Genomic DNA, 72,089 nt, shown 5'->3' with positions numbered 1-72,089 from the left:
AAATAAAACCAAGCTGCAGCGCCACCTGCTGGGTGGAGTTATACACTGACCTACTAAATTCTTAGTGTGTGTGGAAAAAAAAATCAGAAAGGGTTGAAATTTGGTATACTAAGATGTTTTTAATTTGTTAATTTAATTTGTTAATTGTTAAAAGTGTTTATAAAGATTTTAAAAAAATATTTATATATTTCTTGAAGGAGAAGTGGCAGTTGGGAGTGGTTGGTGGTTGCCGGGGGTGACAGTGGGGAGTGGTTGGTGGTTGCCGGGGGTGACAGTAGGGAGTGGTTGGTGGTTGCGGGGGGTGACAGAGTGAGAGGAGTGTGATACTCAGGACTGCTGAGAGAGATCCCTGTGTCTGGATAGACATCTGGATAGATGTGGCGATGAAAATGAAGGATGAGGTGATGGAGAAGAATGATGAGGTGGTGACATGTGGACAAAACCACGTTAAAAAAGGGCGCTTACATTGGGAAGTAACGCTCTTCCCTTGAGGAGGCCTGGGCTATGGCCCAAATGCATGACAAGAACGTTTTTAACACCTTAAGTAGCTTGATTTGACTAGAATGCATGAGTATCATGCACTGGTTAACTTGTACTGTATAAAATTGTATAGATCCAGCGGAATGCCAAACACAATGCACTGTGTGATAGTTGCCAATTTAGCCTCACAGGGAATAAAACCCTATATGACCTCAATTATCTCAATCAGATTCCCTGGATCAATTATCATCTCAATGCAAATGGTCTGGAAAAAAAAGTTAGTTGCTGTGGAATAGGAACCAATCACACACTAGCCACAAAAGTGTTGTCACAAGCAAAAAAAATAATAAACAATAAATAAAATAAAAGCATTAGAGTCAAGCCCTTGCTCTATAGTTACAAATGCATCACTACAATTAGGTTACACAAAGCTGCATGTCAAAGCATAGAAATACTCTAGTAAGGGACTGTTCATGCAGTGAGCAAACATCATGTCAAATGGGAGTACTTTTTCCATCAAAAATACAGAAGACTTAGTTATACCCAGGGCTCCCATAATTGTTCTATGAAAAACCAAGGGGTGTATTTACTAAACTGCACGTGTATTTAAAACATTCTTCAAAATGACAGCTAGAATCTGATTGGTTGCTATAGGCAACAACTCCACTTTTTCAAACCCACAGTTTAGTAAATATACCCCCAAGACTCCATTGTTGTTACACCACTCCATACTTTCTCTTAGATTCCAAATAAGGTAAAATTGTTATAGGGACCCCTTTTCCCTGCAAAATAAGTATTGTGGTTACCCTGTGAAACTGGGACACATTGGAGCTCTGGTTAAACAACACATTTTCATGTTCTGTGCAACATTTTCCTTTAAACAAGGGGAGTCCTGATAGAAAGTTTACAGGCAATATTGACACCTAGTGTCAGTTTAAATTATTGCAGTTTATTTCAAGGTTTAATATCAATGTCGCTTTTTACCAACAAGTCATTCAGCATTACATATTATTATTAGCCTTTATTTAAATAGCTCCAACACATTACTCAGTTCTTTGCAGAAAATGCTTAACTATTCACATCATTCAAATCTCATTAAGTTTTAAAAATTGAAGAAAAAAACTACCTGTAGAAATATTTTTGTATTTAAAGGTGGTCCTGATAGTACTAATAACAGTTCATACCTGTAATAGGATTCAGGAGCTGCATGGACAGCCCTCTTACCTTCAAAAGGTCCGCAAGTTACCCTTTATCTCAGTAATAGGTTAAAACAATACTTTTAACAACACATTCTGTAATAATATATCAGCATGCATTTTAAACATGGTGTTAGAAGCCATAACAAGCTCTGACAATAAAGCAAGAATGAACTATGGCAGTGTTTCTCAAACCCAGTCCTCAGGACCCCTAACAGTACAGGTTTTCCAGATGACAAGGAAAATAATTATACCACCTGTAGATCTGTTACATTGTGCTAGCCAGTAATGAATACACCTGTGCTAAAGCAAGGAGATATGAAAAACATACAGTGTTAGGCGTCCTGAGGACCAGGTTTAAGAAACACTGAGTTAGGGGACCCCTGTTGCCCATCACTGGTTTATACAGACAATATTGACATCTTGTGGCAGTTTAAATTATTGCAGTTTCCTCCATGGTGTATTATCAATATTGCTTTTAGCAAACAAATCACTTATCGTCACGTATTTATTATTATTATTGTGACAGGATGGACCGCCTATGCCACCCTGTCTGTTGTTGCTGGGAACCGGCTGGACTTACTTTGCCACCTTTCCCTTTAGTTTTCCAAAAAGCGCCCTCTTGCCGCAGTAGGAGGGGCTTACACAAGCTGCCACCACTGGGCTCCTATACCGGCACCCAGAACCGGGTTTCTTATGCGTAATTGACGCTGCCAGCTTGTTTCCTTGCTGGTGTACCTGCCTGGTAACTCCGGACCTCTTACTATGGATCCGGGTTGCTGTGAATGGATTCCCCCTGGCCTATCACACTAACCAGGACTGCTGGGTAGCGCAGAGCATTGGCACTGGAATCGCTTGGGTCCAAACCGCAGAGACAGCCGGAGAACGGATTAGATTTTAGGGTCTAATCTGTAGATCACAGGAAAACAGCAATATTGAAGATGATTCCAAGCAGGTCTTTAAAGCAAGATGGTTTATTTGCTCACCCACACTGGTGGAAAGTTCCAGTGTGATCAGGTCAGATGACAATTCAGAAGAACACTAACATGCTCACAGAGCTCCTCTTTCATACAGTTCAGAAATAGTCTATTTTTAGAAACAGGATATACTCTATTGACACAAACATGAATTTACATACATTTCAAGGCTAACAAAATTTACATTTATCTATGAAATTCACTCTGGCAAAGGCCACACATTAACGACCCCCTGCTGGGCTTTTGGCCAGAGCAGGCATAACACAAAACTTCGTTAGCACTTTCTGCTATCAGACTTCCTTGCACATGTCCTAATTGCAGGTTTCCACAAGCAACCTTACAAATCCAAAACAAGGATACCTCCATACTAAATACATCCCAATACACACAAGACCTCCATCCACAAAGGCCTATTGTATCAGTTATATGTATCATAAATAAGGCTTATCCTTTAGTAAGGTGAAAACAGGAAAGACCAACTTGTCTACCCTGGTCTCAGAGATAAGGACTTCCTATCTTACAATAAACAAAAATAAGTGCCTATGCAGTTATATAAATATGCGCCCTGCGCTATTTCCTTTAAATACATTTTTTAACAAAAGTTATTTATCAGTGATCCAGTCACAAATTATCATAAACATAGAACAGTGTTTTGCAAAAAATGTTTAATCGTTCACATCACATTAAGAATGCCATAAAAATATAAGATATCCTATTTGTACAGATAGATTTCATACCAATTACAGTTCTAGCAGTCATTTATGATATGTGAAGCAGCCAAGGCACAGTGCAAAATCCTCTTTCAACATGTTTCCAATTGCACTGGTGTACCAAGATTCATGCTAAACTCGATTGGTTTTTGGAGCAAGGTGGCAGCGTTTGTGCAACAGCAGATATTTGCACCGGCTGATGGGGAAAGTTGAGCGGAGTAAGGGTGTGAGTAGGCACTTCAGTAAGTTTAGTTATGCAGATCAGTGTAAAAACAAGATTTAATTTTGTGGAGCAAGTTTATTAAAATGAGATAAAGGGGCTAAGAGGGCGCATATTTTACAGCTTTTTTTCACTCAATTTTTGCACCAGCTAAGAGCCGATGGAGATTAGATTTCCTATACTTTTAATGGGATGCATGTTACAACTTTCATTCAGACTTTTGCAGGAAAACACATTTCAAGACGCACTTCAAACAATGTAAAAATAACTTCAAACACACAAAACTTCCACCTGTAGCATAGGTCAGCGTTGGCTAACCTGTGACACTCCAGGTGTTGTGAAACTACAAGTCCCAGCATGCTTTGCCAATATACAGTAGCTTATTGCTGGAAGGGCATGCTGGGACTTGGAGTTTCACAACACCTGGAGTGTCACAGGTTAGCCAACACTGGCATAGGTCTTCTTGTCCCCTCACTCTCTGATTTAAGCCACCAATGAGGTTAAAGTGAGCAATATGTTAGGGGACAAAAAGGGAAATTTAATTTAATATAATACAGTGATTCTAAAGTGGTAGAAGGTTGGGTTTTAATGTGATATTTGCACAGTGATCCTCTTCAGCTATTTATGCTTCCCTGCAAATTTAGACACACGTCTAGATTAAGGAGGCGTCTCCAAATCTGGAAAGTATGGTTTGTTTCTTGCAGTGTGCTTGATTGACCATATAGGTGCCCAGGGGCAAACCCAAAGTAACTGGCATTGTGTACCCCCTGCAAGTTGTAAATGAGGGCCTCTAACTCCACCATGCTATTTACTGCCTAGTAAACTGCCTCATTTAAGCAAGTTACATGTTATTACAATTAGAGATATGCATAGACCCTGTATTTTCATTTTGGTTCTAAAACAAACTTTGGGTTTTGGTAAAAAAAACAACACATGTTTTAGTTTTGGATTAAAAATGGTCAAACACAGATAAAATCATGTAATTTTGAGCTGTTTTGGTTCTTACATTAGTATTTATATTATTAACATTCATTTACAGTCTATTTTATAATGCCAACCTCACAACTGTCGTATTTTTAACCAATATTAGTCAAAGGCTGCAACAATGAAACATAGTGGCACAGCAGTGGCAGATAGGATGCAGTTTAATAAAGTAAAGGACACATTTAAAACATACAGGCAGAGCATCATTTTAGAAAACAAGATACAAAACCTATAACCTAAAAAAGTGCAAGATGGAATTGTCTTTAGGCACTCTCACCCTTATGTTGTATAATTAAAAGATCATGCATAGTTTAACAAAGAATATCTGGAAAATAATGGTGCTGGGGAAAATAGCCAATCACCCATATATAAATTGGTATAATAGGTAATAAACAAAAGGTAAAAGAGATTGGTTCAATCACAAGTTAAAAATGTAATACATAACACAATAAAATGAACAATCAATATGCATATACTTAGTTAAAAAAATAATTACCTAATGGTCTAGCCACTGTGAAGAGCTCCTTCACTCAGGAGCGCAGATCACATAATAAGATAAAATCTGGAGTCCAAAAAGTTCTCTTCTGGGCACCCCCCTATAAAAATAATTAGAGGATCCTAAAACCCTAACATGGTATCACATACACAGAGGAGCATCCCTCACAAATAATGAGAGTTGAACTCCAGTGGAAGTCTTCCAGAGAAGGAACTTTGACAATAATGAAGCTTATCATGGCAGCACAATTCCACATCCTAGTCCCCGGCAGGAGAAAGAATAAAAGCTTCTTACCAGTATAAAGAAAAATACGACCCTCCGGAGGGAATGGAAGTAGAGTCCACAGCTATATGAGGTCTCGCGGGCGTCACCACTATAGAATTGTTCGTTCCTCACTAGATTCACTGTGCATTCAAACCAGGTGTTCCTTCCTAATCCTGACATCCGGGGAACTTTGTGGTGTAACTAATAGTTCCTGCTGCAAAGGTTCCTAGCTTCACTGTGTCAGGCCTTGTTGAAGACTGGAATAAAGGAGATCACTAACCGGTATAGCACTACTGCGGAGTGTAACGTACCCCTGGTATTTGCCAGGGACCCCTGCACGGAGGTTTGGACTTTGCTGCACAGGGCACGCAGGTCGCGGTCCTACTAACCAGTTGCCAATGTAGTGATAGAAGGGTCAGACGGTCCGGGTCAAGCCAATCGGGAATGCAAGGTATAAAAGAAGAATCCAGAAGGGTAGTCAAACAAGCCAAGGTCTCCAAAACAATATGGGATAGGCAGATAGGAGAATGGTCGACAACCCGGATCACAACAGGAGAGCGAATACACAGGAGAATGGTCAGGGGAGCCGGGTCACAACAGGAAATAACAACTGGAATGCTGGAGACAGCAACCTGTTACTCTGGCACCCTAATGGTGCCAGAGCCAGGTTTAAATAGAGGCAGCTGGAAGGAGATTGGAGAACCAGGAAGAGGCACGCTACGTGACAGGTAGAGTCCCGCTGCACAGGTGTTGCTGAGTAGTGATGAGCTGCACAGTTAGCTGCCGAGAAACAGTGAGCAGCACAGGAATTCTGAGCTGCACAGGTAATGCTGATCCCGAGTTTGGTACAGAAGGCTCTCCAGAATTTAGCCACAAATTGTACTCCACGATCGGAGATAATCTCTTGAGGACATCCGTGGAGACGGAATACATTTTTTAGAAACAGATCTATGAGCTCAGGGGCTGAGGGAAGGCCTTTACAGGGAATGAAGTGGGACATCTTAGAGAAACTATCTACCACAACCCAGATGGTATTGTAGTCGTGGCTTAGCGGAAGAACGGTGATAAAGTCCATCATGATGCTGATCCAGGGGGAGTCAGGAATGGGAAGAGGAATTAGAAGGCCAGAAGTACTCTGCCAGCAGACCAACACAAACTTGCGTACATCCGAACCAAGAGAAGGCTACCAGTAGTATCTGGAGAGGAATTATTTAGTCTTCTTGTAGCCGCTGTGACCCGCAAAGTTAGATTCATGTGCCCAGCATAGCAACTTGGACTTTCGTCCTGTCAACAGAACTTTCTCAAAGTTTCTCTTATTTTTTAAGCTAAATATATGCATATTGATTGTTCATTTTATTGTGTTATGTATTACATTTTTAACTTGTGATTGAACCAATCTCTTTTACCTTTTCTTTATTACCTATAATACCAATTTATATATGGGTGATTGGCTATTTTCCCAGCGCCATTATTTTCCAGATATTCTTCGATTTTGTACGGTTTCCAATAGGTCCTTAATGAGCTGCAGGGTGAATTAGCTAATCCTAAGGATACTGATCGATATAGCTATCTCTGATTGATATTTATCTGCTTTTTCCTGCGAGAGACGGACTTAACCCATTAGTGGATAATTGGCTGCTATAGTTTAACAAAGCAAGCACATCAGCAACAGGGATTGGCACTTTTGTGGTTGAAGTACTTGATCTATTTGGGCCTCCACAAAAGAAAACTTGTTGGTTGTTGCTTGCTGAACTGTAGTATAGATATGGATTTTAACAATTTTCTTACGGGCTTTAGGCTAACAGTGGTCCTTTTCCTCAATGCTGACAATATCATCACCCTCATCTTCATCCCATGGGAATCCAGTGTTAGAGATTCTGTTAGTAATTGGAGGCAACAACGGTATCCAGGGCCTGATTCATTAAGGAACATAAATACCGATACAGGCAGCATTGTGTGTAAAAACAGTCAGCACATGCCCAGAACTGGACGATATATCAGTGAACGCAGCAACATCCAATTAATCTTTGAGCGCAAAGTTACTTTAGTACAGCCTATGATTTCTTGAACAAAGCCGAGAGGGGACTGGGCGTATGCAAGTAGTAAATGTACAGTAAGGACGTGCCAAGCTCAGGCACATGCAGGAACGACCGATTCAAGACTTGGGTATCTCAAAAGTACGTGTTTTTCTGTCATATCACATTAATCAGCTACAGGGCAGGTGTAAGTGCAAAGTGGTAGTGATGACGAATGTGTATGTATGCTAGAACATGTGTTTGCAATCAGGAGCAACTGCAAAAATGCATGTACAGTAGACATTCATAACATCCTAATAAATGTTGAATATAGACGTGCGCATGCCTGATTTGTGTGTGTTTTAAAAAAAACAACATAATTTACATTCGTTTTACATGCCTTAGTTAATCAGTGCCACAATTTTTAATTAATTTTGAAGAACACCAGTTTTTTGGGAAGTAGCCTCCTATGACGACCGCTTACAATGTTCTGGACTGTGCTATACACTCTTTCACAGTACACACTGGGGGCCTGAGTCATTAAGGAGAGCAAGGCAAAAAAAGAGTAACCATGTATATTAAGAGTAACCAGGACAAACCATGTTACAATGAAAGGGATGCAAATTAGTTTATGATTTTGCACATAAGTTAAATATTGGCTGTTTTTTATGTAGCACACAAATACTTGATAGTTTTATTTTTACACTGACATTCAAAGTTGATCTAGGACATGTCCTTTCCCAACTATAAACCTGTCCCCACATTTTAAATTTACCTCCCCCTCCAATGCAACATGGGTTTGCCCAGGTGCCAAGTTACTCCTTTTTTATGCTTTACTTTCCTTAACGACTCAGACCCTGGGTGGGCAACTAAAATATACCATAATGTTCTCTGAATTGCCTTTTTTACTCTCAGAATTCAAATGAACACTCTGAGATGTTAATTTCTACGTTATCATTAAAGTAATTCTCCACCATTCTATTGATACCAGCTGACACAAGGTGTATCAAATTGAGATATGGTAGAGATGTCAATATATTTGAATATTTCTTTTAAGCCTGACCAGATGTCAAAATCATCTTTCAGCTTGGTGTGCTGTATTAACTCGTCATCAGTGTAACTCTTAGAAAAGGTAAGTTTTTTCTGGCAGTAGCATTTTTAGGAGAAGCTGAAGCATGGGATGTGTCATGTGCGACTTGAGCTGATAGCTTGCTTACACAGATGTTTGCATCTGTGAAGATTTGTGTCAGTTGGAAAGGTATTTACATATGACTTAAACTTAGAATCAAGCATGGTGGTCGAAATGTGGTGATCCAATTTCAAGATACTGTAAACTCTTAGGTCCTGGTGAAGAACTTGATCTACAAGACCAACATACATGCTTTTCCAATAATTTGATTAGGGATATGACTTGACTTGTTGGCAGTGTCATTAACTTTACTACAATTTAAAATGGTTTGAATAGCTTACATAAAACTGAAAGTATTCTCCAGTGTGCTGGAGTAAGGTAACTGTCACGAAAGCCAGATAATGGAAAAGGTCCTGATCGCTGCTAGTGACAGCTTACCCCCAGCGAGGTGCGGAGTCTAATGGTGGAGAGGTGTTCACCAGGGATTCCTGCAAGGGAAAATGGCCTTGGCTGCTCTCCACCGCAGGTCGCGGTCCACTAGGGAGCAGAGAATACACAGAACCACCAAGTAGTTGTGACGAGATGCACGGCAGAGAGCTGGAGCACTGAGGTCCACACAGGCGTATAACTCTAGAACAGAACCAATGAGGAGCGATGTTCTGCAGTGAATCTACAAGTCTTGACTGTGAGGGAAGCTATACCAATATGGCGGTGAACTGATGAGCTACAGAGGGCAATAGCACTGAGATCCACACAGGACGCTGGAACAGGACCAATGATGAGCGATGCTCTGCGGCGATAATGCTAGGAAGCAATGAGCTGCAGAGAGGAACAGCACTGTGATCCACACAGGTGTTATAACACTGGAACAGGACCAATGTTGAGCGATGCTATGTGGTGATTATGCTGGGAAGCAATGAGCTGCAGAGAGCAATAGCACTGAGATCGACACAGGTGTTATAACGCTGGAACAGGACCAATGATGAGCGATGCTCTGCGGTGATAATGCTGGGAAGCAATGAGCTGCACAGGTAACTGCTGAGAAGTGGTGAGCTGCACAGTTAGTTGCTGAGAAACAGTGAGCAGCACAGGAATTCTGAGCTGGACAGGTAATGCTGAGAATCAGTGAACAGCACAGGTATTGCTGAATAGAGATGAGCTGCACAGGTAATGCTGAGAATCAGTGAACAGCACAGGTATTGCTGAATAGAGATGAGCTGCACAGGTAATGCTGAGAATCAGTGAACAGCACAGGTATTGCTGAGTAGAGATGAGCTGCACAGGTAATTGCTGGGAAGCGGTGAGTTGTACAGGTAGTTGCTGAGAAGCAGTAAGCAGCACAGGTATTCTGAGTAGTAACAGGCTGCACCATCCACGATGTCAGGAACAACAGGAGTCAGAGGAAATGCTTCCTAGGGTAGGGAGACCTGATGATCTGACACGCATTATAGAGAGGAGGGCCCTTATAAAGAGAACTGGCTGCAGATGATCCATTCACTGCGGAGCAGAGGTTTTCAAGGCTCCCAGAGAAACGCTTGCGCAGACTACTAGGCAAGATGGCGTCCGATGATAGAGTAACGCCAGGCTGAACAGCAGATACCGGTAATCAAGGGAAGCCAAAGCACACAGTCAACCACAAGGGGTGAAACTGGTGAGATGCGCGATCATAATGTAATGTGCGTATTGTCGCTAACCAATAACGATTGTCGAACCTCGATTTGTGTTTCCAACGCACAAAGATTTATTCGCAATAAGTTGAAAAAAAAATATGCTCAAGCGATGTAATAGTAAATACAGCCGTTACTTAACGCAGGCGCTCTGGATCCAGTGCAGTCATTCAATCCTGAAGTCTGGGGACAAGAAGTCTGCACTCTGGATCACAAGCTGCTGCTTATATACACAATCAAGTACAGTGATACAATGAAGATGGTATGGCTTGCATCCATTGGTCCGGGTCTCAGGAATGTCCAAGGGGTCGTCAATCATTGGCTGGTTCATCCTAAGGAATCCAAAGGAGGGGGTCATCTCTGCAGGGGGTATGCTCTGCTCTTCCCGCCAGAATTCCTTACTCTTAAGTAGTTCATAATTCCCTATCATTCATAACTTGCGTATGCACTCTGCGATTCCTTCGCAGAGCGCACCAAACAGTAGGATATGTAACAAGGTTCATTATGATACCACTCATGATGTTATTCCTTTAACCCGTTCTGTGTATTTCACTAATATGCATGTAACTCTGATATAACATATAAATACTACTATATTTCGACATAACTGACTATGTGTTGCAACTACCAATAATGTGTACTATTTTATAAGTATGCGTGTTTGTGCAAATGTATGGTAAAAGACCAATTACTGTTGCTGCCACGTGTAGTGGATGCGTACGCCCTTTCACGCCGTAGCGTGCCCTTGTACGACATAGCGTACCGTACGCATCTTTTCAGACAAAGACAACCAAGTTTGCTAGACTTTAATTGAAATGACTTTATCCAATTTGCTGACTTCGACAGTTCCACCCTTTGATAGTGTAATAAACTATCACCCAATCACCGTTTCAAGTTCAGGATTATACAATACTTCTTCACAGACCATGATCTCGGTATCTGGTACCACCCTTTCAGTCTCTTTCTCAGTGTTACTCTTATGAGACCGTTTTCCACACTTCAACACAGTAGGAACACATTTGACAACTAAACCAATTGCTAAGATGACACCCAGTATAAGGAGAAGGAGCTTACCTACACTAACAACCATTTCCTGTACCCACTCCCCCAGACCGGAGAACCATTTTGCTGGGTTCAACCATGAGAACCAACCCGCCACCTTTTCCCCGACCTCATATAACGAAGAATTATGGCTCTTTCGAAATTCCCATTTCAGCTGCAAAATTTCATCCATCTTCCGGTCTATAACCTCTTTAGGGTCTTCCGTATTATTAGTAATGTACGTGCAACATTTGACACCGAACTGGGTGGCCAGTGTCACACAGTACCCACCAGTAATGGAGGTGAGATAATTTAGTACCAGTCTATGTTGCACCAACTCCTTCTTGTACGCTTGTAGCTCCCTTCCAGTATACCTGAAAGTGTCATCATACATCTCGGTGATATTATCTATTAATTTAGCTAGGTCTTGGATATATTTAAAGTTTAATGTTCCCCGAGCGGTCCTGGTGAGATCTAGAGCAACCATAACTTGGAAACCAGCAGTTTCACTAATCAATTTTGTAGCTATGGGTTCCTCACCAGGAATCATATTTCTCTTGCCACGGTGTTCATACTGTGTGTGTATGTATGGTGGTGATGTAGTCTTGTGAATATCTACCATTTCTTCATGAGTAATAGTCATGATTTCAGGAACCAGTTTAGCTAAGAAACACAAGCCCTTGGAACTCGGAGTCACCCAGGAATAAGCTTTCCTCCCACAAACAAAATACACATCATCAGGGAGAACATAAGGAACAGTATGCCCATGAATTATATCACACAGAGTTTTGATAAAACTACCCATGCCTAGTGTCTCCATCTGCTCTAGACACGTGTCGGCATTAATGATATTTTCACATTTATCTGTAGAGACTTTTCCAATAGATACCTTCTTATGTTTGGTTATACGCCCTAACTTGTGACTTCCATCAGCATTCCTGCCTAGTAGTGACCTTGTGAGTCTCTCTCTAAAATGAGTGTGGCGAGCCATTGTCTGATCTGATAGGTCAGCCTCCCAATTCTCCAGGCGCTTTGCATGAGATATGTTTAGGCACAGCAACGATCTGCCTACGGAGTATTGTCGAAGCGTCAGACTAGGGGACCTAGTGTTATTGTACCTCCCTTCTATGGGCCTCCCACCCCTTAATTCGAGTACTTCGGATATGTTTAGCGGGAATGGCACTAGTCCTATGTTATGCTGCCCTTGAGGCACGTGAGAGCACACCCAACACTCAGTTTGGTTTAGCACCTTACCCACCAGGGAGTGATAATCCTCCAATGGATGCCCGCCTATATTCAGAGTACTGGGGGACTGGCATCGTTGGATGCATCTCTCGTCAACTAGGGAGTTGCAGAACTTGCAGATACAATACTCATCAGACAATAGCCCCTCACACTGCCTCCGAGTTCCTGAGCTAGCAGACCTTTTCATAACCCCTGGACCAAGTTTGATAATGGGCTGCTCAGGATATCCTATTAACTTTTCTTCGGCCTCCATTTCATCCGTATCACTCCCAGAACTCTCCTCCATCCTCCATTCTCCTTCACAAAAATAGAATGTCCTAGAAAAAGTAAAAACAAGGAAAATCCTGGAACAAAAGAAAAACAAAAACCGCCACTCCATCGCTGGAAAGATAGTTCTGAGGCAACGTCTCTGGTTCAGGTGTCTTAACTGCAGGCTTTAGGTCTCCCGGAACAGGCTCACAAGTGACAGCTCTATGTCGTCGGTCTGAGTCTTGTCTTGCACTTTCTCCGGATTATGGACTCTCCTGCAGTGGGTGGAATGGACCCAAGTGTCTCTCTCTGCAACCTTCAGTGATGTAGTACTGGTCAGCAGCACTTGGTACGGGCCTTCCCAACGGTCTGTTAAACAACCTGAACGTAAGAAATTGCGGATCATAACATAGTCTCCAGGTTCAACATCATGACAGTTCGTTTCTGGCATACCAGGTGACAGCATTTTTAGTTTTTGTTGTTGTTGTTTCAGCTGTCTACTCATTCTTATAAGATATTGTACAGTCACTTCATTATTACACTTTAAGTCGTCTTGTGGACTCACGATCAAATGAGGTTGTCGTCCGAACAGTATCTCAAAGGGGGACAGATTAAGAGGAGGTCTAGGAGTGGTTCGAATGCTGTGGAGGACCAACGGCAAGGCCTCAGGCCATGCCAACCCAGTTTCAGCCATTATCTTACCTAGTTTGTTCTTGATAGTACCGTTTACTCTCTCCACCTTACCACTGGCTTGTGGTCGGTAAGGGGTGTGAAGTCTGCTACTGATTCCCATGAGTTTACACATATTTTGGAAGACATCACCAGTAAAATGGGTACCCCTATCACTTTCAATGATTCTAGGGATACCGAACCTACACACAAAGTCTTGTACAATTTTCTTTGCAGTGAACACAGCAGTATTAGTGGCTGCCGGATATGCTTCTACCCAACCGGAAAACACATCAATACACACTAACACATACTTCAGATTCCTGCACGGTGGTAGTTGGATATAGTCAATTTGTATTACCTGAAAAGGTCCGTCTGTAGGAGGGATGTGGGATGGCTCAGTTGGAATAGTTTTCCCAACATTTTTCCTCAAACAAGTAAGACATGACATTGCTTTCTTACCAGCTTGAGAGGAAAATCCGGGAGCACACCAGTATGCTCTCACCAGTTTGCACATACCTTCTTTACCCAGGTGAGTCAGGCCGTGTGCTGCTTCAGCCAGGCTTGGATAGTATGTTCGGGGAGCTACAGGCTTACCTTGTCCATCCCTCCAGAGTCCTGAGGACTCTTGACCACATCCCTTCGCCTTCCAGACCGCCTTCTCCTGCAGGGAACACAAATCTTGCATTTCAATTAATTTCTGCGTGTCTAATGTCTGAAAAACCATCATAGTCTCGGTCGATACAGTCATAGGTTGCCCTGCTGCCCATTTAGCAGCTTCGTCTGCCCTGTTGTTGCCCAATGACACTGGGTCTTCTTCAAAGGTATGGGCTTTGCACTTTATGACGGCTACTGTTCTGGGTAACTGTATCGCTGTCAGAAGTCCTTTTATGTGTTGTGAGTGTGCCACTGGTGTACCTGCTGCTGTCGTAAAGTTTCTAAGACGCCAAAGGGCCCCAAAATCATGCACTACCCCGAAGGCGTACCTAGAGTCAGCATATATGTTGGCTGATTTACCCTCTGCCAATTCACACGCTCTCCTTAGTGCTACTAGTTCCGCCACCTGGGCTGAGTGAGGTGGACCAAGGGGTTCAGCTTCTACCACATCCTGATCGTCTACAACAGCGTAACCAGTACATAGCTCTCCTGTCTCTGTCTGTCTATGGCAACTTCCGTCTGTATAAAACGTAAAATCTACATTTTCTAAGGGGGTGTCACATATGTCGGGCCTTGCAGTAAAGGTCTGATTCAGGTGTTCCATACAGTCATGCGTGTCAGTATTCTTGCCTAACTCATCATCAACCAGGGTCTCCTCACTTCCCACCCTTTGTGTCTCTTGAGACACATACGGAAGGTATGTAGCTGGATTTAGGGTGCTACATCGTTTGATGGTGATGTTTGAGGGTGCCATCAGGGCTAGTTCCCACTTTGTGAATCTAGCTGAAGAAACATGTCTGGTTTGGGCTGAATTTAACAGAGCTGATACAGCATGGGGTGTATAGATGGTTGAATTATGTCCTAATACTACATCCTCGCTCTTACTTACTAGAAGGGCCGTTGCTGCTACACTTCTGAGACATGTTGGGAGTGACCTTGCCACATTGTCTAATTGTGCACTGTAGTATGCTACCGGTCTGCTAGCGTCACCATGTTTCTGTGTGAGGACACCTGCTGCACAGCCATCAGCTTCTGTACAAAATAGCTCAAAAGGCTTTTCATAATCAGGTATTCCCAATGCAGGTGCTTTTGTCAGACTATCTTTAAGATTAAAGAACGCTTGCTCCGACTCTTCTGTGTGTATGACACGTTCTGGTTTTGAGGAAGAGACTAGCTCCTGCAATGGTAATGCCAGAATAGAAAAACCTGGGATCCAGGACCTACAGTATCCACACATCCCCAAGAAAGTACGAATCTGCTTCTGGCTCTGCGGCAGGGTCATGTGTTGTATGGCCTCAATTCTGTCGGTTGTCAGGTGTCTTAGCCCCTTAGTGAGGCAGTGTCCTAAGTATTTGACCTTAGTCTGACATGGCTGTAATTTATCCTTTGCCACCTTGTGCCCTGTTTGTGAAAGATGAAGCAACAACAATTTAGTATCATTTAAACATGACATAAAAGAATCAGAGCACAACAACAAATCGTCCACATATTGAATTAGAACAGACCCATTGTGGGGTTGAAAGGATTGCAAACAGTCATGTAAGGCTTGAGAGAAAATACTGGGGCTGTCAATGAACCCCTGGGGTAGTCTGGTCCATGTGTATTGCACTCCCCTGTAGGAGAATGCAAAAAGGTATTGGCAGTCAGGGTGAAGAGGGACTGAAAAGAAAGCAGAACATAGATCAATGACCGTAAAATGACTGGCAGACGGTGGAATCTGCATGAGGATGACAGCTGGATTCGGCACTACGGGGAATTGGCTCTCAACAACTTTGTTAATTCCCCTTAAGTCCTGGACTAATCTATAGCCCCTCCCCCCACTCTTCTTCACAGGGAAAATGGGACTATTTGCTGTACTGGCTGTACGAATTAAAATCCCTTGTTGTAACAGCCTCTCAATAACAGGATATACCCCTAGTTCCACCTCCGGTTTTAATGGATACTGTGGGATTTTTGGAGCTATCCTACCACTTTTTAGATTGACCATGACAGGGGCTACGTTTGCCATCAGTCCAGTGTCCTGTCCATCTCTGGTCCATAGGGAACCTGGTATTTCCAGCAACATCCCCTTTACTTGAGATGGACTTTGTTCTATAACAGGAGAGTGTAACATTAACCTTGGAGGGGTGTCCAATATGTCCTGTACCTCATGTGCAACCTTCTCGGGTATATCTAGGAACACACCATCTGAAGTACAGTATATGACACATCCCATTTTACATAACAAGTCTCTCCCTAGCAAGTTAGTAGGAGCCGCTGCAGCCAAGAGAAACGAATGCTTAGTATGCAGAGGCCCGATAGTAACTTCGGCGGGTTTAGTTAGAGGATAATGTAACACTTTTCCCGTCACCCCCATAGCTGGAATAGTTTTGCTGGTCACCTGTAGATTGAAAGGAGAGGTTATCACAGATCGGGCCGCCCCTGTATCTACAAGAAAAGTTTGTTTCCTGCCAGCTATGTCAACTATCATTGTTGGTTCTTCACTCTGACTCTCAGTTAACCTCACTGGCTGTAGACTACAGGTATGACCTGACCCCTAGCGCTGACTAGTGATTTCCCGCGCAGCATTTGCTGCCGTAATATGCGCGGGTAGATGTGAGTCTTCTAGTCTATGTGAATCCTTTCTTGGAGGATATCTATGTGACCCACCCTTATGTGTATTGAGTCTTTCTTTATTACAATCTCTAACGTAATGTCCTTCCTCGTTACAGTTGAAACACCTGATCACTTTAGGTTTCCTGTTATATGGGTTGTATGCTGGTGGTCGTGTATGCACCCCTTCTAGAGCCTGTATACTTACCGTCATTAACCTATCACTTTTCTCTTCCCTTTTTCTAAAAAGGTTCTTGTCATGCTCCACAGCAGACTCCCTAAGGAAGTCTACCGTGACGCCTCTCCAATTAGGTAATGTGGTTTGTACTCTCGTCTTTAAATTTTCCCTAAGGCCATCCATCAGTACCCCTACAGCTACCTCTCTGTGATGTGGGTCCTCACTTATGTTGGATATCCCAGTAAATCGTGCAATCGCTGTTATAGCTCTAGCAAAGTAATCTGAGGCAGTTTCACTATCCTTTTGTTTAATGGTGAAAATCTTACTCCAATTTACTACTACTGGAAAACAGATGGCTAAGTGTTTGACAATTTGTTCTATATTCCGTTGGTTAATCTCATCAGTCAGGGTGTCATCTTCCTCCAACAAACAATCTCCAATAAATTTTTGTATGTTAGTATTGGGAGAAAGACACGCCCTCAACACTACCCGCCAATCCTTACTGGTTGGTTCATGAGCATTCCCTAAGTCTTTAACAAATTTTTGACATTTAGCTAACTCTTTTCTAGGATCTGGGAATTCAGTCATAATGGAACGTAATTCTGATCTAGTCCAGGGACAATGCATTGTAACATTTCTTAAAGGAACTACACAATCCTTATCCGGTTTCCCATTGGGAACTGATATTGTGCGGACCGGGAACACACCCTCTGGTACACTAACTTCAGGGGACGCTACAGGATTTACAGGCCCTAGATTTAGAACACTTTCACTCCTAGTGATCACGCTACTCTCACCTATCTCAGCCATTTTCTCATACTTGCGCTGAGCCTCTAGTACATTAACAGCATGGGCAATGGCCGAAATCACAGTGGGTTCATCTTCGTTTTCAGATACACTTGATTGAAACTGATTTAAAACAGGGTACAACTTAGTAATTTTTCTATTTTCAGTTTTAACAACGGCTGTACTTACTCCTCCCGCCACATAAGGTGGCGGGGGCGCGCTTGCGCTGAGTTCGCCACGCTTCTCAATGGTTACATCCGCCTTGCGCGCGCTTTTCGCCACGCCTATTTCCGGTTTGTATTCGCTGCTCTGCCACGTGTTACCTTCCATTTGCCACAATTTTAAACAATCATTATGTCTATTTCTCTTTTTCGTTGACTTGATCAACCATATTTTATCTTTTACAGTATTCAGTACCTCTGCATTAAAACTCCCTATTGTTGGGAAAGGCCTATCACAAGCTTTGGTCATCCCGACCCACGTGTCACAATACACAGTTGCATATGCACCATACTTCTTACACATGAGAAACCTCGCTGAACCAATAGGGCCTTCCTTAGGCAGTACACTGACCATCTCTAGCGTATGCTTAGCACCCATGTTGAACAATATACCTTCTACCCGGAACACAGACACACCGCAATGCTCTGTTCCTTCCGGCCAAATGTGAAATACAGACACACCGCAATGCTCTGTTCTTTCCACCTAATAATTTCAACTCTGTTGCTATACTCACCGCTAGAGATCTATAATCCTCGGTGAACGTATTTCCTTTAGCCGCGTTCACTCGCTTTTCTCGCCCCTGGCGAGGATCCCTAATACAGAAATATTACTGTGGGCCCCAAGGGCTATCAGCTCCTCGATACCCTGGCTAAACTACAAAATCTGCTGAGTTTATTATCGCTGGGAGCGCAAAGTCGATACAATCAACCTGCCTTTCCAGTATAATTCCTCCTAGCTGCTTCACCAATTCGCACTAACGGTGCGACCGGATCGCACTGCCTACCAATACTAATTATTAGCAAACCTTGCGATCTATTGGTAGCGCTTTGCGAAAACCCAGTTTTCGCATTCGGTATACCTGCCCTGTATACCGTCCTTCAGTTGGGCAATCCGCCTCGTCAGACAGCAACTGAGCACCTCAACAATAAAACAGTGTATCTACGTTACAACATCACACACTATACACCTTTTCTGCGCAGAAAATCAAAAGTTCCCAACAATAGTAATAATGTCTCAGAGGCTTTCACAAGTAATTATACTATGCATGTATAATAACTATCAACACGATTGTTTAACCACGTGGCAAGTTTACCGGAAGTTCGCGTACGCACAGCAGGAAGTACACATACGCTAAACAATGCAATACAGTTAAAACGCACAATGACAGAAAAAAGAAACAGTTTTCTCTTTTGTCCCTAGGTTCTAGTTAGCGTGCCCTAGATAATGCAAAACGGACATTCGGTTTCACAACACAGAGTAAAATTCAGGTTTTGAACACAATGCGTTCTTACCCGTTTATGACGCGTCTCCACCCTTTGTTGAGGAACCGAAATCCGTTGGTCTTGCGTATCATCGGCAACGAAACCTCCAAAGCTCACGAGCCCCCAAATTGTAATGTGCGTATTGTCGCTAACCAATAACGATTGTCGAACCTCGATTTGTGTTTCCAACGCACAAAGATTTATTCGCAATAAGTTGAAAAAAAAATATGCTCAAGCGATGTAATAGTAAATACAGCCGTTACTTAACGCAGGCGCTCTGGATCCAGTGCAGTCATTCAATCCTGAAGTCTGGGGACAAGAAGTCTGCACTCTGGATCACAAGCTGCTGCTTATATACACAATCAAGTACAGTGATACAATGAAGATGGTATGGCTTGCATCCATTGGTCCGGGTCTCAGGAATGTCCAAGGGGTCGTCAATCATTGGCTGGTTCATCCTAAGGAATCCAAAGGAGGGGGTCATCTCTGCAGGGGGTATGCTCTGCTCTTCCCGCCAGAATTCCTTACTCTTAAGTAGTTCATAATTCCCTATCATTCATAACTTGCGTATGCACTCTGCGATTCCTTCGCAGAGCGCACCAAACAGTAGGATATGTAACAAGGTTCATTATGATACCACTCATGATGTTATTCCTTTAACCCGTTCTGTGTATTTCACTAATATGCATGTAACTCTGATATAACATATAAATACTACTATATTTCGACATAACTGACTATGTGTTGCAACTACCAATAATGTGTACTATTTTATAAGTATGCGTGTTTGTGCAAATGTATGGTAAAAGACCAATTACTGTTGCTGCCACGTGTAGTGGATGCGTACGCCCTTTCACGCCGTAGCGTGCCCTTGTACGACATAGCGTACCGTACGCATCTTTTCAGACAAAGACAACCAAGTTTGCTAGACTTTAATTGAAATGACTTTATCCAATTTGCTGACTTCGACAATAACCTGTCTCCCCTCTCCTTATCTCATGGCATGATGTGTAGGTCTTGATGGCTTGTTGCTCTTCCTCTAGTTGCTGACGCATATAAAGTGTGAAATTCCATCTCACTGCTACCTTTTGCTTCTGTTGGTGGCATTGCAGGTCAGATTTTTTTTGCGGCTGATGCAATATTCTACATGTGATTGCTGAATGCCACAAATGCCCTCTCATCTTTTCTGAACAAAGAAGTTCATTGTGTGGGCAAAGCATGATACATATTGAAATCCGTCCAGTCATAATGCACACACAATATACTCTTTGTTTTCCGCAATGAGGAAATCTGAGGAGAGACTTGGTGGGATGAGCAATCTTGCTATTCCATTCCTTAGTTTTTCCAACAGATTAACACTGGTATGTTTCTTAGTGAAGCCAGCGATAGAGAGTAACTTACCTGTGAATGACCTGACATTGTGTGCTAGCACTACTATGTTGAAAGGATGAGGAGGATGATGATGATGCTACAGGTGCTGCTGAACGCGATACACCTTTCCAGTGAACTGTCATGGTCATTTAGACTTTTGTATGACCATTACCACTTGTCCACATATCTGTAATTAAGTGGATAGTTGGTATATTTTCTAGGGACTGAATGACTTTGTGATTAACCTCCGGTACAACTGAGGAACTGATGTTTGGGAGAAATTGAATTGAGATGGAATTTGGTAGTGTAGACACATACCTCAAATAATCTGCTAAAACCTGATGTGTTTATGGTTGAAACTTGACACACACCCAATGCTAATAGTCAAGCTAAGCTGCCATGGCTTTAGTGATCCGCTCTGCAACAGGATACTGATTATCATACTTGGTTCTCTTTCAAACTATTGTTTCTCAGACAATTTGGTCTCCTTCTGTATAGAAGTTTCATCCACAGCAGCAGCAGCCCTAGTCTGTAAGGATTCTACTTAGGAATCATGGGTTTCTTTAGAGGAGTCAGTTTTTTTTTGCAAATTGGATGCTGGACTATAGACTCATAATGAAGAGATTGTTTGTGAAGGTACTGATGGTGAAGATTGCATAAAGTATCTATCCATTCAGCTGGTAGCTTTTGCTGGGCTGCTCGTTACTACACATTATTTTCCTGCTTTGATAAAATACTTGAATGAACTTGCTGCAAATTATGTAATAGGGAGGAGATGACTAGATGTCTCTACCTCTACTTATTGTGGCATAACAAGGGCTACAGTTGCCTTGACAAATGTTGTCAGGGTTAGGATAAAGATATTTGCACATGCAAGAGGTGGATTTTTTTGGTTTTATGCCCTGATGTGACAATGCACTAATTATGGGCATGAGGTGGTACCACTGGTAGCTGCTTTACTTGTACACAATCAATATCTTCCTCAATCAACATCATCTTCACTATCTTGTTCAAGTACAACACATTCATCATTGTCAGATGTACAATTATCTCCCTCATCCTGTTGCGCATTGGCAACATTAAAATTACGTTTCGCATCATTTTCCGAATTTGACTGGAGAACTATGAAATGTATGAATTGCCTTAGACGCGACACAAATGCCCACAGAACAACCTTCAGCACACGACTAAAGGACTTCTGGGACATCCCTGAAGCGACTCCCACAGTGGTTTGAAAATGACCCTGTGGCGCAAAAGTTCAAAACCGCCAACAGTTTAGTCAATGGCGGTATTGCTGTTGGGCTATTGCGCTTGGGCTCCAGGTCAATCTGCACTATGCGCAGGGTGTCCAGGATGACACGAGGCGGGAGCCGATAACGACGCACCACCTCAGCATCAGACATGCCAAAGAGGCTGACACGTGGCCTGAACACACGCTCCCTGGGTCGGCGACGATGGGTTACTTGCTGATTTTGGGGGCGGCGACGCTGGTTGCCCTCCTGTGCCTCGGCCATTTCTAAGAAACGCTATATTTGAAAAGAGAAGGATGTAAAAAAATAAATAAATTAACTCATAGTTTGGGAAATGTCACTCCTATTTGCACAGGAAACATTTACAATATACTTACACCAATAAGTGGGTTGGCCAAACTCATAATGTGGCTAAAAAAACAAAACAAAAATTGTCAGAGGGTGAATAAGAAGTTATGGCATCTGCTTCTATGCTATGTCAGGTTGCAGACCTAGACCCATGTTACTTACCTCAAAATGGAGCAGAATTATCCTGTTCACTTGCAAACAATTGTCAATGAAAAACTAAAAAAGAAAAAATAAAGTAAACAAAAGATAAAAATAATCTAAAAAGTACTACACAGCCCAATACAAGCAAACTATTATCTGTAACTATTATCTGAAACAAAGTATAACACCCAAAATAACAAAAAAGTCCAAGACAAATAAAACAACAAATCAACCAAAGAAACCATAGAATATCTTAAAATATATCATGCAAACATACCAGTAAATGAGTCAGCAGTGAACAGGGCCCATCATCTACGCAGAGCTTTATAGCAGTGGCTAATTAGCTAAGAGTATGCAGATGAGGGTCTGCATGCGTCCTGATCACATGGGCGTTCCTTTGGGTAATTTTGTGTGTGCTAGTGGTTCAGATATGAGAGATAAACTAGACCCTTGGCAGGCGCATAGCGTACGCCACCACAAACGCGATCGCCTGCGTTCGCACCAGTATGACTTGGACGTAGTTAGACGGGAACGCCCCTATGAGAAATTGACTACGTCACCACGCCCCAGAACCTCCCTGTTCACGCCCAGAACTCGTAGCTCGTCGCAAATGGCTTTTGCGATCGCGCCCGTACAGTTTTTGCGTTCGGGAAAGTGTACAAGCTCGGCAACCGAGCATGCGCACTAAACTTTTGCGTTCGCTACGCGCTGAAAAGGGACATACGTCCCTTAATGACTCAGGCCCTATGTGTCTAATAGCTTCCTTTTTCGATACTAAATAACTATGTAAGATTTGAAAGCTTTACCTCGAGAGCTGTGAGAGAGAGAGAGAGAGAGAGAGAGAGAGAGAGAGAGAGAGAGAGAGAGACATATATATACTGAACTCCTGAGATTGGTTGTAGGGCAGCAACACTGCATCACTGATCCACGTAGCAAAATACCTGTTTTGGAAATTTGCAGTGTGCAGTATTATTATTATCCTTTAGTTTATAAAGTGCTGACATATTACACAGTACATGACACAGGGGACATGACAGTATCAAGCTACATGCAATGACAAGAAACAGAAGGTAAAGATGGGCCTGTCACATGAGCTTACAATTTAAGAGGTGTAGGGAACACATGACACGTAAGGTAGAGGTAGTATAATTGTTTATATATGGTAACTTTTATTTATTTTTTATAATTCTTTATTTTAGTTAGTCAAATAAGCAAATACAGGGAATGTCACTGTATTATATGTATTTTAAAACATTTTGTATTGGCGGAAGAGGCAAATTTAAAATGTGGGCACTAATTAATAGTTGAGATAGAGCATGTACTAGATCAACTTTAAATCATACTTGCCAACTCTCCCGGAATGTCCGGGAGACTCCCGCATTTTGTGAGAGTCTCCCGGACTCCCGGGCGAGTGTGGCAATCTCCCGAATTCTGCCCACTTCACTAGGAAGTGCCCCACTTCCTAGTGAAGTGGGCAGAATTAGATCCCAAACGCCGCGATTCCCGGTGAATCGCGGCGTTTGGCCCCGCCCCCGCTGTCAAATGACGCAATTTGCGTCATGACGTCACAGGGGGCGGGGCCGAAATGACGCGATTTCGGCCACCCCGCCCCTTCACGCCCCCCTCCACTGGCTGGCTCCCGGAAGGGAGCTGAAGAAAGTAGGTAAGTATGCTTTAAATTTCAGTGTAAAAATAAACCTATCAAGTATTTGTGTACTACATGAAAAAACACAGCCAGTATTTAGCCTATGTGCAAAAAAGAAAACTAATTTGCACCCCTTGCATTGTAACATGGTTTTGTCTAGGAGACTATTTACTCAATTTTTTACTTAACTTCCCTTAATGACCCCTCCCGGTCAGCATACTATAACTTCCTGTATGTGCCGACAGGGACACTAACCTGCACATAGTGTACAGTCACCGGGAGCCCATGGTGAGAACATACTTGCCAACATTTATTTTTATTTTTCCGGGAGATCCCGGGTGGGACGTGGGCGTGCAGGGGGCGGGGCGGCGAAATCACGTCATTTTGGCCCCGCCCCCATGACGGAATGACGCAAATCGCGTCATTTTACAGCGGGGGCGGAGCTAAACGATTCACCCGGAATCGCGGCGTTTAAACTGAATTTTTCCCACGTCCTATCAGGGAGATTGCCACACTCGTCCGGGAGAATCTCGCAAAATGCGGGAGTCTCCCGGACAATCCGGGAGAGTTGTCAAGTATGGGTGAGAAGCTAAAAAGGGGGCTTGCCTGGGCCTAAATCACCTCCATAAGAGACCAATCTAGAGCTGCCCCTGATGCTGGCAATGCTGATATAATCCTACTTGCTGACTTTTTGGACCTCTGTGGGTCAAGTGCAGGGAGCATGATGACTCAATTTGCTTAATCACAGCCCCACCTGCATTGCTGTGATTCACTTTGTTGCTCTGCTGTGGGTGGAGCCATGATGACGCAATTCATATTAAATTATGTCATCATGGCTCCCATCCCACCCACCTCACCAGAATCTGGGAGGACGCCTATTCTTAAAAAAATGTTCAGAAGTCTCACAGATGTTCCAGGAGAGTAGGCCAGTATAGACAATAATGTAGGCAGTGCTAGCATAATTTAATGGTCCATTGCTACTATAATAAAGGCATTTGCAAGTAAAATGGTAGTACTGTTGTGGTTAATATGCTGTTTGTATGCTGTGAAACATATGCGTCATGCTTGTACTACAGACACAGCCACACCCATCAATTTGCATCCCACCTGTAAGTATAGTAATGTATGGTAAACCTAAACACATGTGTGTGTGTATATAATATATATATATATATATATATATATATATATATATATATATATATATATATATACCTATTAATTATTCTGAGTCACGCTGATCAGAATACTATGTCAAATAAGCCATTTAGTACAGAACGTACACTACTATAAACGAAAACGTACTTCATATTTTACATCAATTTACCAGTGGTGGCTAAGCCTAAGAAAAATAGTTGACAATCACAAGATGGCGGCATCGCACGAGCCAATGCTCTGTCCGTGACGTCATCAGAACGAGCCGCCGCCTAGCTGACAGCGCTGTGTGAACAGCTTATTGTGCTGGTGGTGACTGAGGAGGTTGGATAGAGTTGTCAGTGGATATTATACGGCATGGAGACACCGGGTAGTCCCGGAGAGTCGGTTACCGACGTGGAGATGACAGCCTCTCAAAGGAGAGCAGAGATACGGCGGAGGAAACTGATGATTAATTCAGAGGAGAGGATGAATAGGATAATGGGTATCCACAAGCCCCCCAGCAGCGGTGAGACCCTGGAGACATTTTTATTTTCAAAAATATGACAGCTTGAGTCAGGCTGTGTTTCTAATGGACACTCTATCATACACACACGAGGCATGACAATGTGTTTGCTTTTTTTTGGGGTTTTCATAATTTTTTGTTTTTTATCTTTTCTATATGATTGTTAGCACTACTGAACGATTTATTTAATGTGTATATATAGCCCAAATAACATTTATCCTGTGATGAGTGCATGACGAAAGGGTTCTTTATCGTATAACTCCCAGTCCTTACATTGTCATGATTAAGAATGAGCTAAAGCTGACTCAGCATTTAGTATAAATTTGTATCTATTTTGCAGTTTCAGAAATGACGTGTGATTTATTGTAACGTTAGTGTAGCTATTTCTAGCAAAGCATAAGGTACAAAAAAAAATCATGGGGATGCATTTAACCTAGAAATATTGTGATTTATGTGCATGGGCAAGGCAAAACTGTTAAATCAGATGGTATTGTAAGCAAGGCTTTACTATGTATTGTGAGATCTACCCAAGAATTCTTCTCCAGTTTGTTGGGGAAAAAAACACCATGAATTGGAGTGTTTGCTACCCATGCATTAGAAAAGAAAAAAACACATTGCATCTAATTTGTCAATTAGCTACAGTAAACATTCCCAGTTTGTTATTGTCAACCAAGCAGTAACATAATCTGCTTATGTGCAAGATATACATGAACCATTTCTTTAACCCAGGAGATTGGTTTGCAATCATTTGCACTTCAAAACATTTAGGCAAATTTTATATAATGTATATAGAGAGAGGAAAATAAGACACAATTTATATTTGTTTTTATATTGGGATGTAATTAACAATCATCTGGTCCTAAATACCTAAGTCCTAAATTTGAAAATCTAGTTTGACCCATAACAGATTTGACTTTTCTCAATATTTATCTAAGCTGGATAAGCCATGTTGAAGTCATGTGTGAAAAATGAAGTACTTCCCATTATTCAGTAGCTTGTAGAACCACCTTTTAGTTTTAATAATGTGCATTAATGGTTTTCTGTGGGATGTGATCAGTTTCTTGCTTCATATTTGAGGAATTCTGTCCTATTTCTTCTTTTAACACTACTATTTTTCATTATTTTATGCATAGCTCTCTTAGTCCCACTACAGTATGTCAATGGGTTTGAGGCCAGGACTTTGACTTGGTCACTCCAAAATTCTGAGCAGTTTCTTTTTCAGCCACTCCGTTGTAGATTTGCTGATGTGCTAAGGATCATTGTCCTGTTGCATGGTAAAAGCTTCAGTTGTCAGACATCCTCATATTTTCGTCTAGAATACTCTATTATAATGAGGAGTTTGTGGTGGACCTAGTGAATGTGAGGCATCTAGGTTATGTGCCTGCAAATCAACCCAAAATTGATCATCCACCATCATGTTTGATTTTTGATATAACAATTTAATTTGATAAGCTTGTTTGGTAATCTTGAAATATGTTTATTAAGAACAAACTACAATCAACTTATTTGGTCCTGTGTGTCCAGGAGACATTGTTCAGAAGACTATTGCTTAGTTCAAATGCAACTTTCTAAACGTGTTTCATATTGCAGTGTTTTGGTGTTTATTTTTCCGAGAAAGGGCCCATTCAAGGCTATCTTTCCATAATAGCCATATTTGTTCAGTCTTTTCTGATGGTAGAATTTTGAAATTTAACATTTACCTTGGTAACAGATGCCTGTAGTTCCCTGGACATAGCTTTTGTGTTCTTTATGATTTACTGCAGCGACTTGCATTCTGATCTTTGGGTTAATTTTCTGGGATGCTGACTCCTTAGATTGGTAACTCTTTTCAGTGTTTTCCATTTGTAAATAACCTTTTGTTCTATAGAATGAGGGCCTTCAAATTGTTGGCAAATGGCCTTATAACCCTTTATAGACTGAGGAGCAGCAACAGCTGTTTATCTCAGTCACTGAAGATGCATTTCCTACATGGTGTGGTGTTAAGGCAAGCCTGAATGCTCCAATCCAAACTGTCAGATGCTCTGCTTTTATATAGAAATTGTACCATTTCCTGATGATCAAATAATGGTGTGCTTGATTGACAGGTCCTTGCTCAAATTACATTATAATTTGTTTTTCATACATGGTTTTTTTAAGGTTTACTTTTTGTTATTAATGGTGGCAAAGTAAAATATGTGTTATCTGTAAGATTAGCTTTTATGTTTTAAGGCTTGGTGAGGACTAGATGATTGTGTTTTTATATATCAGGACATAATTATTAAAGCGGATGTACTTTCTTTTTCACATGATTATCTCTATAACCTCACAAAATGAATTAAAGCAAACCCTTAAAACAACAAGGGTATGACGCCCTAAATTAAGTACAGAGTTACACATCATGATAGTTCAGGCCTATGAGAATAGTAGATGTGAAACAAATAATCGTAGATGACTGCCCCATGATACAGGAATACATAGCTAATGAAGCACATGCGAGTCTCTAGGAAAAAATGAAGGTATAAATAGCAACATCTCTTAAATTTCAGTAAAGGCCTGCAATACTAGAAGGTAATATATGTGAGTATATAAACAGAGACGCTCAATTATATTTTAAGGACCAGGGCATAGAACGCAAAAGAACTGCAACATGAAGTTGCAGAAATAAACACACTCTTGTGACTATACTTGACGTTTGCTAATCTTCACCAATCTTTCAAACAAATTCTGTGGAAAACACTTATCGCAGTAACCGACTTACAAAGTCACCTACCATCAGACTTGATAACGGCTTTATATTATGAGCTGTGGATTAGTAATACAGCCATAAAGAACACAATGTCCATATTGGGAGACAGAGCAAAAAGAAGGTATTTTGGTAGGATACAGTGAACAAAGCAAAACTTACAGAACTCTAAATAGTAAAACCTATAAAGTGACATAAAATTCCACAATGGCTAACTGTGTATTCCTTACCAAAAATGATACCGCCAACCTATGGACATACAGTGCTAATATGTGTGACAGAAGGAACAGAACATCTTGGGGAAAACTGTTAACTATATGAAATACACAAACACTGAACTGCCAGAAGTCTAACTGAAAGTGAACTATAAAGGACAATGCAGATCAGCAAAAGGATAACAACTTGTAGACTGTCATACAATGCTTGCACACACAAAATATTGGAACCTAATTTTATGAAAGAGATTGATAAAGTAGTAAAGAAGCAAGCTAAGAAACTTCAAAAAATATGTGTTGGGCAGAAGACAGAAGAGGAAATTAATTAGTTGCATGAAAATGAAACATAAACCTGCATAATACCGCTTTCATACTGCTGCCTCGGCAATATCCCGGGTTTTTCAAGCCGGGTTTTTGCCGGGGCTCGGAGCGTCCCAGCTCAGAAACACCATTTATACTGCACCTCGGACCCGGGAATTTCCCGGGTTGACCCCATTCATACTGCACAAGTCTGTGCCCTGGCAATTTGTGGGAGTCATCACCAGAGCAGTTTTCATTGGCTGAAAACTTGACCTCACTTGTTTGAATGTACCACACAAATGTAAAAGTAAAAAAAAAATGTTTATTTCACATATTGTATTTTGTTTTGTACATATTTCCTTATATGTCTCTTCACAAAAATATAAAATGACACAATACAAAAGTGCTTACTTGCATGTAGAAAAAAATATATATATATACACAAGTAGTTAACAGAAGATACAAATGTGCCCAAACAGTAAGTGCAAATTTGCTTTTCACGTAATATGTGAAGCTAACGGCGTGTTTCCAGATCACACGTAACATACATGATAACAATTAACTGTTAAACATTTGTCCATAAAAGATGATTATTGCAATTGCCGATATTGTGGCATTTCTGGTTGTGGAGTGGTTTGGTTACCATGTGGGTATTCTATGTTGGGGTTACCCATAGATTGAGCATGTTGTGTATTCTGTACCCGGTTTGGAGGGTTATTGTTGCTTAACATAGGTTGCCCCCGCTGGTACATAGGATAATGTTTGTCATAATAGTAAGGACTTTGAGGAGGTGCCTGCACCCGTGAGAGGAGTCTGTCTATGAATCCCATCATACAGTCACGATTTTCACGTAACACGCGTTCCTGCATGTTCATGATTTGCATGAGGAAAGAGTCCTGGAGATCCCACTCATTGTCCATGAAACGCTGCAGTTGTGTATTCTCGTGTTCCCTCATGTTGCTCTCCATCTCCTGCAGTTGATCCATCATGACAGTTGTCATTGTTTTAGTTGCTTGCTCCATTTTGTTGGGCCTTTTGCGTTTTTTAGGAACGTTGTAAACTGTACGTAGAAAAAACCCACAGTAAAACATACATTAGAATATATAATGTGGCAGAACAAAAAAACAGTGTTGTAAGCTGATATGTGCTTGAGGCCTCCTCCCTCTTGCTCAGTAGTTTTTGCACTGCAACATATGCGTGTTAATGTTTTAATACTTTGGAGTGTATTATATTTGTCTTTTGGGCTTTTTGTTGATATAGTTCTCTTTTTTAAGTTATGTAGATATATTGGTATTTGGCTTGCATTTCTGTTGATATAGTTCTCTGTTTTTGGCAGTTATGTTTATACAGTTTTTTTTTTCCCCCCCAATTATGTAGATATATTGATATGTATATATAGTTGGTTATTATGTGAGATTATTAAAGATACTTACTGTTGGAGCGTAAACTGGGACCTGGTGTAGACTCTGACACCGGCACTGGTTCTGGCTGCGTTTCTTGCGAAGTATCTGTAATGACTTGTGCAGCAGAGAATGGCTGTGAATGGTTCAGTTCGTCACAAGAAATGTTGGTGTCATCTGTTGTTGCAGAGCACTCCAGTTCTGAGGTGTCTTCTATAGAATCTTCTATTATTACCGTTGCGGCCTCGCTTGTCTGTGTGCTCTTTGGTGGTGTTGGTATAGCTGCATCCACATTGCTAGAAGATGACAGTGCTATTGGATTTGTCAGAGGATAATGTCCAAAGACCATATTGCACTGGTCATAAAAGGGCCAGTCCATTCTTGCAGCGCCACTTTTGCGCCTGTTGTGGTCATGGACTTTAGTGTACTGCTTCCTCGGGGACTTCAATTTGTTCAGGACTTGTTGCTGTGTCCTCTTTATGCCACGTTGAGTGAGTATTTTGGCGATGTTGTAGTACACTGTGGCATCCTTCACAGTCCCAGTCACTTGCCTTCGAATTTCTTCCTCCCCTCTGACATTCAGCAGCTCACGCACCTCTTCCTCCATCCAGTGTGTCATAATTGCTGTTAATACACACTTTTTCAGTGAAATAAAAGCAATTTTCTCCAACAAACTCCGATTCTGCTTCAGCTTGATCTGCACTCCACCATCCACGGGCTCCCACCGATGACATCATCCTCCTGAGACAGGCAGACAGCCAATCAGCTTGTTTTCTGTGCAACCTGGGTTGAAAAACCCGAGTTGCACCATTCATAGTGCAGGCAACCCGGGTCCAACTTGGGAATTACCCCTCGATAAATCCCGAGTTGAAGACCCGGGATTTTTGATTTGTACCATTCATACTGCACCAAGACCCGGGTCGTTTGAGCTCGCCCCGGCAAAAACCCGGGATTTTGGTGCAGTATGAATGGGGTATTAATTACCTCAAGATTTCAAGGCTGAGTGGTATAAAGCAAAACTAGTTGCTGAACAATATTTACAAAAATTTAGTGTAGATTGTGCTGAAATCCCCAGGAACAAAATAATGCATGTAGGATTTCATTAGCATAATACTTTGTAGGTAGCTGGACTGTGGACCCCACAGGGTGCCTCAACTGGGCAGAAGTCACCTTCGACAGGAATGGGTTCTCGGGAACAGTACTCTGTCTTCTCAGGCACTGTGGTCTGGAAGCAGCCCTCTCAGACACTACTGGTTCATCAGCACAGGAAGATACTCCTAGACCCTTGATTGGCCATTTCCTTGGGGTAGTATAGGTGTCTGGCTTGAGACAGCAGTCAAATCAGGAATGATTGTTGTAGTAGGTGAACAGTGCTTTAGCAATTCAGGCATGAATGTTAGGAGCTGTCACCTGAGCACAAAGCCATATTATATCTATCTGCACGGTCTGTAATAATTTTGTGTCAGACCTTAACAGAGCAGGCATGGGTCCAATGGAGTTCAAACTTGGTTTAATTGTTCTGCCATGAAGGTGCGGTGTAGATGCAGAAGGTCCTAACTCTGTTAGGCTGGTCATGGTGTGTTTAACTGAACAACTGGAAGAGGAGTCAAAAATAGATGAGATAATGATGATTTATTATGCTCAACACATGTGAAAGCAATTTAGCGGAACCCTTAAAGGATGGAGAGTAACGCACAGCAAACAATAGTGCACAGCAAACAGTTCAGGATATGGAACAAAATTATAGCAGAGCCACAATATCACAGGTTCCAAAGTCACTGTGCAGGTAAACTGTAAACGTGAAGCAAGAATATGAAATACACTGGCTTACAAAATAACTTGACAGACTTGCATGTAGATGAAGCAGTCTCTGAGAATCAAACTTACATACTGGTACTTTAATACAACTGGTACTGTAAGGGTAACGGCATAGATGGAAAACTGGAAGTTGCTATAGACACCGAATAAGCCAAAGTCCTACAAGAAGCAGACAGGATCAGGAACATGGAGTGACTATCTGATAGGATACTGGAACAAAGGCTTGTAAGGCTAGAGATTAGAGCAGTAACAATCAATAACCAGCAGTGAGCAGTTCAAGTAGCAGAATTATAAAGCTTGGGATGCAGGTAAAGCACACAAAGTTCCAAACAGCAGCTCCTCTAGTGGAAAAAAGGAACTGCATGTCACAAGATGTTGAGATGCACTCTGAATCTTATGAAAAAAATAATACTGCTGAACAGGGGTTGGTTAAAGCAAACATATTGTTTCAGAGCACCTAACATGTTATATATAACTGATTGTTGCAGGGCTCAACAATCCCCATGCATTGGGTCCTCATGGAGTCTAAAAATTGGGGCATACAATACTAAAATAGAAAATAAGATTGCTCGCTCGCTCTCTCTCAACAATATTATCAATATAGAAACAATTTATTCAGAAAAAATACATTTGAAAGGTAAATGTATTTCTTAACAGAAACAATCTAAAAGCATATGAGTAACCTATGTAAAAGTTATAGGTGAAAAACAGTCACTTGTTGGTCAGAATTCCATACTGTTCAATCCGCTAATGGAGAAAGAATCTGTTATAAGTAGAGTTAATTTCAGGTGCAAGTCAATGTTCCATATAGAGGCAACAGACCCCACATACTAATTACCCACTTGATAGGATTCTCTCTGCTAAGTCCCACAATAATAGTGATGTAAAGACTGTGGAGCAAATAAAGGAGTAAGAATCTCATGTTGTTGGTAATTAATATGTGGGATTTGTTTCCTTGATGTGAGATTTTGTTCTGTAACGGAAGCATTTACCTGTCTAATGTGTTTTTGTTTGAATAAATTGTTTTAATATTTATACTATCATTTGCAGCTCTATCTTTTCTGTCATTTGTGTGTGATTTTTTTTTTTTTTTTTTTTAATTGAGCGTTGTTAATCCTGTCTCTCATTAGGTTTTTAAAAAAAATTGGGCTATGACACATATATCTTGGGGAACAGTGCCCTTTGTCCTTCTCTGAGTGCTGCTGGGTCACTCTATGCTCATAATTGAAGCCATTTGCATGCCCCGGCATTCTGGTAAGCCAAATTTAAACATGCTCAGCGTGTGTGTCTGATCACAGGTTAGTTCCTCTCTGACCAATCTGGTAACAGTCTATTCTAATATAAATTTTCTTTGTTCCCAATTTGTATAGGTTAACTCTTATAAGAGCATGTAACTATTGCATCATTCTGCTCAATAGTACAATGTTTCCTTTTTTATTTTCTCCAGTTGAAGAACTCAAAATTCAACGAATTGATAAACCAGAGTCTTTACTTTTGCCATCTTTGTCTAAGAGAGGAACTGTTCTCGCCGGAGAGACTAGCCCATCAAATGATCACCCTTGTGGCAGTGCAGATGGCATGGAGACATACACTGGAGAAAGAACAGATTCCAGCAATAGTGGTGATATCAGGCAAGACAGCAATGGACTTCGAAACAGAACAGATGTGATTTCAGAGCCTACACCACAAGGCCTGAACCAATACTTAACCAAATTTGATGAAGCCATGAAACTTCGGAACCAGCTCAACGGTGAGAAGCCAGCCCCTGACAATGGCAATGGTGTTGATGAGTTGGACTCTTTCCGTATTTTCAGGCTTGTGGGAAGTGCAATTCTAGCTGTGGCAGTCAGAATATTTGTGTGCAAAACCCTGGTAAGAGTATTCCTATATTAAAGAATTTGATATTCATTATTGATCATTGCATATTTCTGCTGTAGTTGTATGTGCAAGCGTATTTAGGAACTTTGTCTCGCATTAATATGGTGGTGCCAACTTTGCCATCTTGACTAGTACAGGATCAGTGTCCATGACATAAAATATGTTGCTGTCCTTTAATATACTTGTTTGCACACTGAGGGGTATATTTACTAAACTGTGGATTTGAAAAAGCGAAGATGTTGTCTATAGCAACCAATTCTAGTTATTCTTTATATATTACATTCTACAAAATGGCAGCTAGAATGTGATTGTTTGCTGTAGGCAGCAACTCTATTTCAAACCCACAGTTTAGTAAATATACCCCTGGGTGTTTGTACAAGTCCCGCTTGTCCTATAATTAAGGAGTTACATGATAACACATTAATTATTACCCACAGTGATCTTTAGGTATTCTGCAACATCACCAGGGCAGAGCGAGCACACATCGGACCTGATTTAAATCGGAACACAAACTGTCATTATTCTTAATGTTTTAAATGCGCATCCAACTGTTGCGTAGTTCCGCTCCTATTCAAATTCAAATGTGTTTCTTAAGATATGGTATGATGTGAATACAGTAGTAATTAATGTCCTTTACATATGTCCGCTGTAAGCGTAAATACGCATATACGTGTGTGTGGTTTGTTTTTTTTTGCTGCAATTGCACTAGTTGTACTATATGCGTTTGTACAATGAATTCTCATCAGAACGCACGTATGTGTATTTCCTTAATACCACTTACTTGATCAGGCCCATTATAATGTAATAAAAAAATTAGATAGGGGGCGCTAATGGTCACGTTTAACAGTAAATTTATTAAAATACATAAAATATGTCACATAAAAAATTCAATATTGTTATAAACATCTATACCACGGAGGATATACAACGGGAGACCAGATGTAACTATATAGACTATATTCCTGTCGTACAGATTGCTCTTGAAAGATCAAAATATAGTATTGTTCACTTTTTCTCACACTAAGCAAAAGCTAGTGTCCAGACATGCAGATCCAAATACAAGGCATATGGTGAACTAGCGAGTCATACAAACAGTAAAATTTGTATATATATTCCTCAGCTAAATACAGGTTAAAACGTAGATTACAACTGTTCGTGCATATGTGTCCAACCTGTAAATTAGCGACGGCTGAGTGGAAAATATTTCTTCAGCAGACTCTATTCAGATGTCATAGTAATCATGCCAATTTAACAGTGTTTATATAGGCTCACTATAATGCCTATTGCCAGCAACACAGTCCCGCTTGTAGCTGAGTAATATTTAGGTCCAATGGAATGAACCGTAATATGTATCTGTGCCCAGCGTGCTGCATATAATGACAGAAATTTCCTCTTAATAACCACAGCCTGTGTGGGGCTCACCAAACCAATATAGGAAAGATCGTCTGTTCTTGCTTGCAGCTCAAACGAGACTTCTTGCAAAGACTTTCGTAACGCAGTCTGTAGAAAAAACTTTGTGTGCACTATTCAACAAACCCCGGGGTTATCTCTCCAATGGTAGAAAATATAATCAGAATGAATTATCTTGACGCGTTTCTCGGCTAGCGCCGTTTCATCAGAAGCTGAATAGATCTGAAGTGGTGTCCACGACATTTAAATTGACCCCCGGATCTCCAATTGGTAGCTTAATTATGCTCAGTCTTGAGTAATCAGCCTTGTTAAGCTCAGCTACTTCTTGACTCCGGAGCTGACACACCTCTCAGAACCTCACTAAATTTAAACAGAATCTTATAACAAGGTCTCTGTCTATAGATTATCTTCCAAAGAATCACTCTTGGCATCTTAAACTTATACTGCACATAAAAATACTAATAAAAGTTTGCATATTAAAGCAACAAGTTGGCATTAACATTTCATAGATATATAACACTTCAGATTCAAATACATGCCGACCCATGTTCCTCATATAGATAGAACTTCAACAACCAAGTAAAAAGCACAAACACTAAAAAAAACTAATTATTCAGAATATTAATCGCCAAACGAAAAAACATTTGAGCATTAATCACCTAATTTCCCGTGCTGATATCCCGGGAGGTCCCCCATCCAGATGCTGGCCTCATTCATCCTTGCTTAGCTTCTGGAGTGTATGAACCCTCTGTCCCAGTGCCACAGAGCGCTGCAACGATCAGGCAATGTTTAACAAAATTATGTCTATAGGATGGTACAAAAGTAAACCCGCATCGACAAATTATAAATTATTTAACTCCTATACAGTCATTGAGGCCATTTGGAGACAAGGTTTTTAGTTTAAAAATACAAAAGGTCTCACGTCTACACAGTAAGTTGAACCTATAACCCCCCATATTAGTTACATTAATTTGTTCTATGGCTTTTACTAATATACCTGACAGCTTGGTACCATGACACATATCAATGTGAGCTAATAGGGAGTGTGATCTTATATTCCTCAAAATATTGCGGTAGTGCTCTAGGAAGCATACCCCCCAAAGTTCTAATAGTGCGGCCAATGTATTGTTTCCCGCACTTGCAGCTAATCACATGAATTACATAAGTGGATTGACAGTCAAGGATTTTTTCAATATTAAATTTTTCCCCTGTTATAAAGGAGGTAAAATCCGAGGCTTTATAATCTGCATATACGCATGATATGCATTTTGATTTTCCACATTTGAAAAAACCTTTTTCTCTGCTGAGCCATCTCTCAGCATGTGCAATTTTAACCAGAGCAGAGCTCTTATTTTCCCCTTTATAGAAACTTGGGGCCAGTTTCTCCTTTAAATTCCTTGATTTTCTAAAGACCACCATATTTTTTCCTTTAATCATATGCCCAATATAGTCATCAAGTTCCAAAAGTGACACATTTTTATCAATAATTTGCTTAATTTGTTTGGTGTAACAATTATATTGGGTGACAAAGGCCAAAGACCTGTACCCTGGAACTCGTTTGCTTGAGTTTTCCAAAAGGCTGCGTCTATGTAGATTTTTGGCTTCATCAAATGCCTTATGCAAAATGTAACTAGGAAAACCAACTTCCGCAAATGACTTATAGTATTCAAACCTAAAGTATGCGTAATGTTTGAATATAAAGACACTACATCACATGTGAGGAAGTAATAAGTTGGCTTCCAAACTATACCATACCATGGATCATTCTCAAAAAACTCGTAGTGTCTTTAATATGGGACTTTAGAGTTAGGACAATCGGCTGAAGGTAATGGTCTACAAAGGAGGAGAGATTGCTTGTTAAAGACCCGATGCCCGAGATTATGGGTCTCCTGGGCGGGTCAATCGGGGTCTTGTGAATCTTTGGCAAATGGTAGTAAGTGGGGACTACCGGATACAGATTATAAATATAGCCCATAGTATCTTTCAAAATTGTACCATCCTCAAGGGCATCTTCTAGTAGATGTTTTAAGGCTAGTTGATATACTACAGTAGGGTCACTTTTAAGCTTTGTGTAAAAATTAGGATCTTCTAATTGTCTTAAAGCTTCTCTGCGGTAATCTGCTCTATCTTGTATGACTAGCCCCCCCCCCCTTCCTTATCAGCTGGTTTTATAATGATCCCCTGATCTGCAATTAAATCCTTGAGAGCTTTTTTATCTAAGGAAGACAAGTTAACTTTGTTACGTTCTTTAGTCGATTTTTCACAAAGAATTCTAAAGTCTTCCATGGTTTTCTTATAGAAGCTATCTATTAGAGGTCCTTTAAACTGAAGGGGGTAAAAGTTTGATTGTCTCTTAAATTTCTCCACCCTAGATGAAGTATTAATATCAAATATATTTACTGGTGACATATGTTCAGTCTTACCACTCTCTTCTTCCAGAGACTCTAAAAAGGAAAGGGCTAAGTCATCTTCCTTATCTAATATTATAGGAAGAGCCTCATTGGGCATTCTTTTAATTGCCTTACTTGCAAAATAACGTTTCCTACTCAAGGACCGTACAAATCTATTGAGGTCAACAAAGAGATTAAATAAGTTTGGTTTACTCGTCGGTGCGAACTTCAGACCTTTTTGAAGTAATTTCAATTCCGATTGGGTTAAAACTTTAGATGAAAGATTAAAGATTCCTTTACCAGTTAGTTTATTCTTATGTTTTTGGCCTGATTTGAGGGTCCCTCCCCTGGATCCTCTAGTTCGCTTCCTCTTAATCTTTTGGATAGATTTTGTCCTTGACTTCCTTGATGGTAATGATTTGGGGAGGGGCCTCTTCCTGAAAAAGAGGCAGTAAGTGTCCTGGAGGAAGGTGTTCTATTATACGGTCGTGTCTCTAATTCCTCATACGAGTCTAAAATCCTATATCTGGATCCTCTAGATTGGTATTCTTTTTCCTCAAACTCAACTTGTGGGCGGTCCTTAGTTCTGTCATCTTTATTCAAATGAGAGCGGTTAGGGTATCTAGGGCTAGCCCTACCTCTACTCGAATTTTCATAGCTGAACCCCTTCTTTGATAATTGAACTGGAGAGATTTCCGATCTATATGTTTGCTTTCTGAATCTATCTCCCTGAGGTTGTTCTCTACTGGTCGCTGAGGATAGTCTCCTCCTTCTAGGGGACGAAGATCTATCTCGGAACTTTAGAGGACCACTTTTTCCCACTTTCTAAATCTTTTCTTCTCCCAATGAAAGGGTTCCTCGACTTTTTATTATAGGTCCTCACTCTATCTTTATCATAATCTTCCTTATCTCTTTTTAATTTCATGTCTTTTCGTGTTATTAGGGAATTCTCAAAGTCAATAATTCTCTTGTTAATTTTATTATCTTGTTTTTGATAGCCTTCACAGGACTCGAACATTTGAAGAGCTTCTTGTATTTTTTTCTATCTCTAATTGAGTAGACTCAACCTTAGTGTTCCTATGTTTAACCAACAGCCTCATAAGGCTGAAAGAGCAATTATCAAGGACACTATTCCATTCCCCAATAAAACTGCCATCATCTTGAAAAGAACACGATTTAAACACTCGTAGTCCTCTTGGTATAATACCAGTGTCTATATATTTTTGCAGGGTAACAGAGTCCCACCAATGTCTAGTTTCGGAAAAACAGAGTGATTCCAATTTAGAGAATAAATAATTCATCTCTATAACTGTCTGATATTGTTTCTTTTGGTTTCAAATCTGTTTGGGAGAAGAGTATACATCTCCTTGTTAGTCTATCTGTTAAGCACTTAAGCACATTATAATGTGAACCTGCTGCCCTAGGCCTCGAACGGTAATCATTTCTTATCAGCAGGCAATAACAGAAAATAAAGATAGAAGGGTTTGGGGTAGCTTAGAGATTACCACCACAGAGCTCTGAAATTAATTAGGTGACACAATCTTTTTATTACTTTTTTTTGCTTTTAGCGCTAGAGCAAAAAGCCCACTTCCCCACCTTGCTTAAGAGATAAGAGGGACACTCTTGTTTGAAAGACGGGTGTTTCCTTTTACACAGTCGACGCCCTTTTTTATTTGTGATCACCAGACGAAGGAACACATTTCTGAAAATGAAATCATTGGGTTCATGTTTGTATTTCTGGCACCCCTTTATGCTAAGCCAGATGCTGCAAATGGGGAAGAATCTCGTTGGCAGATCAGTACCTATTCAACGAGGTTTGACAATCACTCTTAAAACTTTTTTCCAACATTATTTTAGTAAATGGATAAAACCAAATGGGAAAAGATGAAATATTGCAAAATTTCATGGAAACTATTGTACATTCCAAGATTGGGTTTGAAAGGTAATTGATCCCCTCATTTGATTTGCTGGATTGTATTGTTGCCTAAATGATATAACTTTTTTTGTTTTTGTGCTTCTCTAACAACATACTCCTGTCATATTAGAAGGGGTCAAAAATAATGAAGAAAATAGAAGTAGGCGGTTACAGGAGCTCAAATATGTAAATACAAAGAGAGAGATCCGCAGCTTTTCAGAAGGGTATGGCAATCCCCTCTTTTTCGTTTGCCCATCTATTTTTTTTTTTTAGTAAGAAATAATTAAAGATTGCGTTATTAATAATATAAAGAAACCAGTCAGTTCTTCTGAAAAAGCAAATAATAAAGTGCCTACAGTGTTCCACTATCAACTGCAGCCCAAATAAATCCTAAATAAAGCATACACCAGTTTAACACACAGAACACTATATTAAATAAAGAAAAATTTTAAGCACTGGATATATCTTATTGGATCCATATAACACATTAAAATATAAATATCTTAAATTTATTCAATTTTGTTGACGATCTTTTATTTCTCCAATCAGAATCGCAAATGTGATATACAAGAAAAGAAAAGAAACCGTAACAGTGCAACACTGTTTATACAAATGATGTTTAAAATCCTTTAAAAAGAACAGAAAAAGTCACACTATTTAGTTTAAAGGTGCTCGGTGAAAACCAACTTTGCAAACATGGTAATCCCCCTAGTCTTGGAAAACTTACTATAAGTTTTCTTTAACTTTTGCATTTGAGAGAAGTCTTATTATACCTATTTCACATTGCTTTCAGCTGTAGTACTTTGAGCGTCACGGCAGCTTGATGACAATGCGATGGGATTTGACAGGGCAGAGTTGCTGAACACTAAGTTACGTTGATCATAAAATTGCTATTCCATGAAGCCAGCACCACTCTTTCTCCAGTTGTGGTCATGCACTTTTGAGTATTTTTTGCGAAGGGACTTCAATTTATTTACCACCTGTTGCTGGCTGTGCTTTATCCCATGCTGTGTTAGTATTATTGATATATTATAGTACACTGTTGCATCCTTATCCGTGCCTGTGATCTGTTTTCTGATCTCCTCCTCTCTAACGGCCAACAGCTCTTGCACCTCGTCATCTAGCCAGTGTGTCATGTTTGCTCCTTTCACACTTCTCTGCAGCATTGAAATGACGTCGTCCTCCAGCGTCCCTAATCCACCAATCGGCTTCTTTATATTCGACCTGGGTTGAAAAACCCGGGTCGCACTGTTCATACTGCATTTGACCCGGACTGACATGGGAATAACCCTCAAAGTCCCGGGTCTAATTGATTTTGCACAGACCCCCTTTCACACTGTGACCTGTAGATGGAAATCTTTTTTTAAACTTTGTAATTTAGCCTAAAATACACCAGTCATTCCCTACTCATGTCACTATAAAGCTAAAATAAAATGAAGGCACTACTGTCATTACAGAATAAACAAAATGGAATAATGAACTCATTATCTTTCATTTTTTTTTTTTTTGTTCTTGTCTCCAAACCAGGGAAGCATTTGATTTGTCTTGTATCATAAATTAGATCTAGTGCATCCATCTTCCAGACCAGCAATCTGCCTATTCACTGCTGGACTCCATAACAATGGAGTAATGCAATTGCAAAAAAATATAATCTTGCTACATCTATTACTACCCTCAGTTATTATCTATCCTTGCCAAACACAGTAAAACAATATGCAGAGTAAAATTGTTATGCATTCATAAATAACAAAAATCAGGTTAAGCTGACATTGCAAAAATCCCACCCTACATGCTGTAGGAAAGTATAATATGGCAAGAAACTCATATGTGCTAAAACTAAGCTGTGTCCATCTGACCGGACTACCAGAAGCAACCAAATAAGAGGACTACAATACCAGACAATATTTTTTTTACTCTACCATTCTAAATTCAGGATACTTTGTCTGGAACATGCAAGACTTTTCTTGCTAATGTAGTGCCAATTGGTGAGACTTTTATTTAAAAAAAATAAACTTTGGTAGAAAATATACTTCTGATCTCTAACCTATACATCTTGATCATTCTTTGAGTTCATTCAAACTGGTAAACAAAGTGTTTTTTTGTCTCCTTGATGGATTCCATGACAGCTCTAATGAATGGGTTAACTCCGTAGTCGGATGAGCAGAGACAGGAGAAGGAAACACCTCTGAGGGCATATATAGTGTTACTCCTCCTCCCTCTAGGTGTCTTTGAGTAACTTCCTAAGCTGCTTTTGATGCATATAATAGTCCACAAGGGTTGGAATATTGGGGTTGCATTGAGTACTTTGAGGAGACAAACATATTATGTTTATCTGATAATTTTATTTCCTCTTCTGACTCCCTGGCAATAAATGGTATGTACCAAAGCCATAACAACATAGGGTGATCTCAAGAAATAAGTGACACCAAAATTGAAGCGGTCATTTTATTGATCTATAGTTTGAAGGATTTAACTTCCAAACTGAGCATCCTTAGCCAATGTGACATCCAACAGGTATTGTTTTGTAAAGGTGTGAAATGTTGACCACCATGCTGCTTTGGAGATTTCACTCATTGAGCCTGAGCCCTGTGTGCCCAAGAGGTTGAAATCGCTCTAGTTTAATCCTAGGCACTTCAAGACCATTCTTCTTATAGACCTGTGCAATGACTTCACTGATCCATCTTGTGAGAATATCTTTGGATGGAGCATGCCCTGTCGTTTTCTTGCAGGCAGGACAAAAGCCTCATCAGTCTTTATAAATATGTTTGCTCTCTCTAGATTTAGAGATTGCAGCATTCAGCGTTTGTAAAAGTTTTTCTTCTTTGTTCCTTGGCCTTGAACATAATGATAGTAGTATAATCTGATTTTATATTAAAGGTAGACACTACTTTAGGTAAGAGAGCCAGATTTGTCATCAGGACTAACTTATCTGTAAAAATGTTCATCAATGGTTCTTTGCACCATAAAGCATGTAGTTCTCCTACTCTTCTGGCAGATGTAATTGCCACCAGAGATAATACTTTTTGTGAGCCATTTAAAAGGTATAGCTTGTGAAAGACCACTGGAACTTGGCTCTAATGAGTCACACTATATATCCTCTGAGGCGTTTCCTTTTCCATCCTCTGCTCAGCTGACTATATAGTTAATGCAATTATTAGAGCTGCCAGGGCGTCCGAAGAAGAAATTTGCTTGGGAACTGCACACCACAGAGAATGACAGCTATGCATGGGGTCCACTCCAGAGCTGCTTCATCTAGCTAAGTGCACAATGATTAAAAGGCCCAGTGCTATTAATTCAACCAATCAAGCTGGCAGTTACAACTCTCATACCATAAACAGGTAAGGGGTTGCTTTGACAGAAACACTTTGCCTTTTAAGTACAATGGTATAAAAAATAGTAAGGTTAAGATTACTTTTAACTTTTTAAGTGTGATTATCTAAAGATAAGTTTGTTTGTTTTTTTAATTTTTCATGTAAATTGTTTATTTTTATTTACAGTCAATATTTGCTCCATTCCTCACGTTGCAACTTGTATTTATGGGATTGTCCAAGTATTTTCCAAAGGTAAAAACTTTTTTTTCTCTAAAAATTTGTTGTGTTGTACATATATACTGTACTTACATGGATTGAAGTTGTCTTTTGAAACCCTTCAGTTGTACAACTAACTGTAATGTTACCCTGTGCCGCATTTGCAAGTAGTTAATACAATTTAATACAATATCTTAAATTGTTTCTCCCTTTTAAAAAGGAATATTCTTCTTACCACACAAGTCAATATTATTATATAAATAACTGGACCTCCATTTTATCTACCTTATTTAGCACAGGATGTGATGTGAAGACAGGACATCTGGCTCAACTGTCTAAAAGCCATTTGTTGGGGATACACTCCCAGCTGTCCCTGCTCAATATTATGTGCAATATGTGATTGCACATTGTGCTATATTTTTCAAATTGAACTTTAAAGACAATTGGAGCTATTAAATTTTAGGTTTATTGTAAATTTCCCTTTAAAATTGTAGTCAAGAAATCGTGGGAGATCGAACTACCAATACTTAGGCTACTGACTTATTATAATGGACAGATCCTGGGTGCATTCATTTTTTTAGTCCTTCATGGGTGGAATACATCACAGTATATACTCCGGTATGGTTCTCCTAGTGCACTGCTGTTCATCATTCTGAGATTCTTTAACACTGTGTCCACCAGCAGGTCAGCAAAACACATGGCAATGTACCACAACTTGCCTGTGAGTAGCTACCCTTAGGGATCTTTTTGCTCCAGATTATGGGTTTTTTATCTCCTCCTCCTCCTCCATGCCAAAATGATAATAAAGTATGATGGAACACTTAATTGGCTTAACTTGGCAAGTACTTAGAGGCAGTATATAAATGTGTAATACTGCCACACAAGTGCACTCTGCGTGATTATATACAACTAATATACTACAAACAAACACGTTTAAGCTTAGTTTAAAATAAGGCATTAAGACAAAACTGCTTCATTTGTTTGTTAAAGCACTGTTTATTTCTTACATCACTTTGGTCAACTTTTGGAAAATGTATAGTTGCCTATTTTTCCCTGAACTTTTTCTCTGCAAGCTGCTAAATATCATGCGACAACCCTGGTAACAATAATTACATGACATGATTAGTGAGCAGAGAGGCTTTGGAATGCCCCACCTGTCAGTGTGCATGCGTTCACAGCACAATTTCCATGCTCAACTCATTTCTCTGCCATCATGTACTTGGAGAGAGTGGTCTGATTCAGATCATGTGACCCCCCCCCCCCCCTCTTCCTGGAAATGAACTTGAGTGCTTAAATGCAAAGTTCAGCCACATAACTTTTCCATACATATTTTGCAAATGAAGACCAAAGTTATAGGAGGGTCTCCTATAAAATGACTACCTGATTCATATTTACCAGGTTTTCTTTAAACATCATGTTTGATTACAGCTTTAAAAGCAGGTGTCCACCTAAACTTTTTTTTTTGACTGGTATATTTGAAATAAAATCTGAATTTACCTGTTTTTCCTCTTCAATCTCATATGGTAGCCATTACAATGAGCTAGTCCAGTGGTTCTCAGACGTCTGCAGTTTGCGGCACCCTTAGAGTCTCCATAATTTTTTCAAGGCACCCCTCTAAAATAATTACTGAGCAGTCCTGTTTTATAACTAGTTGGGTCAAAAAACGTAATAAGTATTTAGGTCAGGACAGAAATACTTATTTAGTTGTATGCAAAGATACACATAAATCCAAGGTAAAATGATATTTTTATATATTGTTTTCAAATATATTTCTGTCAAAGAATAATTTAAAGCTAACTCACTCTGTGCCCCTGCATCATCATTCACACTCTCTGTGCCCCCTCTGCATCATCATTCACACTCTCTGTGCCCCCTCTGCATCATCATTCACACTCTCTGTGCCCCCTCTGCATCATCATTCACACTCTCTGTGCCCCCTCTGCATCATCATTCACACTCTCTGTGCCCCCTCTGCATCATCATTCACACTCTCTGCCCCCTCTGCATCATCATTCACACTCTCTGTGCCCCCTCTGCATCATCATTCACACTCTCTGTTCCCCCTCTGCATCATCATTCACACTCTCTGTGCCCCCTCTGCATCCTCACCCAGCCCCCTCCTTCATTCTTTTGCTCCTCCATTGCTATTTCCTATCACTATTCCCCTCCGTTTCTTTACTTATCATACTTGACCTTCTTTCCTCTGTCTTTTCTTCTTAATTTGGCAATGCCTGGGACCCAGCATCCTCTCTTCTGCCGCTTGGCACTGAATGTCGTGTGGGAGGATGCTGTGTCCCGGGCGCCGTCGGATTGGTAATTTATTTTTTATTTTTTTTTTATTTTTTGTCCCCTGGCCACGCCACCCCTGTGACAGTGCCACGGCGTACACTTTGGGAACCTAGGGGCTAGTCACTTCCAGACTCAAGTAGAGCTAAGAAAATAAAAACACTCCCAGGTCTTCCCATGTTTTTTTTTTTGTCTCTAGCTGAGGATAAAATGAACAGGTAGCAGTATTTTGTTTTCTGTATTTGTAAGGGCTTCCTGAGTATTGCTGCTCTTGCCGGGTTGGGGTTGAGCGCAGTTCCTTATTTCCATTTCTAATTTGTAAGGGCTTACCTGCTTCAGGATCCCAGCAAAGCTCTGATGGTGCAAACTGAGGATCAGGGCTGGCATCTCGGGGACCAGTAGTATCCGTCAGTAGCATATGTGGGGACGCTTGAAGCTTTGAATTTTATTTGAAACTGGTGTCCTTTTAAAGGATGGTCTATGCTCTTGTGAGCGCACTGTGGGCATTGAATGACACCTCAATGAAGGAACAGACAGAGGAGGTCCTCCAATCTGTTAGTTGGTAACTTAACCTAGACACCGTGATTCAGAATCTCCTGCCACATGATCGCAGGGTTGAGTTTTTCCCTTCCTCCTCATCTTGCAAACTCTTGAAAGATGTAAATTATAAGTCTGGGAGACAGTACACTAGACAAAGTGGTATCGGGTCAAAAGACCTTGCACTGGTTCAGTGCCCACTAACGTCTGTGGGCAGCAGAACCACAGAATATAAAGAAAGCTGGACAAATTCTATTCAACATCAATGGGTTCTGGACATTATCAGAAAAGGATATAATATAGAATTGCATCATGTTCCCAGGGTAAGTTTCTTTGTCTGATCCAGAATCCCTTCTGCTCCAGCTGAGTTTGAAGCTTTACACCTAACTCTATAAACATTGCAGGAATCTTGAATGATGTCTCGAGCTCCTCCAGCCCAGACTTTTATTCTAGATTTTTCTGGTCATAAAATCTTCAGGGGCTTTCATGCTGGTCTGAATTTAAGTAGACTTAATCGCTTTGTCCATGCAAGACATTTCCATATGGAGTCTATAAATTCATTTCTTACTGCTGTAAGCAAAGGGGGTTTTCTAGTATCCATATAATGCTTGCTTTCATATAGTCATTGCAGTTTATCACTTTCACCTGAAATTCATCAGGTTCTGTGTCCTGGGACAGCACTTCTAGTTCATCTGTGTTTCCTTTGTCCGGCAAAATACTGAAGGGCCTTCGCTGTATTAATTATGATGGTGACAGAATTATGGAAATGGGTTCACAATTTGGATTTGTCTGGATGACCTCCTACTGTTTGGAACTTGGAACACATGATTCAGTTCAGGATAACTTTTATAAAGGAACATGGCTGGAAAGCAAACATCCATCTTTTGCCAACACAGCAAATAAAATTTTGGTGCGTCCAAATAGACTCTGTACAAAACAAAGTATCTCTACCAAAAGAGTAGCCACTCTCTGTGCCCCCTCATGCATCAAGATCCAGCCCTTGGCTTGGCAACTGCAATACGAAGTGGCATTTGCATTCTTGAAGTGCTTTCCTCCACCAATGGAAGTTTCCCCTGGCACATGCAAATCCTCCAGTTATGGGTAGCAAACAAATGTTTCTAGATTACCCCATCTGATTAACAATATTCACAAAGGAGTCTCAACTGGTGGTCGAAAAAAAACCTCCGAGAACTAGTAGTGTCTCTTTCAGAACCAGATTGGATAATACTCACAACAGACTTCAGTACTACAGGCTGTGGGGCTCATATCCTATCTAAAATAGCACAGGGTGCATGGTCACAGAATGAAAGCAAATTATACACAAATGTTCTGGAAATGTGGGTAATTTGGAATGAAATGATGTGCTTTCATACTCTTACAGGGAAAGTGTGTCAGGATATGTTCGAACAACAGGACTGTAGTCGCCTTCATAAATCACCAAGGAAATACCAGGAGCAGGACCATGGTGGCAGATGTAGCAAAAGTCGAGTCATGGACAGAGAAACCTGTCACTCTCAGCAGTTCATGTGGCAGGCAACCAGACTGTTATAGCTGATTGTCTTGGCCAAAAATAAGTTCATCAAGGAAAGTGAACCCTGCATAAAGAATTATGCCATTTGTTTACAAGAAAGTCCGGCCTCCCTCAAGTTGACATTATGGCGACAAAACGGAACACCGAAGTGCCTAGATTATCTTTCCACAAAGTTCCAGGAATAGAGGGGATAGATGCTCTGGCAATCCTGTAGACCTTTTAACTAGGGTATGTATTTCCTTTATTTCCTCACATTGCTTGCACCCTGAAAAGATCAAAAAGCAAAAATCAGAAGTCATAGAAAGCCTTCCATTCTGGTCACAACATTCATAGTTTGCAGTAGCTTGGGAGCTGTTTCTGTAACAATCGTGGCCTCTAACTCTTTGTCCAGAACTCCTACACCAAGGCCCAATTCTTAATCCAAATCTTGATGGGCTATCTTTGATGGCATGGAGATAGGGCAGTCATTGCTCCCAAATAATAAAGGCTTTTCAGAGAAAGTGATTGACACACTTCTACAGGCAAAAAAAAGAACTGTAGGGGGTCTATTTTAACATTTGGAAGAGGTTTATCATGTCTATACTGCTTCATCTGCTATTATACATATTATAGCATCTTCAGGATGGGCCTTGGCATACATCTCACCCTCTCAACTCTAAAGGTACAGGTATCTATACCCAGTGGTGTGTGTATGTGTGTTTTAAAAAATAAATATATTAGATATTAGATATTAGACATACTGCACATCACCTCCAAAAACTTAATAGTGGGTGCCAGGTTCAATAAATTGCACATAAATTCCTGTCCAGACAGGACTGTAAACTGCCACTCAGTATAAAAATAAACTTTATTATTTCCTTTCAAAGTCCAAAAACGAACCTGTTCCATTATATTATATATAGCAGCAAGTCAAAAAAGATAGTTAAGAAACATAATTATTTCAAAATATACTCATCTCTTGCTGGTACTGATGGAACAAAGCTCATGATAGTGTATGTCATAAAATACTCAACAGCTGTTTTGGTTCTCTTGTGACACCTTATCAAGGGCTGCTATATACATAATGAAAACAAGCCAGTATTTAAGGACCCACTAATGATCAATTATTTAGAAATACACCCCCTTTAAATACACCTATGAGTAAAGCATACATTTTGGCTCACACATGCAAACTAATTGCCAAATAATAAAAATGAATAAACAGAAGCATGTAACCATATATACACACAATATGCACACTGACTAATTGTACATACTCCTGTATATACTAAAATGGTATAGCACAATCATATATAGTAAATACCATTATGCTGACTAACTTTGTCTAATAGTCTATAGTGCAGGTCATATAACAGAAAATATAGAAAGCCTCTCAAACCTGAAAAGCCTGAAAAAGTGTGGTTCTCCTATCAGAGTTCAGCCAGCCATGAAAGTTTACAAACATCTCCCATAAATATCAGATCAGTAGCTAATCATATGTGATCGCACTACAGCAGGTGCATGATCGGACTGTGCTGAGCTAGCCAAATACCGCCCTTAAGAATGTCACACAACCTCCTACTTTTCTATTAGCAGAAATTCACCAAGGTGAAACTAATCCCATCCCCGCTTATCACCCTCTACCTCTATCCCGAACAATTGCAAAAACACAATAGATATGTGTTCGGCCATATTATTTTCCTCTTCCTCCTCCATGGCAGCATACACTATGGGGTTAATTTGCACAAGAGTCAGGACAGGAAAGAAGACACACCCGGAGAGTATATAGGGCTACGCCTCCCTCCTTCCTGTGTCTTCTCTCCTCTCCTTTTAGAAGAGTCAGGCAGTTCAGGTTTATTGTTTTTCTCCCTTACCTACTTTCATGGCCAGAAGGAGCAGGAGGATAGGAGTTTGCTCCTCCTAAAAGTCTGGTGGTTGCACTTGAGTTTAACAGTGCATAGGTGGCGGGACTGGCCTACTCAAGGAGTGACGCCCTCCATGGGAGCTTGCATCTTCCAGCAGCTAGTATAGCTGCATAACATAGGGCATCTTCTCTACCCTGGTGATACTTTTGCCATTGGTGCCTCCTCCTACAGCAATGGTGGCTGCTTTCTTATCTCTGTGTCTAAAGGAAAACTTTCTGGGAATTGACATTGTGACATCCCACACATGTGGTGAATGCTGAATATCTGAATATATTGCAAAAAACAGGAGTGGGGCATTGTATATAACTGGAGATCCACAGGTTGTGTACCAAACAACCATAATAGGCAAATATGGAGGATAAACAGTCCCAAGGATGCAGTCAGGGTAAGCACCTTTATTATACAGCGGATGAAATAAGTATTGAACACCAACATTTTTCTCAGTAAATATATATTTAATATGGCTCCTATAATGAAATTTACACCAAATGTCAGGAACAACCCTTGCAATCCATACATGCAAATAAATCAAACCATAGATGTCCAGAAGTTTTGTGTAATGATGTGAAATGACACAGGGAAAAAGTATTTTACACATGAAGAAAGGCATGGTAAGCCAAGACACCAGCTGAAATCTATCAGTAATTAGAAAGCAATCCTGCCAGCTGGTTCAGCCACAACCGATGGCCTATAAAAAGGTGTCTCATTACGAAGGTGTCGCACAAGAAACCTATCATGATGGGTAAAAATCAAAGAGGTCTCAAGACCTTCACTATCTTATTGTTGCAAAACATACTGATGGCATTGGTTACAGAAGGATCTCTAATCTGCTGAATGTTCCAGTGATCACTATTGGGACTATAATCTGGAAGTGGAAAGATGATAATTTTACCATAAACAGGCCACGACCAGCTGCACCTTGCAAGATTTCTGACAGAGAAGTGAAAAAAATTATCAGAAGAGTTGTTCAAGGACCACTTGTGGAGAGCTTCAGAAAGACCTGGAATAAGCTGGTACAATTGTTTCAAAGAAAACAATAAGTAATGCACTCAACCGCCATGGCCTGTATGCACGCTCACCACGCAAGACTCCTTTGCTGAAGAAAAACCATTTTGAAGCTTGTTTAAGGTTTGCTTCACAACATTTGGACAAGCCTGTGAAATATTGGGAGAATATAGTGTGGTCAGATGAGAGCAAAATTAAGCTCTTTGGATGCCATAAAACACAACATGTTTAGAGGAGAAATGGCACTGCACATCACCCCAAAAACTCAATACCAACAGTGAAGTTGGTAAGGAGGTTGGAACATCATGGTGTGGGGCTGTTTTTCTGCACATGGTACTGGCATGCTGCATATAGTTGAAGGAAGGATGAATGGAAAACTGTACAGAGACATTCTTGATAAAAATCTGCTGCCACCTACCAGGATGCTGAACATGAAACGAGGGTGGACATTTCAGCAAGACAATGATCCCAAATACACAGCCAAGGACACTCTCAATTGGTTTCAGAGAAAGAAAATAAAGCTGCTAGAATGGGCCAGCCAATCACCTGACTTGAATCCAATGGAAAATCTATGGAAAGAACTAAAGATTAGAGTTCATAGAAGAAGCCCACAAAACATTCAAGATTTGAAGACGTTGAAGAATAGGGCAAAATCACACCTGAGCAATGCATGCGACTAGTTTCTCCATACAGGAGGCGTCCTTACCAACAAATTATTTTCTATAAAGTAATTAATAAATTTCAGGAAGCTTGTTCAATATTTTTTCCCTGTGTCATTTCACATTATTACATACAATTTAATTTATGGACATCTATGGTTTGATTTCTTTGCATGTCTAGATTGCAAGGGTTCTTGCTGACATTTGGTGTAAATTTCATTACAACAGCCATATAATATATAAAAGCCTAGCGGCGTGTGTTAGTGTGTGTGTGTGTGTGTGTGTGTGTGGAAAAAACTATTTTCTCAGAAAGAGCTCATCCAATTGACCTGAAATTTGGTATACTGACATTTTTTGACAAAAAAATTATAATAATGAAGTCAGTTAACTTCCATCACCCCCCCCCCCCCCCTTCCCCCCGTGGGAGGGGTAGTAAAGGCTAAATTTACCAGTTGAGGGCTCAAACTCTTTTTCTTGAGGTAATTTTACCTCATGAACACACATAGTGTGTGTGTGTGTGTGTGGAAAAAACTACCGGGTGACAGAGTGCTCAAGCTGTAGCGCCACCTGCTGGGCGGAGTTATATACTACACTGACCTACTAAATTCTTAGCATTATCTAATATATAAAAGCCTAGCGGCGTGTGTGTGTGTGGCGATGAAGATGACAAGAACGTTTTTAACACCTTAAGTAGCTTGAATTGACTAGAATGCATGGGTTAACTTGTATTAAATATGTATTTACTGAGAAAAATGTTGATGTGTTCAATACTTATTTCACCCGCTGAATTATAGTGTCTTATGTTTTTAGCTAGTTTGTGTGCAGGCTGATTCATGATACAATATTGTCTCCAGGTTAGAAAAGCAGGCAGGAAGTGAAAAGCTTGTGGAGAAAGCTGCAAAAATATAAAAAAAAACACAAAAAAAACCCCAGAATCTTTGTTGTGGAACTTGTGACAAAAAAAATTGCCAGAAGGTGTTTTCTAGAAGGATGTGTACTGAATGTAATTTTAGTGAACAGTAATAGTAAATTTTAAAAGTGGATGAAGGTTGCAATAGCTGATCCTTTCATTGTGAAGGATGATTTACAGCAGCTGAGGTCTAAAGAGCCAAGCTCGGCAATTAGTGTTGCCCCGATTTATGAAAGTGGAATCAGGTATGTCTTTAAGAGCTATTCACAAGGTGATGGAAATTGAGAATGTTTCAGAAGTACTGTACAGCCTTTGCAGAGGCATTGTTTCAGGAGCCTAAAAAGAAGGGTCACCTTGTTCCATTAAATACAGTTAGCAGTATTATGTCAGAAATTCTTAGATGTTTTAACATGAACACATTTCTTTGGAATGTACCCTTTTTCTTCTGAGGAGACTATGGTTTGAGATACACCCTCAATGGTGGACACAGCAGTAGTCCAAAAGACTGACCAAAAGAATTACAATTCCACTTGAGGATGTTAACTCCTTCAGGGATGTTAAGTGCATAAAAAAAAATAAAAAAAAGTTTTTATACTTGTTTTATGGGGCAGTTGTAGCTACAGCTGTGATAGCCAGAGAATTACGTATCTGGGGAACTATTTGCAAAATTAATTTAGAGTGGGATAATAGGGAGTGAACTCCTAAAGAGTATCTAAAAAAAAATTATATATATATATATATATATATATATGACACATATGTAGTTGGTACTGAAATATGTGTGAAACATTTCTGGATGCAATAAAACAAGCTTCTAGACCATGGCTCACTCAGGTGTTCTAGAGCATTATGGTTACACTCATGATTTGGTTATACTCTAAAAATAAACTGATAGTTCATTCCCTCTAGGGGATTATCGGTGTAGCCAAACATCAGATGACATTATTTCAGATGGTCTGATGGAAGGTTAGGCTGTCTTCCCCAGAGGAACAATTTGCATTTCTCTATAGAAGTTTGATTTCTCGGATGCATATTGCCTCAATAAATACAATTTTCATGAATCGCTCAAGAATGAATTTTTACCAGCAGCCTTAAACGATATAGGAGAAAGCATTTTACAAAGGAGTTATAACGCAGGAGAGCTTAATGAGGTGATACTTCAATGCTTACAACTTGATTGAGACAAACTATTGGAGACTAAGGACACTGATATCAACAAGGTTGACCGTTTAATTGTTCTTAACACTTTTTCTATTGGCTCTAAAAAGACACGTTAAATCTTTTACAGACACTGGCACATATTAAAATCGGTGCTTGGATCCGATTTGGCTTTGCCACCCACGATTTGTTACAAACGGAGCCGCAACCTTAAGGACATTCTAGTTCACGATAATGTAGTGGAAAAGGTTGCACAAAATAAAGCCACACGACTTGCACCAAAGATGGCAAGATGGCTTGCACTGCAGAGGGATTTTGTTTTCTCTACTTCCTGTAGTTTGGCTGTATCTGTGTTTTTTGTCTGCCTCTGTTTAATCATGTCTCACACACACTGAATCGTTATCCTGCTGCTCTGTGCAAATGTAAACAAACCTTGCTTGGCCATGTGACATTCTTAAGGGCGGTATTATTTGTCTAGCTCAGCACTGTCCGATCATGTGATTTGTTGTAGTGCAATCACATAAGATTAGCTACTGATCTGATATTTATGGGAGATGTCTGTAAACTTTCATGGCTGGCTGAACTCTGATAGGAGAACCACACTGTCTTTCAGGCTTTTCAGGTTTGAGAGGCTTTCTATATTTTCTGATTTATGATCTGCTATAGACTATTAGACAAAGTTAGTCAGCATAATGATATTTACTATATATGATTGTGCTATACCTTTCTGGTATATAAAGGAGCATGTGCAATTAGTCAGTGTGAATATATACAATACTGTGCAAAAGTTTTAGGCAACTGTGGAAAAAATGTTGCAAAGTAAGAATGTTTTAAAAAAATAGAAGTGTTAAGAGTTTATTTTTTATCAATTAACAAAATGCAAAGTGAATGAACAGAAGTAAAATCTAAATCAAATTAATATTTGGTGTGACCACCCTTTGCCTTCAAAACAGTATAAATTCTTCTGGGTACACTTGCACACAGTTGTTTGTTTTTTTTTTTTTTTTTAAGGAACTAGACAGAGGTTGTTCCATATATCGGTGGATGTAGGCCTGCTCAATTCCTTCTGTCTCCATGTAATCCCAGATGCCCTCTGATGTTGAGATCAGGGCTCTGTGGGGGTCATATCATCACTTCCTGGACTCCTTGTTCTTTACAATGAAGATAGTTCTTAATGACATTGGCTGTATGTTTGGGGTCGTTGTGTTGCTGCAGAATAAATTTGGAGTCAATAGGACGCCTCCCTACATGATGGATAAGTACCTGCCTATATGTCCCAGCATTGAGGACACCATTAATCCTAACCAAATCCCCAATTCCATTTGCTGAAATGCAGCCCAAACTTGCGAGGAACCTGCACCATACATCACTGTGGCCTGCAGTATTGTACCGCTCTCCAGCCCTTCAGCAAACAAACTTCCTTCTGTTACAGCCAAATATTTAAAATTGACTCATCAGTCCAGAGCACCTGCTGTCATTTTTTTTGCACCCCAGTTCCTATGTTTTCGTGCATAGTTGAGTTGCTTAGCATTGTTTCCACGTTGAAAGTTGGCTTTTTGGCTCCAATTTTTCCATGTAAACCACCTCTGGCCAGATTTCTCTGAACAGTAGATGGGTGTATCTGACACTTTTTTTTTTTTTCTTTTTGCAGTCCTGAGCTGAAGCTGGAGAGCGGTACAATGAGATAAATAAAGAGGTTTCCCTGAAGTGGGTTATATTGAAGGTGGTAGTCCCAAGTGGCAATTACTTCTGCTAATAGAATTAGATAACTACAGGTGATGCAAAGAACCCTTTCTGAATGTCTACACAGATAAGGACTAATACAACTTTCCTACCTAAACAAAGTCCTGCTTTCTAAATAATCAATAAATCCCATTTCCATCCTTTTGTTCACAACCAACTGATAAGCGAAAAATCTACATACATTTAGTAAGAGCCATCGATGTGTACTTATCCAAAAGAGAGCAATTTAGGAACACCGTATAACTCTTTGTGATCCTGACAGGAGCCTGGAAAGGGTATACTCAATCAAAACTGACCATTTTTAAATGGATCAGAGAAGTCATTACAAAGGCATATAAAAGAAATGGGCTTAAGATGAGAGAAATCATAAAATCTCACTCCACAAGATCAGTGGCAACTTTGGCATGTAGGATCCAGGCTTAAATTGTGAATCTGTGCAAAGCAGCTGGGTGGTCATTTATTCATACCTTTAACACACATTATTACTGTCATTTAATGTCATCTACTGACACACAGTTTGGGTAACATGTTCTCCATACAGCTATTTAAAAAAAAATGTTTTTGACTATGCAGCATACATGACTGATCTGGTGTTCGTTGCCCTTCCCTTGGGTACATCCCACTGTAACAGCTGCCATTGAGGATTGAAGAAGAAATTATTTTTACCATTAATTCCTTTTCTTCAACATTCTTCATGGTAGCCCAATATTCCAATCCATGTTGTAGATACGTTTTATGTTACTATATTTTAGCAACAGCTTGGGAAGTCGCTAAAAGACAAAGGGGTAGAGGAGGAGCTACACAATATACTACCTGGGATTTGTTCTATTTTACTATCTCTACTTGACGTTATAAGTGACTAAACCATGGTAATGGTTACCATTAGAGGAAATGGAATTAACACAAGTATAATTTGCTTCTTTCTTTGGCACTTTGAAATTAATACACTGTGTTCCCTTGGCTTGTCTCACTTGAAACTAGTGGTCCAGTTTGTCACCAAGAATCCGATTAACTGTCATTCAGGTTGTCAGTCACTGTGGGGTTCAGCAGAATAACAAATTCGGATATTACTAATGGCTTGTTACCTTGATGAATCTCCTATATTGTCTTGTCATGATGTGAGTAGGGGAATGGAGATGAGCAAGAAGTCATACATGGTTTGATCGTAGGAGCCAGGGTTTCTAATATCCCATATTAGCAGTGTTGGGCTTCTGTCACACTAGACAGGAAGATTGTGCTGCCGCAGTTGTTACTATATTCTTTATGTGATCTTTAGCTATATCTTTTATAAAGGAAAAGTGATGTAATTAATAAAAGTTGCAAGAGAACATGTACAAGTCCGTTAACTGAAGGTGTAGAATGCTATAAGTTTTTAAGTGCTTAAAATATAAAGCTAGTATATTCGTTTTAAAATGTTGACCCCCTTTTATTTTTATTTTTTTTTAGGGGGAGAAAAAGATGAAGACAACTGTCCTCACTGCAGCTCTTCTGTTATCTGGAATTCCATCTGAGGTGATAAGTCGCTCCCTGGATACATACAGCAAGATGTCAGATGTTTTTACTGATCTCTGCGTTTACTTCTTCTCCTTCATCTTCAGTCATGAAATACTTTTATTTTTTGATATAGAAGACCTATGATTGTTCAGCGTTCATGGAAAGAGAAGACTTTTCTGTCTGTATTTCTGTCCAGACTGGCTAACTTTTAATTTCTTGCCAAGAGAATAGATCATCTCTGACATAACTGTTTTAAGTAACAAGCTGTGAAGACAAGCTGTCATACTAAACATCAATTGATTTTCTAATCTAGTCATATTCAAATTGAAAATATCTTACCTTTTTTTATTGCTATTCTGTTTTTTTGTTATTTTAAATAACAACCTGTACCTACACCAGGAACAGTGTATCAAAAATGTGTATCTGTTCAATTGCAATTCCATATCAAAAGGGAAATATGATAGCATGAATGCAACTAAATACTGAAGATCATCTGTTATTTTGTGGCTTGTAGTTTTTGTGATGCAGTTTCTATTTAAATATAACACTTAGATTGATCTTTCTCTAAAAGTAATATAAGTGACCCATTTATGTTTGAGTAGTACCTTGATTATTTTGTTCAAGAGTAACCAGCAATGCCAAGCTTTGTTTTTAAATTAAACTGATGCACGTAAACCTATACATGAGATGAAGCTGGAGGGCACCTACAGTTAACAATGCAGATAACTATTTTGTGAATATAGTCAATATCCATAAGATTGCAGCCTATAATGTCACTGGTTCCTATTTTGTTTGTATTTGCTACATTGTTATGAATTTTGGTTTAGCCTGCAAACATTTGTTTCAGGACTTTATTCTCAGTGATGTTGATGGTTTTATTCTTATTGATATTGATTTAGCACTTAGTATCTTGTGCCTAGTGATTTGGTGGGCCACATGTTTAGGAAAATTAGTAAACCCAAAATATTGCACTTTAATTTTGTGTATGCCGATGTCCACATAATAAAATGTTAAATCTAACTTTCACTTGAGTCAGGGCATGAAAGAAGGCTTACCCAGAATGCACCTAAGGCCACTCCTTCCTGCCAGGTGTCTTCTTTCCTGTCCTTCCTAAGTGAGGTGTGTAGCTAGTTTCTTTTTTGTTTTACATAAGAGGGCTTATTTGCAACTATAATATTCGCTGGCAGGAGGAATAGAGTTGCTATTCCTGAAGCCGCCCCCCTGTTATTATACAAAACAGTGAAGAGAGGCGACACAAATGAGCAGGAGTGGAAATTGCTTCCCATGAAAGTGCCCAGAAAAAGTTAATGGGAAGCTGTATGCATATTGGGCCTGATTCATCTTCAACTGCAATGTGGATGCAACTTGCGTTTAAAAAAAAAAAATACATGTAACTTGTGAGCATGTAAGCCTATATTCAATTACAAGTATATCTTGAGCAATGTTTCCATTTTAATCTGGGTATATTCCATTAGTAAGCAATCTCACGTTTCAAAAGGAAGACACTCTGATGAAATCCACTTATTAGGCCAGTGGATCCCAAAATTTTTCAGTTCAAGGTACCCTTAGGCTCTCCATAATTTTTTTAAGTCACCCCTAAGCTAAAATAACTACCAAGTGGTCCCCCGCCTTGCTTACCACTGACCCTGGCTAAGGCACCCCTGTGAGATCACTGAGGCATCCCAGGGAGCCTAGGCGCACAGTTTGGGAACCACTGTATTAGGTTGAGGAAATTTAAATGGTAACTGTCGATGACTTTTTTTTTTTTAATAATATAAAATACAATATTCCCACACAACAGAATTATAGAAATAATATCCCAGTTGTTATAATACTTAATAGTTTACTTTGAATACACAGTTAATATATTATGCCAGTTTTAGCATTGCTTTTATAATACAGCTTCCAGGTGTGGTCAATTTATGAAAACAAAATATATACCTGCTCTAGAAAGCCACCATTCAAAGTAGGTTCCAGCTCATTGTGTATTTAAATAGTGTCATTTAGAATTATTCTGTTCCCATACCAACTTGAAATGAAAATATTTGTGATTGTAGTGTACCATGTAACAGATCGATAAAACTTTCCCACACTTTAAAGAATTCACTTACTTGATTCTTTGTATGAAGAGAGGACTCAAGGCAGTTCTAAGTGCAAACATTTTTTTTGCATGAAAAACATTGAAGGATAGTGGCTGTTCCTGTGCCGACATTTGCAAAATATTATTTTGAGTGACGGAAGCAGAAATAATCAAAAGTAACTTTCTGCTACCCTTTTTGATACTAGAAGACCATCACGATCAAAAGAGATGTGGAAGCATACTGATGAACCTGCTGACAAAAAACGCCTACTATACTGACATTCCCACATACAGTATAAAAATTAGGCCTTTGGAGTATATTTCGAACCCGAATCAGATAAACCCATAATGTAACAACGATACGGGGACAAGTAACCCCTATGTAAGATCTTACAGAACATTTCCCTATACGTACTAGCGTATAGAAAATAAAATTGCATTAAAAATCATATCCAAGTCACCTGGGGAAAAAAAATAAAAAAATTCAATAAGACAAATCCGAGCAAGTTTTCGTAAACGCAAACATCGTTTGTAAAAGTTAATAATGAACACTAGTTGCCGCCTGACTAAATAAGGGGTTTGAGACCAATCTGGAACTGAAAAATGTTTAATGACAAAAGAATCCTAATGTTGAGCCTGATGTACTTCAAAAGCATGGGTATAAGGAAACTCCAATTTAGTAATAATCTGGGCTGTAGTAAGTGGTTTTCTAACTTTCTAATCCACCAACGGTCCAATATTGAAAGTTCCACTTCTCTGCCATGTATTAAATGGATATTCAGGTTTCCCATCTTGAAAACTACGATTTTTCAAAAATGGTAAATGTAGCGAGTAAGTACAATTAAGATCATACTTAATTTGAGTTGCTTGCCAAACTTCCCTTGCGGTAAATAGGGGATTATCAAACCATTCTTCCAAAAGCTGTTGTGTATATCAATGCAAGACAGAGACCAAACTACAAATAGTCAAAAAGAGCTATCAGCTTCCAAGTTGACATAAACATCTTGATCATGAAGCCATTCACAAATATACCTAAAGATACCAGCATATGATTGTATAATTTCAAGTTAGGGAATTTAATTTCACCTCTAGATAGAGGCTGTTGTAACTTAAGCAAACTAATACTGCACCTCTAGGTTTGCCAAATAACTGGCTAAGGCGATTGTGGCAATATTTGTAACTGATATAAAAGTTTTCGAAAGATAGTCATTTTTATCAAATTTGCTCGACCTAAATGCGAAAGGGGTAGATGAGTCCAACTCCGAAGTTGAGCAGTGATCTCTCTTGATAGTACTAACATTCAGAGAATAAAGGCTATTTATATTTTTAGGAAGATAAATCCCCAAGTATGTAAGCAAACAAGTCGCCCACATAAGCTTAAAGGCTCTACCCCATGTTGGTTTTTGAAGACACCCCCAAAACCATTGCCACAGATTTCTCCCTATAACTTTTAAATCCAGAAATTTTCCCAAACTACAAGCTTATCGAACACAGATGGCAGCGAAAGATGTGAACCTGAAAGAAATAATAGAAGATCATTGACAAAAGCTACCATTTTTACTTCCTCCGCCAGCAAGGAAATTCTATTTTCCTTGAAAATAGCTGTTTAAAACCCAAATCCTTGAGTTAAAATAATAAGAGAGAGAGCTTCATGTTCACCATAAATTGAATTGTCAGTAATGTTCTACGAACATGGGGCAATGGATTGAAAAAATATTCCAGACAGTACCAGAGAAATTAAAATTGTTAAAACACTGAAAATGCAGAGGACAACTGAATTAATGTCTGAGGCATCTGACTACAGTGGAAACAAGCAAAGGAAAATGGCTATGCCTATGGATGGCAAATACTCCAAGAATAGGTTGGCGGTATTACACTCTCAGTCCAAGGTGAAGGCTCAACATAGCACCAACGGTCAGGAGAGAAAATGCATCCAAGAGTTATAGAGAGGCAAATGTCTGGGGAAAAAAAACCATGGCTTCAATCATCCAAGGCAAACTTAACAATGGGTTATTCCCTTCTAGCTTTGGGTAGAGACTGGAAATAAACATGCCCCTAGATATTCTACAATGCTGTTCCTACTATACTGTTGTGGCTCTACCTGTCTCTTGATAAGGATAGGGTGGACAGATAGTGTGCTGTATTGTTATATACACATGAAAGTGCTTAGTTTAGAACGTTCCATACACTGTTATTTGGCTGAAGTAGGTCTGTAGAAAATAAAGGAAATTGACAACAATACAATATTTCCTGTTGCTCTTCCAAGAATTTCATCAAGTTTAACTCTAATAAAATATACTAATAACAAATTTGGAACTGAAAACTGACAGATTTAAAAGATTCAAAAAAAATGAAATACTCTTTCATGTATCCTATTTCAAATATTACCAAAGCTAGAAGCCCTTTCTCAACAGAAAATCAGAATAATAGAATTTTCCTTTCCCAACTCCATGGCAGGCCTTACAATGGGTTATTACCCTGATCAGGGACCTCCGTTTGCCGTGTATGATCCTTGCCTGTACCTTGAATATGTATTTTTGCCTGTGCCCCTGACCCTTTGGCTTGAACCTCTGATACTGCTGATTTGCTCGTGATCCCGACCCCTGGCGTGTTTTCTGACGATTCTATCTAGCAAGTGACCCCTGACCTCGGCCTGTTCTCTGGATATTCTGTCTGCCATAACCCTCTGCTCCTGGGTTCTCCACAGCCGGTACACATCACACAACCTTTTGTTAGTCTGCGGCCAAGTCTGTCCCCACCACTAGGGGCTCCAGTGAACACCGGATTTCAGAGTAGATTCCGGGTGTTGTTTTGCTGGCTGGATGGGTTCCTGACATAATCGGCCATAATCTTTGGAGAATTCGCTTCCATGGATGATAACGGGGCGAACCTTTCTCCAGCCCAAGTTCTGGCAGGTCAGATCCAATCCATCTCACAAGTGGTCCAGAATCTGGTTCAACGTCTGTCTGCTCAGGAAGAGGCCACTAGAGCCGTGCAAGTCCAAATCCAGCAAAACCCATCAGCTCCTGCCGTGGAGCCCAAGCTGAACTTGCCGGATCGATTCTCTGGGGACAGAAGTCTCTTCCGTAACTTTGAGAGTTGTAAACTTTACTTCCGTCTCCGACCCCGCTCCTCCAGCTCTGAACAACAAAGAGTGGGTATAATAATTTTGTTGCTTCAGGGGGACCCGCAGTCCTGGGCCTTGAGCTTGCCTTCCGACAGTCCTTTGCTGAGGTCTGTGGATTCGTTTTTTGAAGCCCTAGGCCTCCTGTATGATGACCCGGATCGGGTAGCTTCCGCTGAGGCCCACCTCAGATCCCTAAAACAAGGCCGACGTTCTGCAGAAGAATACGCTGCCGAATTCCGGCGCTGTGTCACGGGCACTAGGAGCCTTTACCCAGGGATCACCAGGTGGTAAGCTTACCAGAGCAATGTAGATGGTAATAGTGTACTCTGGTAGCAGGGTGATCACGGAACAGGCAATAGTAGATGATGAGATGCTCAGGAAAGTCTATGACTAGCAGCACTGGTAATATGGAGGTGATAATACACGAGGAACTGTATGGACAAGGGCAAGTGGAGGTAGTCAGTGGTCTGCGTTAGCAAGTTGTACCACTGCTATAGTGAGGAGGAATGTCCAACAGAAACGAGGAGGTGATGAGAGTCAGCGGTCTGCGGATAGCAAGTGGTACCGCTGTCTGAGTGAAGGAATGGAATCCAAGTGGAGGTATCGGGGAAGTCAGTGGTCTGCGGTAGCAAGTTGTACCACTGCTATGTGAGAGGAATGGAACAGGTGATACTGGAACAGGAATCAGTGGTCTGCCTTCAGCAAGTTGTACCACTGAAAATATATGTGAGGAGGTGTACGGGGAGAGACTGCAACACAGGATGTACACGGGCACATTAAACACGATCCACAGTAATATGCACAATATATATAAATGACTGAACAGGTCTGCAAATATAGGAAGTCTCTGAAGTAGTCCAGCACAAGGTAACACAGTCAATGATGGCAAAAGACTCAGCGGATTGCAGACTCCAGAGGAGAACCAACACAGTCCAGCAAGATATGCAATACACCAGCACAGTCAATGAGAAGTATGCATACCGTGGTTCAGAAGGCAGTCAGACAGAAGTGCAGTGATACCTGGGCGGCAGGAGGCCGACAGGATGAGAAGTCCCTGGATGTAAGAAGCAGGAGTCTAGTAGGTGCAGCGCACAGGTAAGTAGACCAACAGGGACACGAATCCAATGCTGACAGGAGGTTAGTGACCAGGGGAACCAGGAAGGCGTGGAGAGCGGATCAGCAGTGGATGGACGATAGGACTGGCAGCGGCAGCAGGACTCTGCGGACCCACGGGAGAGATGAGATGAGGCTGAGGTGCACAGGAGCAGCGGATAGGAATCAGCTTGCAGTCACGATGATGAACACAGGCGAGTTGCCAGCTGGAGGCTGTAGTGCACGGAGGCAGCGGATAGGAATCAGCTCACGGTCACGATGATGAACACAGGCGAGTTGCCAGCTGGAGGCTGTAGTGCACGGAGGCAGCGGATAGGAATCAGCTCACGGTCACGATGATGAACACAGGCGAGTTGCCAGCTGGAGGCTGTAGTGCACGGAGGCAGCGGATAGGAATCAGCTCACGGTCACGATGATGAACACAGGCGAGTTGCCAGCTGGAGGCTGTAGTGCACGGAGGCAGCGGATAGGAATCAGCTCACGGTCACGATGATGAACACAGGCGAGTTGCCAGCTGGAGGCTGTAGTGCACGGAGGCAGCGGATAGGAATCAGCTCACAGTCACGATGATGAACACAGACGAGTTGCAAGCTGGAGACTGCAGTGCACGGAGGCAGCGGCTAGGAATCAGCTCACAGACTTGATGATGAACAGGTGAGTGGATAAGGAGAGAAGGCTGTAATGCCCGGAGGCAGCGGATAGGAATCAGCAAACAGTCACAATGGAATATAATAGCGTTGAAGTGGTATAGGAGACTGTAGTGCACGGAGGCAGCGGATAGGAATCAGCAAACAGTCACTATGGAATATAATAGCGTTGAAGTGGTATAGGAGACTGTAGTGCACGGAGGCAGCGGATAGGAATCAGCAAACAGTCACGATGATACAGTTGATGGTAGAAGTGGTATGGGAACCACAGTAGTAGAAGTGGTTAGGAAACCACAGAGGTAGAAGTGGTTTGGAAACCACAGGAATCAGCAGCGCTGAATACACGAGGAAACACAGGAACACCTTCAGAGGCTCATGGGGAATGAGACTCCAAGATCAGGCAACGTGGTGTTGACCACAGGTGCTTAATATAGGGAGTGTTGCCTGATCTGCCAATTGAGTTAAAGGGACATACACTGAAGTATAGGAAAGGGCTGCGCATGCGCAGACCCTCAGGATGGAGGACGACCACGGTTCCTAAATGTCCGGGAAGAGGCACTCACGGTCCGGTGAGTGACACGCTGGTCCACTGACAGTGATTGGAATGATCCAGCTTTACTCAGCCAGTTCCGTTTGGGGTTATCAGAACAAATAAAGGATTCCCTGGTACAGTACCCTTCACCTACTTCCCTGGAGGGACTTATGCAGCTCACAATCAAAATTGATAGATGCCTCAAGGAAAGAAGAGCTGAGAAGGAAGCACCCACTCCCAGTACATTCCTTTCTGTGCCTCCTAATATGGAAACTGCGGAACCTATGCAGCTAGTCGCCTATCGCCTCTCCCAGTAAGAGAACTAGGAGACGCAGGCCTCTGCCTATATTGTGGAACCAAAGGTCACCTTTTGCGCTCCTGTCCCAACAAGTCGGGAAAAGATCAGGCCTAGAGAAGGTGGAAGAGATTCATCTAGGTCTGCAGTTCATTTCTTCCAAAAATGCATTAATAGTTCCCGCTCATCTTTCCTGTGGATCACATTCCTCAGTCATCTCAGCATTTATTGATAGCGGTGCCGCAGGCAACTTTCTGGATATCAGTTTTGCCAAATCCATTGGAATCCCTTTCATGAAAATGAATTCCGCTATCACCGTCTGTGGTTTGGATGGGGGTCCCTTACCCGGAGGTAGGATTTCCTTCACGACTCCATCATTACAACTTACAGTTGGGTCTCTTCATTCCGAAACCCTGTCTCTTCTCCTCATTGATTGCCCTTCCGTTCCACTAATTCTGGGTCATCCCTGGTTCCACCTCCATAACCCAGTGATTGACTGGAATCTTGGAGAAATTACTCGTTGCAGAACTCACTGTTCTTAAAATTGTTTGGCCATGTCTCTTCGGCTTCTGCAGCCGCTACCGGATCAACTGCTTTCTGCATATCGTGAATTCCAGGACGTGTTTTCCAAGAAGGCGGCTGATTTTCTACCTCCGCATAGAGACTTTGATTGTGCCATTGATTTACTTCCAGGATCCAAGTTGCCCAAAGGAAGGTTATACTCCCTTTCTGGCCCTGATACTAAAGCAATGCAAGATTATGTGGAGGAAAACTTGCAGAAAGGGTTCATCAGACCTTCAAGGTCTCCTGTAGGAGCGGGGTGTTTTTTCGTGTCTAAAAAGAACGGTAGTCTACGCCCATGCATCGGCTTTCGTGGTTTGAACAAGATCACCGTCAAAAACACATATCCGCTCCCGCTCATCTCTGTCCTGTTTGACCAGCTGATGAATGCTACCATATACACCAAGATTGATCTCCGTGGCGCCTACAATCTCATACGCATCAGGGAGGGCGATGAGTGGAAGACGGCCTTCAACACTCAATCTGGCCATTATGAGTATTTGGTCATGCCCTTCGGCCTGTGTAATGCGCCTGCAATCTTCCAGGGTCTCATTAATGAGGTTCTCCGTGAGTTCCTGGGTCATTTCGTGGTCTCTCCCTCAACATCGTAATCATGTCAAACAGGTTCTGCTTAAACTCAGAGCATCATCTTTTCGCCAAACTTGAAAAGTGCGAATTCAATGTAAAAAAGGTGTCATTCCCAGGATACGTAATTTCTCACAATGGATTTTCTATGGATCCTAGTAAAGTCCAAGCCATCCTGGAGTGGGTACGTCCCACTAATCTGAAAGCGATTCAAAGATTCCTGGGCTTCGCAAGTTACTATCGGAGATTCATTCAGGCTTTTTCTGATCTAGTGGCTCCCATCACTGCTCTTTCCCACAAAGGGGCGGATCCCTGTAATTGGTCATCAGAGGCCATTGTATCATTCGAAGCTCTTAAAAATGCTTTCACTACTGCTCCGGTCCTCAAGCATCCTTATCCGTAGTTGCCATTTATTCTGAAAGTGGATGCCTCGGAAGTAGGCGCTGGTGCTCTCTTGTCCCAGAGGGACCCCCAGTGATCATAAAGTGCATCCATTTGCCTTCTTTTCACGCAAGTTTTTGTCTGCCAAAGTCAACTACGATGTGGGCAATCGGGATCTACTGGCAATGAAGTGGGCGTTCGAGGAGTGGCGTCACTGGCTTGAGGGAGCAGTTCATACAATTTCAGTCTTCACTGATCATAAAAACCTGTTGTACATTGAGTCTGCCAAACGGTTAAACTCCAGACAAGCTCAATGGGCCTTATTCTGTACCCGTTTCAATTTTGTCCTAACCTACAGACCTGGTTCTAAGAATACAAAGGCGGATGCTTTGTCCAGGAGCTTTCTGCCTCATCAACTACCCACTGGTGAACCACCACCAATAATTCCGGCTTCTATCGTTCACGCTGGGCTGACCCAGGACTTAGGAAACACCATTCGCCAATTTCAGAAGATAGCCCCTGCTGAAACACCTGCGGGGCGCCTTTTTGTGCCGGTGCATCTTCGTAGAGCTGTCCTCACTGAGGTCCATGAGAATAAATCGGCCGGGCATCCGGGTATCTCCAAAACCCTTGAAATCCTTACACATTCTGTATGATGGTCTTCACTGTCCTCGGATGTTGAGAGCTTTGTCCGCACTTGTGAAGATTGTGCAAAATATAAAACCTCCAGAATCTCTCCTTCAGGCCCACTTATGCCTTTGTCTACGCCTATGAGGGGAAAATCCATTTCTTGGTTCAATGGAAAGGTCGTGGCCCGGAGGAAAGATCCTGGATTCCGTGGAGACGCTTGCACGCCCGCAAAGTCATTGAAGAATTTTTCAAACAATTCCCAATTCCCTGGAAAACCTGGTTGTCGGGGTCCTTTGACCCCTCCTCAAGGGGGAGTACTGTTACCGCGACTCGTCTCCTGGACTCCCCGGCCTCCCTGCCGTCACCTTGATGACCGGGACGTCACTTCCGGCCGTTGCCAAGGCAACAATCGGACGCTTCCTCCTCAGCGCCGCGTCCCGGCAATGAAAGAAAGCCGGGCGCGTGCGCAAATCAGCTCCACTAGCCTGCGGGCTAATTAATGATTATAATCTAAACATATGCAGGGGGCTGTGTATACTTCAGAGCCAGGCTCTGATTGGCTGCTTGTAGTATTTAAGGCACGAAGGGCTTGGCCTCCCTGCTGGTTATAGCTTCCAGACTTCTGTGTTACTGCCTGCTGCTGTGCTGTTGGTGTTTAACCTTTGGACCTCCGTTTGCCATGTATGACCCCTGCCTGTACCTTGAATTTGTCTTTTTGCCTGTGCCCTTGACCTTTTGGCTTAAACCTCTTATACTGGTGATTTGCTCGAGACCCCAACCCCTGGCATGTTTTCTGACGATTCTATCTAGCAATTGACCCCTGACCTCGGCCTGTTCTCTGGATACGATGTCTGCCATAACACTCTGCTCCTGGGTTCTCCACAGCCGGTACACATCACACGACCCTTTGTTAGTCTGCGGCCAAGTCTGTCCCCACCACTAGGGGCTCCAGTGAACAGACTTTTGGAGTAGATTCCAGGTGTTGTTGTGCTGGCTGGAGGGGTTCCTGACATCAGATGCCTGTTCTTCGTGTTCTCTACCTCAGTAGGAAGGATCCGGCTCCCTTCAGTCTCTACGAACTACCACTGCTCCAGTGGCTCTATTGCTATTATCTGGAGTTACCATCATCGTGTCAGCTGCAGTTCTACATCTTCTCTCCATTGCCTATAAACTTCCGTTGTTCCAGTGACTCTGTTGCTAATATCCTGAGTTACTATTGTCGTGTCAGCTCAGTTCCACCTCTACTCTATTATCTATATTGGACGACCGCTGCACCAGTGATTCTATTGCCGCTAGTCCTACTTACCTCTGGTGTCCAGATTCATCTGTCTCCTCTGCTCCTGGCTCCTCCTACCTCTGCCCGGCGCACTCTCAGACGACCGCGACCTATGGGCGGCTGAGACCATAACTCCTTGCGGGGGGTTCTGGTGAATACCACCTACCTGTTAGACTCCGCACTCCTGAGTGACCCGTATCAAAACCTGGCAGAACCAGGGGATCCTGTAAACATCATCAGGTTTTGTGACAGTAAGAACAGGCCAAAGAATGTCTGATCCCCTGGTGGGTCCTTCCGCTAAAGACATGCTACAGCATTTAATTGGACGAGTTGAGAAGCAGGGCAATACCCAGCACCAGTTACTACAGTGCTTTCAAACCCTGGCTGGCCGCTTGGATACCTTGCAAGCTGCTGAGCCTTCCGCCTCAGTTTCTCTTTCAGAACAACCTCTAGGTCATCAGGCATCAGCCGCGACCACCTCCACTCTTAGGTTACCTACTCCTGCAAAATTTGACAGGGATCCTAAGATCTATTGTGGTTTCCTAAAACAATGTTCAATTCAGTTTGAGCTATAGTCACAGAATTTCCCAACTGGCAGGACCAAGGTAGTCTATGTTGTAACCCTCTTGACTGGTCAAGCCTTAGCCTGGGCCTCTCCCCTCTGGGAGAGAGATGACCCCCTCCTTAGCAACTATGTCTCTTTTTTGGCCACTTTCTGCCGGGTTTTTGATGAGCCTGGCCGAGTCTCTTCGGCTTCTGCTGGTATCCTGAGGCTACGCCAAAGGAACCGCTCGGTAGCACAATATGTCATTGAATTTTGTACCCTTTCCTCTGAGTTAACTTGGAATAATGATGCCCAGTAGCAGTCTTCTGGCAGGGGTTGTCTGACCATATAAAAGATGTGTTGGCCTCATATGAACTTCCCATTACCTTGGACGCCATCATCTCCCTATGCAACAGTGTGGACTTACATTTTCAGGAGAGATCCGCAGAGAAGGATCAGTCTCGTTGCACAGCTTTCAGACTGGCTTTCAACCACCCTCATCCATCCCTGAAGAACCCATGCAAATCGGGAGTGCCCGCTTAACTTCAGATGAGCGAGACAGAAGACAACGAGACAATCTTTGTATTTATTGTGGTGAGCCTGGTCATTTTCTGAACTCTTGTCCCAAGATGCCGGGAAATGCCAAACCCTAATCTGTTGCGGGAAGGTCAGGTTGGGATCCTCCTCATTTACAATATGCACCATTCCAGTTTCCCTGTGATGTGAGTCCTCAGAATACCATTCTCAAGCTTTACTAGACCCTGGATCTGCTGGGAATTTCATCTTACAATCACTATTTTCACAGTGGTCTCCACCCACACGCTCTTTAGAGACGCCGGTCATCATTTCTGCCATTGATGGCTCTCAACTCCCCAGAGGTGTGATTCGCCAAACTAGACCTCTCACCCTCTGAATTGGAGCCCTTCATTCTGAGGAGATCTAGTTTCTTGTGTTACCTTGTACTACTACACCCATCATTTTGGGTCTCCCATGACTTTGTTTGCACTCTCCACAACTGGATTGGAGCACCTCTGAGATCCTCGCCTGGTGGCCCTATAGCTGTTCCTGCTGCCTAACTTTGGTAAAACCTCTGCAGTCTCTACTTCTGCACCTTGTTCTCCTCAAGTCTGCCTCCTCATTATCAGGTTTTCTCAGACGTCTTTGACAAGGGCCGGGCTGAATTGCTTCCTCCACACCGTCCATGGGATTGTCCCATAGATCTACTGCTAGGGAAGAATCCTCCCCAAGGACGTGTATACCCTCTTTCCCAACCCGAGACCCAGGCAATGTCTGCTTTTGTTAAAGAGAACCTCCAGAGGGGTTTCATCAGGCCCTCAGTGTCTCCAGCCGGTGCTGGGTTCTTTTTCGTAAAGAAGAAAGATGGGTCATTGTGACCTTGTATTGATTATCGTGGACTGAATGCTGTTACCATCAAAAACCGCTATCTTATTCCTCTCATCACTGAATTGTTTGACCACATCAAAGGAGCTAAGATCTCTAAATTGGATCTTCAAGGTGCCTACAACCTCATTCGCATTCGGTCGAATGGAAGACCGCATTCAATACTCGCGAAGTGCATTGCGAGTGTCTAGGCATGCCCTTCGGCCTCTGTAATGCCCCGGCAGTTTTCAAAAGTTTTAGCAATGAGATCTTCAGTGACCTACTATACTCCTATGTAGTTGTATATCAGTGAGGTGCTTCCCAGACTCCGGAGAAATCAACTGTATTGTAAATTAGAGAAATGCTTCTTCGTGGCCACCTCTATGCCCTTCCTAGGTTATATCATCTCAGCATCTGGTCTTCGCATGGATCCAGAGAAGGTTCAGGCCATTCTGAATTGGCCGCGTCCTTCCACCCTTAAGGCTGTTCAGCGCTTCTTGGGCTTCTCAAACTACTACAGGCAGTTTATTCAAAACTATTCTACTGTTGTCGCTCCTATCACTGTTCTCACCCTAAAAGGAGCCAATACCAAGGACTGGCCGGTAGACGCACAAAAGGCTTTTTCATTTCTCAAGCAAGTCTTTTCCTCTGCTCCTATTCTCTGGCAACTGGACCTCATCCAAGCCTTTTCCCTAAAGGTAAACGCCTTGGCAGTTGGAGTAGGCGCCATCCTCTCTCAGAGATCACCGTTTAACAGATTCGTACCCTGCACCTTCTTCTCATGCAAGTTCCTACCTGCTGAACGAAACTACACCATAGGCGATAAGGAGTTGCTGGCGATGAAACTGGCCCTCTCTGAGTGGCGTTATCTCCTGGAGGGAGCTCAACATGTGGTCACCATCTTCACTGATCATAATAATCTTTTATATCTAGAAATGGCCCAATGTCTCAATCCTCTGCAGGCCCGGTGGTCGCTTTTCTTCTCTCGTTTTAGCCTCCATGTGACCTTCAAATCGGATCATTTAAACAAAAAAGCTGATACGCTCTCTCAAGTCTTCGACTCCAGTCTAGACTCCGATCCACTGGCTCTCCTCCTCCTGGGAAAACCTTTGTCCCTACCTCTCTTCAGAAGAAGTTGTTGCATTGGTACCACACCTCCAGATTCACCGGATATGATGGCTTCAGTTAAACCTATGAGATTGTGTCTCGGTCATATTGGTGGCCCTCTCTTCGTTCTGAAACCAAGGAGTTCCTGTCCGCCTGCAATATTTGTGCCCAGCACAAGTCTCATCTGGCTCCAATGGGTCCTCTATTATCTCTTCCAGTGCTGTCTAAACCCTGGACACATATTAGCATGGAGTTTGTCACCGGCGTTCCTTCCAGCAAAGGTTTTAATACCATTTTTGGGTCGTTGTGGACCGCTTCTCTTGAATGGCTCATTTCGTACCTCTGGTGGGTCTTCCTTCCTCCTCAGTTTTGGAAAAACATTTCGTCAAAGAGATCTTCCGTCTCCATGGTTGTCCTCAGGAGATTGTGTCCGACAGAGGGGTCCAGTTTACTTCTAAATTCTGGCATGCTATGTGTAAAAGTCTGGGTATCCAAATCAACTTCTCCGCCTATCATCCTTAGTCCAATGGCCAAACGGAGAGAGTGAATCAAAATCTAGAGACCTTTATCAGAATATTTTCCTCCAACCAAGATAACTGGATTGAGTTATTACCGTGGGCAGAATTTGCTCATAACAATTAGTTCTATGAGTCCACCACCTCTACACCATTTTTCATTGTCAATGGGCTACACCCTATGCTTCCCAAATTCTCTGCCCTCCCTCCCACCCATGTTCCTGCTGCTGAGGTAATTCTATGGGACTTCTCCAACATTTGGTGCCGGGTTGTCACCCAGCTCAAGAAAATGTCTATTTGTTACAATGTCTCAGCTGACAAAAGACTTTGGGTGGTACCTCAACTCAAGGTAAGATACAAAGTATGGCTATCCACCCGGAACATTGGTCTCAAAGTTCCTTCTATGAAGTTTGCTAGAAGGTTTATTGGACCCTATAAGATTCTACGGGTCATCAATCTGGTCTCCTACAAACTGAAACTTCCCACGTCTCTTCACATCGCTAATTCCTTCCACATCTCACTTCTCAAACCGTTGATCATTAATAGATTTTCTTCCTCAGCACCTTCCTCCGTAGTTCCCAAGTTCTCTCAACAGGAAGAGTTTGAGATCACACAAATCCTGGATTCTAAGACCTCTAGAGGAGTTGTTAAGTAGTGGATTTGAGGGGTTTCAGTCCTGAAGAACATTCCTGGGTTAAGGCCTCTGATATCAACGCTCCTGCATTGCTACGGAAATTTCCCGCCAGATTTCCACATAGAAGTGACTTTAAGTGTCCAGTGGCCACATTTAATAGGGGGGTACTGTCACACAACGGTACCACAAATGGGCACCGGTGCCTGTACCTCCTTCCGGCGATCCGGCCACATCCTGGATGGCGGACGCCATGTTGCCGTCAGCTCTGCGCATGTAGAGACCCGTTCTTCCTTCTTCAGACCTCCTTGCTTCTCATTGGCCACAGTATCATGGAGGGGTATTTAAACCACCTGTGTTCACCTGTCAGATGCCTGTTCTTCGTGTTCTCTACCTCAGTAGGTAGATAACCCGCCTCCTTTCTGTCTC

The 72,089-nt window shown here is 41.4% G+C and overlaps 1 protein-coding gene across 1 annotated transcript; it reads left to right on the top strand.

Annotated features, from left to right (window-relative positions):
* Positions 1-25,203: 25,203 nt before the first annotated feature.
* Positions 25,204-57,712, top strand: CAMLG (calcium modulating ligand). The gene is made up of 4 exons (XM_075209849.1): positions 25,204-25,457; positions 33,357-33,781; positions 43,000-43,065; positions 56,209-57,712. Exons 1-4 carry the CDS (start codon positions 25,307-25,309, stop codon positions 56,398-56,400), a joined length of 834 nt encoding a protein of 277 aa, XP_075065950.1. The 5' UTR covers positions 25,204-25,306; the 3' UTR covers positions 56,401-57,712.
* The last annotated feature ends 14,377 nt before the right edge of the window (positions 57,713-72,089 follow it).

This window comes from Mixophyes fleayi, chromosome 4 (genome assembly GCF_038048845.1).
Source record: "Mixophyes fleayi isolate aMixFle1 chromosome 4, aMixFle1.hap1, whole genome shotgun sequence".
Lineage (NCBI taxonomy): Eukaryota > Metazoa > Chordata > Amphibia > Anura > Limnodynastidae > Mixophyes > Mixophyes fleayi.
This window is presented reverse-complemented; position numbering and strand designations above follow the sequence as displayed.

Bases quoted from the DNA above. Each gene is read 5' to 3' on its own strand.
- CAMLG (XM_075209849.1), top strand. From the start codon at position 25,307: ATGGAGACACCGGGTAGTCCCGGAGAGTCGGTTACCGACGTGGAGATG. The intron at 25,458-33,356 runs GTGAGACCCTGG...TATTTTCTCCAG, and splicing joins CCACAAGCCCCCCAGCAGCG to TTGAAGAACTCAAAATTCAA. The intron at 33,782-42,999 runs GTAAGAGTATTC...TTTTATTTACAG, and splicing joins TATTTGTGTGCAAAACCCTG to TCAATATTTGCTCCATTCCT.